Genomic DNA, 72,089 nt, shown 5'->3' with positions numbered 1-72,089 from the left:
GGTGGATTGCCCAACCAAAATAGATAATATTGAAAAGGGCTAATTATTTTCTCAAATTTCTCGCTTTGAAAGGTTTGTAGTGTCAACCCGCTCTCTTTTTTAATGTGTAGTCTGAGAAATACTAGATGCGCCTTGCTTGTGTATCATTCAAAGTAATGTATTAGATATCCTTCTATCTCCTCCATATCTAATGCATACCCAAGGCAGTAAAGCATTCAAAGAAGGTCTTATTAACCAAACCTCTCCACTATCTGTCCTTAGTATAGGGCCATAAGTGGACAATGTAGTCCTTACACCACATGTGGAAAAGTTTCCAAAGAGCGAGAAAGGCATTTAAAAAAATACAATTCTCCTTATTTTGGAAAATAAGTTAATCAAGTATAATAATACTTGCCCCAACCATGTGTATTATCTTGGGGAATAAAATATAGAGATTCTCCTCAATACCATCTCTTAAACCTATAGTCTTGTCAGAATCTGTATAGTTAACAAACATAGATCATAATGAGTCTTCTTACTAGGGTCCTCAAAGTACTGATAAATGCAAAGAAATACAAGGGTTATCAAGAGTGTGTTGCATGTGTGTGTGTATGTGTGTGTGTGTGTGTGTGTGTGTGTGTGTGTGTGTGTGTGTGTGTGTGTGTGTGTGTGTGTGTGTGTGTTGTGTGTGTGTGTGTGTGTGTGAGAGAGAGAGAGAGAGAGAGAGAGAGATTCCACACACAAAAAAAGTGTGTGTGTGCTTAGATTAAAAAGTCCCATCAATAATTGAGCCATACGGTTAATTCCATCAATTGGATAAAAAGTAAAAAAAGGGAAACATATAAGGAAAAAATATTTGAGACATCTAAGTTTCAAAATGCAACAACTAGAGTTTGAAAAAATTTTAATCAAAATTAAGAATTTTAAATAATATTGAGTTTCATAAACATAATATTGAGCCACACATTTGGCCCATCTACCGGTAGGTGCCTGGATGATCCCAACGACATCCTACCTCATCAAGGAGTACGTACAAATAGTTTTTATTACGTAAATAGATTATAAGTCATATTGAATAGAATATTATTTTCATTACCCAAATAGAATATTAATTTCCATGTGTTTTTTTTGTGCATGCGCTAGCCAGTGCACAGGTTCTGGCACCACTATTCATATGCAAATAGAGATTCTGAGAGCTGAGATGAGGGCACTGCAGGATGCTAGGGTACCCCCTCACTTGGTTGCGAGTCCAGATTCAGTTATTGAGGCTCTGGGTCAATTGGACACAGTTGAGGACGTTGTGGATAGCTTTCAGGCACAGGCTGAGGCAGAGATCACTAGTCATGGCTTGGATTGGAGAGCCATTCGACAGTTGTTTAGCATGAGTCACCTCACAGGCAAAGTTTCATCCCCAACAGAAATGTCCACATTAGTACGTGCACCATTTTTCATACGTAGTCATGCTAGTAGGGACCAATAGATAAGTCCACACGCATATTTCGTTAGTACGTGCACGAATTTTCTTAGTCATGTTTTTAAAATGTCCTAAAGCACAAAACAAATTACAACATTACTACTAATAAACAATTTTTTGTTTTACAAACACAACAAATCCCATTGAGAAGACATCGGACATCATGTAGAAAATAGAATCTAATACAATGATGTGTATGAACATGTATACAACCATCAAAGTGAAATACAAAATATGAGTCCATGAAAATTACAATGGTACGGTCACACAGTGAGCCTATACATATTGAATACAAAAATGTGTAATCAACTAGTGATACCCAATAAAAATATGATATGTAATGTGCCAATACTCAATCAATATTCAATCACACGTCACCTATTCGGAGAAATAATACTCTGATTGGATCTCATGCTGTGGTGCAAAGGTGTAATTCTCCACAAAGTCCACCACTGAGACAACCACCCCTGTAGGAAATGTCCTCAAACATGCACGGAACTAATGATCCTCCCATTTCGCAGTGTGCAAGTGGCATATGTAGTGGTACAGCTTCCCTCGAAAACTGTCAATGAATACAACACGTGGTGTCTCCTTTCCCACAAGCTGCAACCTCCTCGACTGTGCACCACCATCTAATGTCAAGGTACTGTACTCATACTGCTGCCAACGAACCATCTGCACATCACAAGTATCTAGTGCAACTCGTGGCACTCTAGCAAAGTCACACACAAAGTACACCTGCCTTCGACACAATCAAGGGAGTGGAATAAAGCATCACCATCTCGTGTACACAATATGGAATGAATGAAGTCGCGAGGGCTAGTAGGAACCACTCCCCTATGACCATCAGGGGAACGGAATACGTCATACATCAATCCAAAATCCACATGGTAGTGACAACAGCATGTGTCACGCTCCTGAGAGCATCGCACAAACCATGGCCTGCATCGCTCAAATGACCTTTGCCCAATCCTGAACTCCGGGTGCGCCTCTATAAACTGATTGTACAACTCAGTCTAGGTACACTCCAAAAAACATGCACCATGCTCAATGTACACACCGCGTGACACCCTCTTCCACAATACCTTCTTGAACACCGGGGATGCTCTGCAATGCTCCTCCCAAAACTGTTGTATGAAGGACCTAGTGGAATCATCCAACAATCGATCGCCGCGAGGTGCACGACCACTCGAAGCCCAAAGAGCATCAGTCTCACTATCCTCTAGACTCTGCCTCCTAATCATGCCTGCTCGCAATGTGCGCGGTGCAATCTGAAGAAGATGTGAAGCGGTACGCACATGGCCTATCATATGAGGTCTACTAATGGTAGCCACAATAGCATGACATGCTGCCAAGGCATCACTGGAGTTCCTATGCTTAATAGAAGCATAGGAACGTCGAACACTGCTAAGGACCTTGCTAGATACAACCCTATCTCTACGTGCACCAAGACCAGCAAGCCTCCTACACTCTACCAAGTTAGGGTGATCAATCAGGGACGTGAGAAGAGAAGACTGCAAAGCTGGCATGAGGTCACAAAAAAAAGACTGCACAATCTTGCTAGTACGACGACGGATAGTGGACTTCGACAAGTCACATCGTGAAGCAACACTGCTACTGCAAGGTGGGGCAAGGGGATCAATGGGAGATGGTAGGGTGGACGGGGGAAGGGAGGCGCCAAGGGGAATGGGGGGAGGGGGAGGGGGGAGGGTGGAGGGGAAGAGGTAGAGGTGGAGGCCAAAATGTAGGTGGCTAGGGGAAGGGCGGAGGCTAGATGTAGGGGAGCGGATGAGGATGGGGGGACAATGGAGATGGGGGTGGGGGTGGGGGTGGAGGTGGAGGTGGAGGTGGGATGTAGAGGTAGAGGTGGAGGTGGATCGGTGGTGGCAATGTGAGCTCTAACTCTAGAGGCTCTCTTGCACTCACGAGCCTTCCGCTTGCGCTCTTCATCAATGAGATTTGGGGGGGGGGGGTTCCTACATCTTTCACATCTACTAGCTCTACAGCTTTGAGAACCCATTCTCAATGAAAGTAGGATGGAAGGTGTGACAAAGTGATGAGGAGGCAAGAATGGCTAAGAATGGGTGAAATGAACCAAAACGTGGTGTCTTATAGAGAGCCTCAACTCATCCACTAGATTGCTCTTCATTATTATTGGTGGAGAAGGTGCTAAGATTGAAACTAATTGGCTGGAATCCAACGTTAATTTCGAATATTTGCATCATTTGATTTTATTCCAGTTTTATACCTACAAATACCTCAATTGAGGTATGCTATGCCCAGGTCATATACCTCGACCGAGGTATTCAATGCCTCACATAGGTATAAACCTCGATCGAGGTACCCCTCGGTCATAGCACATACCCCTCGGTCATATACCTCGATCGAGGTATTCTATGCCTCACACAAGTCATATACCTTGATCGAGGTATTCTATGCCTCGCACATCATGACATGTATACGTGGTTGATGTGGCACCATGCATGGTCATGATGTGGCAATATAGTCTCTTCCATGACGTGGAAAGGTGATGTGGCATGATGAGTTGGCATTCATGAGGTGGTAGATTGACATGGCAAATTGAGGTGGAGGGATTGGTGATGTGGCAAGGTTGACGAGGTATGCCAAGGTGGCAAGGTGTGATGACATGGCTCATGATGTGGAATGATGAGGTGGCACATGTGGCAGCACGTGTGGTAATGTAAGGTGACATGGCAAAGAGTGATGGGACATGGCACCACGTGGTCTAACAACGTGGCATGGTTGCAAGGCAAAAATAGATGACTCAGCCTTCTGCATGCACACTCCAAAGGCTTGCCACTAGGTTCGGTGATGCTCCTAGCCTACCTCACCAAGCCTAATACCAAGCCTACCTTGTCTTGGTATTAGGCTTGGATGGCCCTTTTTCCCCCACAAAAGGGAGATTTCACTCTTGGAGGCCATATCATACGTTTCCCTTACTCAAATTTAACCAAAATTTTTTCCTCTTATTCATCATGTGGAGGACTAAAAATATTGACATTTTTGAAATGTTTGGTCATGTTTGAGAATTACTAGATTTATTTTTAATATTCTTTGTTGATCCTCTAAGGAGTAAAAGTAAAAATTAAACTTCAATCTTTCTAAATCTAACCGTTGGATTTGGGATTTGATGATTCAACCACACACCCTTATGTGCCTACTAACCTTCCACTGAATTGGATTTGCTTAATTATTCAAAATACTAAAAAAATGTGGTGTGCTACTAAAATGCATGTATTTTATGACTTTATTTATTATAAATAATTATTTATAATCAGATAAATCATTCAAAAAATTACCAATAAATCAAGTTAAGCTCTACATAATGCAAAGAGACCACTTACAAAGTTTCAATAACATTTAATCTAAAATGAGTGAGAAATTTAGAATTTAATATGACACTCTCTATTCGTGACAAACGTGTGACCACCCTAGTACCATGCCGTGTGACACAAAGAAATTTTTTGTGTGTGCATCGAATTTTCGATCAGACTATACGATTTTGTGCACAATAGCAAGTGTGATGTTGTGTCAGAAGACTTCAAAGACTAGATCCATAGGGAAGTAGGTGAGATTTGCATTTTTGTGTGCTAAAAAGCTTGTTTTTCCACCTCCTAAGGATTGGGGAGTGAACGTGGACACCCTTAGCTTGCTACTTTCCAATAGTTGTAATGATTGGCTCGTCATTCTACAGGGTTGTACTTCTTTATGTTACCCCATCGGCCATCGCCATCGAAAGACCCCACTGGCCATGGGGATGCAAAGTCTATATAAACAGACCGTATCCTGTTGGGTCGTCATCACCATAGCAGTTTTCCCCATACTTGCAAAATTTCTCTAGAATTCTCACATCCTCCTACCCTCTTCCACCGCCATCCAGAACATCCTGTTTATGTCCTCTCACTCTTCCTCGTCCATCGACTCCCTCATCACTCAACTGCCATCACTCTTGCCTATGGACCCCTATCATGAATTCTTCGAATTCAAAATTGAGTTAGGACTCCGCCCCCGCCCTATCCCATAGGCCACTAGCCCCTCGGATTCCAAAGCACCCCTTCTGCGACAATCCGTATGCCTTCCAAGTTCCCCATAGAAGATTTGCAAGGGAAAGAAGAAGTGTCCAACAGATAGGCCACCCAAGAGGGTACAACAACAGCTGGTATGCCCCCCTCAAGATTAATAAAGTGCACCCCGGCTCCCACAGAAGGCGAATACAAGGTCGTGTGCTCCCAATCACACTCACCTCCTGGAGAAGTCTAGCTCCAAGAATTAAACACATGCATCGTACACTCGCGCTTTACCTAATGACGGTCACAACTACACCGTCCATTACCATACAGCAGTAGCCTATGTAGCACTAAAGGAGCCCGAGGTGGAGGATGCACCTAGAGTGGCAAACCGCCTCCCGTGCCACCTAGACATGAAACTATTGGTAGAATTCCTCCAGGCATACAACAACAACACCAATGTTGGCGTTTTGCGAGATGCAACAGGCACTTCCCATCACTACCAGATCAATCAGGACGTGGTACGTGCCACCTTCGTCCTGTCGGTCATCGACGAGAAGTACTCCATAAAGAAGAAGCTAGACACCCTCAGCAAGGTCTGCCACTATGATCGAAGAAAGAGCAAGGGCCAACTCCACTTCGTCGCCATTCACAAGCCCAAGGTGGAAAGACTAGCAAGAGCCTTGCAATGGCTTGTGCAAGTCAAGCACACAGAGCACCATCAGTCTGTCGTGCTGAACATCTTGCTGCACTTGGTAGAGCCCTAGCCTACAAATTGGGCAGACTATTTCTGCAGCCAGATGAGGGACGACCTCAAGACGCAAGGTGTTGGCATTAGCAGGGGCATTCCTCCCATCATATGCTCCTAGAAATTCTGCATTCTGGCATGCTACCCACAAAACTGCCTGGCATTATAGGGCCTTCCGTTGGCTGTCCCACCATTGGAACACTGAACCCCCTCCAAAATACCTTGAATGCATCAATAGTATGCGGAAAAACTTGCTATCCCTAATTCACTGAGTGAAAGTTATTGGCATTACCCATTGTAGGGGCAACTGCGGGCATCACTGGTGGTTGTTCGCCTGAGAGAGCGTGCCTGTGAGTATTACTATGCTACTTCTGAGCTGTCTTTTTGCTTCCAGGAGCAGCAATATTGCTAGGAGAAGCTTGCATAATCTCCATGAAAGTCTGCTGCAACTGTGACAAAGCTCCCACTGCACTTTGCATTCGCAACTGAAAGAGGGCATTAGGATCAAGCTCCTCAGCCTCACCTATCTCATCCTATGATTCCTTAGTGGCATGCTCAGGAGGAACATGAGGTTCCCCATTGTCCTACTCCTCATCACCCTTGCAAATACTATGCTCCTCAAAACTCTCTGATGCCTTGTCTTCCTCTTGCCCCTCCTGCTCTGAGATGGTCAACGACCTCTCACGGTGTGACATGATCGCTGAGATAGATGGCTATAGCAAAAAAAAATTTGCAATGAAGGCTTCCTTCACCCAACAATACTGGGGCTCACCTCTATGGAAAGATGGTGACGATCTCGACAATGGAACCACCGTAACCGACCTTCAAGAATCTGAAGGGCCATCTTCACAGTCTACTCAGTTATAAACGTCATAAATAGCCACAATGAAGCTTCAGTCACTTCAACCACTTAAACAATACTTAGAAATAAACTTCAACAACAACAATGGGGAGGCTAGAATGCCCCTGCTCAGTGAAAAAGTACACAATACACCACTGGCCCCAAACGCCTTGGCACCCTTTTCGGTATTTATTTAATGCTTTTGAATGGAAATGCTTTACACCAGGGCTCACCCTTGTACTGTTCCTCTCTGCAAATTCTCTGACTATCTTCTGGGCATCTATTCCACCGTGCACTACTAGAATCCAACTAGCAAGGCAATCTTAGGCATCCACTTCTGACTTGACCCAACTGAAAGGCATGCTCAAAGCAGCCTCAAGGCTTTCACATGCATCACACTAGCCCTCTAGCCTTTCCTAGGCACACCCTTTACTTCTGGGTGCTTTCTTAAGCCTGTGGGGACCAAGAAGGACTCCAAACACAAGAAATACACTGCAGATAACTTCAAAATAAGAAATAACAATCAAACGGAAGACAATAAACAAATACCTACCGTCCGTGGTAGAGGAGCGAGCTCAGCCCTCGCACCTATCCCCAAGCCAGGCTCCCCGTAGGGTGTAAGTGTCTTCTAGCCTCCGGGACAAGAGAGAAAGAATAGATAGAAGGCGGAAGGGGGGCAAGAAAAGAGTTATAGAGGACAAAAAGCTGCTAGATCTGCCCCGAAGTCTCTGCTCCAGGATCTGTGCCACAGGATAACCTCCTTGGAAGTGTGCCTGCCTCAAATTCCTCACCGAGGCCTCCTTGAGGAGTGCGCCCTCCTCGAATCTTGTGCCAAAATGAATGTGCAATCGCCTCAGAAGTCGAGCCAACAGCCTGTACAGCCTATATGGCAACCCTAGCTGTCTAGGGAGGCGTGCCTGTAGTCGTACAGCCTCGGGTTGTATGCAAGAGCTAGAGCAGGCTTCAGAGCAGTAACAAGTAGGTTTAGGGTAAAAAACCACAACTCAAGATGCATGGATCAGAGGGGTGCCAGCCCTCTACAGATCAACCCACAGCCAAGTTCTTATTGGTGGAGTCAGGGGAGACAGGTTTGAGATTACCAGATCAATCCGTCAGGGTTGCCCCTTAGCCCCCTTTTTGTTCCTTTTTGCGGCTAAGGCTATGAGCTATTACATTAGAGCTCAAGCTGGAATCGTAGGGCTCAAGCTTCCTCTGAGGCAGGAGGATGAGCTCTTAGACAATGAGTTGACAAATGACACAGCTGTATTTTTGGATGCCACTCCACAGACACTGAATTCATTTAGGACAGCATTGGATTTGTTTTGCATTGCGGTAGGTGCACACATTAATTGGAACAAATCCAATGGCTTTTGGATGAGTGATGAAGACACTCCAGTCTGAGGGATTGACATAGGGTTCACTTGGATTCAGAGGGGTGTCTGCATCAGTTATCTGGGATGCCAGGTTGGGTTGGGCATCTCTTTGACACAGCAGTTCGCTTCCGTGTTGGAGAGTATCAGGAGGAAACTCATCTTTTGGAGTTCATCCAGACTTGACCTTGCATCCAGAGTTGTGCTTGTGAACCAGGTATTGTTGGCCACTGCTTGGTTCGTTTGCTCATGTTGGTGCAGATCTAGAGATTGTATCGCTCAGCTAATGAGACCTATCAGGAACTTCCTAGGAGCGGCTTCAATGGCATCTCTAAATTTTGTAGCAAGGGTGGCTTGGGAGACCCTCATTCTCCCCATAGGAGAAGGGAGTCTCAATATTATTGACCCAAGCTTGCAATGTGTGGCCTTGCTCTGCAAGTTTGTAGTACGTGGATTGATGCGTGGTGGACAGGAGCCCTGAAAGGATTTTTTCTCACACAGCATTCAATCTTGCACCCCTTCTCATGGGGGAGATTGGTTGGACAGTAGCAGATGGATCTTTACTTCAGCCCATCTCAGATCCCCCCCTTCCCCTCTCATGGCTGCTATCCTGAAAGCTTGGGGCTGCTTCAGAAACACACTTCGCAAAGTTCCACCCACTTCTCGTGAAGAGATTCAAAGGCAGCCAGTCATGTGGAATGACTCGATTATGGATCATCATGGCAAGCCACTTGGAGTGTCACATTATATGCAGTGGTCTAGATGGGAGAGGGGACCTACCTCTACTGTACGTGCTTGGCAGGCCTTTATGAGACTTTTAGCAATTGGCCACCTCAGAGGGAGTGTGCTCAGGATACAACAGATACAAGCAACCATTCCGCCAGAGTGGATTGACACAGATGACATGCCGCTTATAGAGTCCACTTGGTGGGGAGCGTTATCAGGAATGGGCATTCCATTACAGGTCATTGCATTGTAGGATGCACATGAGGATACCCTTGTCTTTGATGTTCAGTCGCGAGGCAAACTTATCAGATCTTCTGATGATATTCTTTTGAACGTTGCATTTCAGCCTATCAGGATTGCAGGATTCATGGAGTGGGGCAGGGATTCATAGTGGTATCTTGACCCTGATCCTATTCTTTTTGCGCTGGGGTCTTAGAGACTCTGGCTGTATGGTGGTTCCTCTATTAGGTTCTTGCAGTGGGACCCAGGGAAGTGGGAATGGATTGATGAGAGACACTAAGAGAAGAGCTTTCCCTTCTTTCGCTATACAGTTAGAAATGCCCGGAGATTTCAGCTCAACAGTAGAGGTTGGAGGCCCTCTAGAGCGCCACATTGGGATAGCTTTCAGATTTTTACAGCTGTGCAGAAGAACTTTTGGCGTAGGCTCTGGAAATCCCTCAGGAATAGAAAGATCGCTCTTTTCTTTTGGATTTCTATTCATGGAGGGATTGCAGTGAACCTGTGGAGATCCAGGTTTGGGACTGACCCTACTTGTCCTCGTTGTCACATGGCAGTTGAGTCAGTACAGCATTGCCTTTGGGAGTATAGATAGGCGAGGACAATCTGGAAAGGTGTTGCTAGGATTTTTAGCATCTTTCATACATTACCTTTCTATATGACCTAGGGTTCAGTGGCTTGGTTCTCTCTTACTGGCCCACAGGTGTTTTTCGAGGGACATGATCCAGATCCAGCTTTCATTGTAGGGCGACATTCAATGGAGTCTTGTTCCCTCCAGGATGTTCCCCTCACTCCTTTCAGAGCTGCTCATGCCTCAGTAGCCACGTCTTAGGAGAGTTTGGCTAGCATTGCAGCTTGGCATATTTGGAGAGCCAGGTGTACAAAGGCGATGGAGGGTATCCAAGTTCACCCTTCCCAGACTATGGCCAGTATTTGGACTGACACAATACACACTCTGATGGCCATTTGGGCGAGCATGCCGGGATCCTCCAAAGCAGCTACTTCCAGGAGAGTTACTTTTTTCAAAGTTTGGAGGGGACCTCCTTTCTTCTCTAAGTTTCCTTCAGGGTTGAGATGGCATTTTCAGCCTCTGCCTTGGTTCTTTATTAGTTCACTTTGAGCTGTCCTTTCCTCATGTATTGCATGATGTACTCCCGCATTTGAGCTTGCTCTCGCGGTTTTCATTCATACTTAATGAAGTAATTTTCTTGGAAAAAAAAAAAAGAGCAACAAAAACCGACAAGGAGAGCAAGAACAAGCAATCAAAACAGCTCCAAGAGCTTCTGCTCTAGGAGGGTGAGGGATAGAGATGGTAGGTTGGGGGAAGCACATGCATTTGCATGCATGCCACTTGGCCCTTCATTAAAGTCCTAACCAATATACCAAGAACAACGTTGGTTGTCCTTGGGCCCAACTTTAAAACTCCTCTTAGATGCCTATGCCTTGCCCCTAGGACCTAGTGGGTGCACTTAGAAATTGCCTCTAGGGAGTCCCTCACGGCCAAACTATTACTAGACTTAACCACGGTTAACCCCTCGTTGAGTTACATTAAACTTTACATCACTTTTCACGTCCCCATGACACAAAGATGGGTGATTCCCAGGTTAGGTTGTGAAGTCAACAATCGGCCCAATGCCAAGTAAATCAATATAATCAGGTCTCACATCTGAAATAGGAACATTCCAATAAACTGATCCAACCTCAACATGCAATCCTTCAACACCATGCTTCCCCTTGCCGTTCTCTGTTCATCTGTGTTTATTCTTATTGTCTACCCATAGTAGAGTCTATTTACAACGGAGACACCTAGAGAAGAGCAATATCTAAATGTCAAGTGATCTCGTATAACAAGGAATTCCAATGTATTGTAGCAAATTAGAGTGATTTGGAGAGGGATGAGTGACGTATGCCCAAATTTCTGCAAATAATGGCTGGAACCTGAAATTCAGGTATTTACTGATCCTATGCAGTATTTGGACAGATACCATACACACCTTCATGACCATTTGGGGGAGTATGCAAGGGTCTTCATGGGCAGCCTCTACCAAGAGGATAATCTTCTTCAGAGAATGGAGCGGCTCGCTGTTCTTCTCAGAATCCCCCACAGGGTTGAGGTGGCATTTTCAACCTCAACCTCGGATTTTCTCTCGGGAGTTTGATTTTGCCTTATTTGGGCTGTCTTGTCATGATTGCATGATGTAATTTGCCCTTGAGAATTTGCTCTGGGTGTTTCTTTCATATTTAACAGGAAAAAAAAAAAAGAGCTGATCTTGTGGCCTCGCAACTCTGAAAGCTAGTAAAGCTGGCTGATGCAATCCCACAACTGCATTCCAGCCTAAATTTCAACTATACTTTGACAAATCGCTGCTATTTAGAGCAAGCAGATGGCAAGCAGCTGATGTGGCAGTATCTCCCAAAAGCGCAAAAACCACTGCAGGCTTCAGTAATCCAACAATGTAGCTAAACCTGAATTCTGGTCACTGCATCATGGCATTGCCAAGGGCTGACACGTGGCATCCCCCACACAAGCGCGTGTGCACACACACCCACGCACATACATAGATACATACATATATATATATGTGCCACCAATGAGCTCGTATCGGGTTATCATAGAATCCTTTCATGGCCACGTTCAAAACTTCTATGCACTCCACAGTAGTATTGGCAACAAGGAAACTGGCAATCTTAAGTTGAAGCTTTGCCCAGTTTTTTGCATCCTTGCAGCTAAATTTTTTTACATATGTAAAATTACATTGCACTCCATGTTGTTTTGCTAATAAAACTAGCAGCAATCTTCGTATGCTATTACACAGAATAGCTTTTTAAGTCTATTGCACTGTCAAAAGGGCACCTTCTTTGTTGTCATAAGACAATGATTCCAATACTAAATGTAACTGTGGTATATACCCTCCCTCCTTCAATAGAGGGCTCAAATTTTTCAACCTAGAATAGATCATATCACTTTGAGGATGGCATTTGCCACCCACGATGAATTCGTATGCCTTGCTCTTGACCTCAATCCATGCCCTCCCAGGCTTCCTTGATGCACCTACATAACTTCTCCGCCCTTGTATTTTGTCAACCTCCTCCAACATGTGAACATCAGCATAAATATTTGACATGAGCACATACCCAGAAGCCTCACTAGGATTCAAGCCAGCAACTTGCTCAAAGCATTGCCTTCCTAGCTCCGTGTTGCCATATGTTCTACAGCTGACAAGTAAAGAGGTCCACACAACCATATTTGGCAGTAGTGGCATAGTTTGCAAAAGATCTTCAGCATCTTTCAGGCGGCCAGCACGGCCAAGAAGATCGACCATGCAGCTATACTGCTGAACACCTGGCATAATGCCATGGTCTTCTGTCATAGATTTGAATAACTGTTGGCCATCCTCCAGCAAACCAGTATGACTGCAAGTAGTGAAAACATTATTGAATATTGCATCGTTTGGCAACACACCCTCTTGTTGCATGTCTTTAAGGCATTGCCAAACCAAACAAAATCTGCCGCACTGGGCATATCCTGAAATAATTGCACCCCACGACACCACATTGCGATTTGGCAGTCCATTGAGCACTTTGTGAGCCTCTTCTAGGTTTCCACATTTGGCATACATGTCAACAAGGGTACTTCCAACAGCCAAATCCAACTCAAGTCCACTTCCAATTATCTGATCATGTACAAGCCTGCCTTGCTGTACAGCTCCTACGCTACCACATGCCTTTAAGACACACACATAGGTCACCTTATCAGGTGTCATATTGTCCTGGTGCATTTTTTCGAATAGCTCAAGAGCACAAAGGCTATGACCTTGCTCAACATATCCTGCAGCAATTACGGCCCACGATACTACATTCCGATTTGGCAGTTCATCAAACACTTTCCGAGCTTCCCTTAGGTCCCCACAGTTGGCATACATGTCAACAAGGCTGCTCCCAACAACCACATCTAGCTCAATCCCACTCATTAATATCAGATGATGTATCAACCTTCCCTGCCCTACATCTTTAATGCTGCCACAAGCTTTCGCAGTGCATACAAAGATGACTTTGTCTGGCTTTATGCCATTCTGGTGTAGAGTCTCAAACAATTCAAGAGCAGAAAGGCCATGCTCATGCTGGGCATATCCTGCAATCATAGTGCCCCATGATACAACATCTCGATTTGGCAACCTATCAAACACTTTGACTGCCTCTTCTAGGCTCCCACATTTGGCAAACATATCAATGAGGGCATTCCCAATAACTACATCAAGTTCAAAGCCACTACTGACAATCTGACTATGAATCAACCTACCCGCATGTATAGATCCTACACTGCCACTTGCTTTTAGGATGCATGAAAACACAAATTTGTCTGGTGTTATATCCTTGGCTTGCATTTTCTTAAAGAGTTGGAGGGCAGTAAGACCCTGTCCATACTGCACATATCCTGATATCATTGCACCCCATAATACTACATCTAGACTTTGCAATGTGTCAAACATCTGGCGTGCTTCATCTAGAAACCCACACTTTCCATACATGTCAATGATGCTACTTACAGTCATCACATCTGAATCAAGCCCACTTCTGATAATCTGGTCATGTATCACTTGGCCCTGCTCTTTGGCTTCTATGCTGCCACATGCTTTTAAGATACACATAAATGTCACTTTGCTTGGCTTTATATTTTGTTGTTGCATTCTGTCAAAAATTTCAAAAGCAAGATGACCATGCCCATGTTGGGCATATCCTGCAATCATGGCACACCAGGAAATCACATCTCGGTCAGGCAATTTATCAAAAATTTTACGTGCCTCATCAAGGTCCCCACATTTGGCATACATATCCACAAGGGAGCTCCCAACTGATATATCTTTTTCAAGCCCATTTGCAATGACCTGGTCATGTATTAGCCTGCCCAGCACTATGGCTCCCATGTCACTACATGCTTTCAATGAACTCAAAAAAGTAACGTTGCTGGGGTTGATGCCCTCCTGCTGCATTTTCACAAAAAGGTCTAAAGCAGGAAGTGATTGTCCATGCTCAGCATAGCCTGCAATCATGGCACCCCACGTCACTACATTCCGATTTTGCAATTTTTCAAACACATTGCGAGCATCCTTTAGGCTCCCACACTTTGCATACATGTCAACGAGGGTACTTCCAATGACGACATCTGTTTCAAGTCCACGTCTTGTGATTTCATTATGTATCATTTTGGCATTGCCTATGGCTCCCATGCTGCTACACGCTTTCAAGGTGCACAAAAACGTCACTTTACTTGGCTCTATACCCTCTTGCTGCATTTTATTAAAGAGTTGAAAACCAGGAAGACCCTGTCCATCCTGGGCATAACCTGCAATCATTGTACCCCATGACACCACGTCTCGATTCGGTAATTCATCAAAAACTTTGTACGACTCCTCTAAGCTCCCACACCTCGCATACATGCCAATGAGGGCGTTCCCAAGGACTACGTCTATTTCAAGTCCGCTTAGGATGATCTGGTCATGAATCAACCTGCCCTGTTGTATGGCTCTCATGCCACCACATGCTTTCAAGACGCATGAAAATATGTATGCGTCTGGCTTTATGCGTGCATTTTGCATTCTGTGATAAAATTCCAGAGCCCTGTCAGCATTGCCAAAATTCGCATGCGTAGAAATAATTGCATTCCATGTATACAAACTTGGCTTGGGAATCTTATAAAATACTTCCCTTGCTTCGACCAAGCTGCCACATGAACCAAAGAGCCGAATAAGGTGGTCCCCCAAAAAAGCATCAGAAATGAGTCTACTGCTAATAATCAGGGAATGGGCTCTTCTGACCGCCGCCAGGTCTTTCTTCCGTGTGCATTCCTGCAGAATACAATAAATGGTCTCTCTTGATAAAGAGATCGCTTGCTTGTCCAGTAGCTCCATCTCTTTAGGTGCCACATTCAGTCGTTACTCCTGGAGCAGTCTCCTTTAGTCAACATTTCTAAGGGTTCCAACAGAACGGGACTTCCTTTGTAAGAATAATAAGAGGGCTGCAACAGAACACACATCCACAAAGGGCCAGTCAGGTGGCAAAGTTAATTTTACACTTTCCGCAAGCTGGCAAGAGTAGATGGGTGATTTTACCATCCTTTCTCCGACGTCATCAGAGGCAGACTGATGTCATGGAACATGTTGCATCCGCATTCAGAAGGTGCAGGACACCCTTGAAAGCCCCCTCTTGATGGCTATCGTTGTTGCGGCCTCTGCTGCTCTCATCTTGACAGGGGGAAGAAGAGAAACGCTGGCACGAGGGACAGCCACCACATCGAAAGCGGCCATCGCTGGATTTATATTTCTGAACTTGGGAATAAGCCTCGGCAGGTCGACATGGTCCAAGGCAGGAGAAGAGTGGGCTGAAGAGGTTGCCATGGTCGTCCCCAAAACAAGTAAAGGCAGGCTTTCAAGGTGCATTGCCTAAGGGGCACCCCCTTTCTTGTGTGCATGCTGTGGTGATGGTCCGCTACTTTCATTTAAGTTTTTGGCCTGCCACCTGTCACGAGGAAGTCTAACTGATGGCAGCCCCGCTTGGAGAAGCGAAAATATTTTTGTGTATTTTTTTGGCACCTAACGTGATTTTCCACGCGCGCTGAAACGTTTTTTTCATTGACTCGCCACGTGGCTCCTCGCATGGGTTTCCTCCGCTTTCCCCCTCAACCAATCCGTTTCGCATCGACGCTGGTGCATTCAGCTCGCTCATCGCTGAAGTTTATCGCCGCTCCCTCTACGGTGGACTTGCCTACAAAGCACTGCTTGTGGACGCAGCCGGTACTTTGATAGTGCCTACGCAGCCTGTGGCAAAGGTTCAGAGTAGTTTGCCCAGCTCAGTCAGTGTTACTGTTTGCATCCCTCCCCAACTATTTCATCTGCGCTTTCAACAGCCCACGAAGTTTCCTGTGCATTTGAAAACTTGAGAGATGTAGAAGCTCTCAAGAGAAATCAGGCGAGTCCCGGTATTTGATCTTCCGTTAGTGTTTTTTTTGGGGGGGGCGCGAGTTTGTCCGTTTGTGTAAGTTCCTGGTTTACAGTTTTGTTGCTTTATTTAAAGTTAGGTTTCCTTATCCCAACAGATATCGGAGCACATATGACAATACCGTGTGAGCTCCCGAAGACGTCAAACGCAAATCTGGAGAGAAGAAATGAGAAATTCAACCCTGCAGAAGGTAGTGGTGCTACAGCACACGTATTCGAATACTAAAGACCTAATAATTGCCCTTTTATGTTGTCGATATAAACTCTATTCAACGACTCCTTTAGCTTTGTCTTCCGTTTTGCAAGCAATTTTGTCCTGTAAAAGTAAATCCCCTTTTCTCTCGACCTTTCTTGAAAGGCCTTGGACCGCCAATGAGGGAGGCAATCCGAGCACTTGCCCAAGAAGGTGTAATATCCACCTCCGGTTCATGTTTAATAAGGACATGCGTGCCTCCCCCCGCATCAACAAAGAGTTTCCCTTTGGAGTTAATTCCAGTAAGGAGTTCGAAAGCATGCAAAGAGAACATTGAAGACTGCATTTCATGCAGCCGCGCAAGGCAGCCGCCTCGTGAAGTAAGCGTGTGCTGAAGGTATACATTCATTTCCTTCTCGTTTGCAGTCGATTCGAACTACTTTATTTCCATGCCTATCATCACTTGCTCGGTTCGGAAGATACTCCGCGACAAGGGATGCGAGGTAAAATTGAAGTGCCAAATAACCGTACAAATAGTATAAACTTAATAGCTTTTTTTTTTGTTATTTTACATGGTGGAGTATGTTGTTTTTCATGCGATGTGTCTTTCATAGACCATGCCAACGAATTTTGTTTAAGTCTACTATTGCAAAGTTTCCATATTTTAAATGCGAGAAAGCAAGCATTGCTGATTTAAAATGGTGTCCACACAAACGACGTAAATGGTTTTTCCCAAACAAGTTTACAATTGGATTAACTTACATTTGCATTTATAATACTTGGCTCGCATCTACTTTTAATTTGTTCCTTAATTAACAAACACAATTAAGAAGAAGACAAAGGACATACACTCTAAAGGAACTGCTTGCACATAGTCGAATCACCCAAAAAAGCATTGTTTGCATAGGGATTTCAACTAGGAAGATGCAAGGGAGCAAGCAAATCACGCAATGAACTTTTTTTACCTTTACACATCTAGTTCGAACGTTGAAGCACGAGTGGAGAAAATCACCCACAAAGCCAATCTGGAGTTGGATCACCATGCACATTTGTAGATGGAAACAACAATGGAGCTGGACCTAGTATAGGAACTGCACCTGCCCATGCAAACCCTCCAAACCGCTACACTCTACTAATACTTTCAATAGAAGCATTATTGGAATTTGTTCCTCATCGCTTTGCTTTCAAGGGGAAGGTCCTTGCCAAGTATCGACTTTCAAGGCAAAAGACGTTCCATACCTTGTCTACATGCGTCTCGACTTGACGGACCAAGCATGCTCGAAAACAATTACACTACATGTCCCTCATTGCATATGTTCTACAGTTCAAAGATGTTTTCGAAGTAAATGATTTTTTCATAGTTGAGGGACCCTCCATTGCCAAGCGAGATCCAAGAGAAGGGGGCACATCTTCTTTCTCTCTGCGTGTGGATGCCACCACCACGGTTCTGAAAGCCGAGCCATTTGATGGCTCTATTTCCTTTGTCCGTGACAATGTAATACGCTGATATGCACCCTGGGTTGCGAACCACATGGAAAACTTGAGGGCATCATTTGTTTCAGTTATCGACACGGTAGCATTGTCATCGTAAAGGTTGATCTCGATGGACCTTTAACAAATCAAATAAATGCTACCGACGGCCCTAACCCTAAGGACCATGCAACGGTAGGTGGGAAACAACCTGGAAACCAGCATGATATCTCATCAAGTTTTTTATTTGCTATTCTTCTTTAAGTTTTTCTACTTGTTCGTGCTAGCTTTCATTCGTTGTGGGGATAGGCGGCACACCCTTGCTCGCTTGGTAGAGGACTTTGTTGACGAAGGCATTGTCATGTATGTGGCCAAAAATATTTCTTATGTGCGTGCTCGACATGCATTAGGTGTGTTTGATTTCAAATCCTAGGTGCTGTTCTTGAAGGGAACTTGCGAATGACATTACATGATGCATTTATACACTAGGTCTCCCAGCTTGGCTATGGGAAGAAGGTACTGTGCTATTTCGCAATAAAAAATTTCCTTCGTGTTTGACAACTGTATGGACCAAGTGTGACTTGCTCTTTTCCAAGTAATTGGAGTTCTCCATTTCATCAGGCTCAACAATCCACTTGTTGAGTATCACTATGACACCTGCGGAGGTGCTCGAGTTAGCCAAGACCCTGCACGTCCTTATTGTTATAGCTGTTGTGGACAGTGTACAAAGCACTTCACAGACAGGTACCTTGCTTGAAAGGTTGTGTTGTCTTGTGCGATGGTAGCCAGGTCGCTATTCAAGTTCGCAGTTCCCATGTGGATGAGGTGCTCAGCCTCCACTACCCTTTTTTGGAATTGCACAGCCATCGCAGTGTGGTTGCAACACATTCGATGCTTCTCGACAAAAGGCCCACCGGTGAATTCATAGTGAACAGCTCCGGTTTTGTCACAACATTCACAAAAAGTGTGTCGCTGGATTGTACTCCCACATTCCTACTCATTGTACATACAAACCTCTATGCTTCTTAGTATGCTTTGGCGTGACATGCCCACTATCAGTATAGGCTTTCCATGCTTACCCTTCATTGTACATATGGCCAGTATGTAATAGAAGCACCAGAAAACCCATCAGACCATTCCCATTGTAAAAACTTTCATCTTTAAAAGCAAGTACATAAAGTTTGAGTCGTGCCTTCAGTTTTTTGCTTTTTTTGGGGAGCATTTTGTCAAGTCTTGCACTTAAAAATGTAATTTCGATGGAATTTGATACTTGGGCGCACGCAAGAGGCTTCTCCACATGTTCTTGGCTCAAACTTCCGCTCCTTCTTTAGTAGCGTGCACAACACCAATTTTCTATTTTGCTTACTAGCTTTCTATGTTGCGTATTCATATCCTGGAATGGTTGCATAGCTCAAAAAAGAACAACGCCCAGCCTTCCTGCGTGCAAGTTCTCGTGTCAAATGCGCTTCAAGTTAGGCAACACTCCATGAACAGCATCATTGACTCAAATCTGAATGTGGTCCAAGTCTTTCGATGCCTAGCTATGTGTACACCCTTGGTTTCCAATTACTACAATGTACTCCATAGTGTTCAAGTTACAATTTATGTGAGGCCATCAATTCCAGAGGAGCACAATGGTTCAAAAGTAGAGGGCAAATAGCCGCAACGTAGTAGCATACTTTCCCATCAATTTGAACATTCTAATATATTGTTCTAAATGCCAGTTGCCTTCCATATGAGTTTGCTTTAAGCCTACTATTACTAAATATCATTTTTTTTCCTTAGCAGCCAAATGATGTCGCTTTAAAGTGCTGTCCAAGCAAACATGCTTAAACCTTTAGAGGCGCCCCGCAATGGAATCACCCAATCAAGTTTTCAATTAGGGAAACTTAGATTGCTCTCCATGTGAGCATGTTTGAACCTGTAGGGCCCGCCCATAATGGAATTACAAAATCCTCTTACAGCCACTCAATGCGCATGACGTGCAAAATATTTAGTTTCCACGCTAACCTCCACCTACCACCATGCTTCCTACCTACCGGTTAGTTTCCTACTTTTGTGGATATGTTGTCCTTTGACATTCCTTTGTACATTCCATGCATAGCGTCGAAAACCCTGTTTAGGGGCACATACTCCAATTGATAAAGAAACTATGTACAAATGTTGTGCAATTGAATTTCTCGCCTTTTGCAAGAGCCACATGTCTTTGGCCTTGTATTTGTCTATGCTTCCTATGGGTATGGTTTCCTTTCCTTACTCATGCTTTTAGCTATAGATATGAAGCAAATTGAGGTTGTTGCCCCATGCAGTTCGCTCTTGGACAAACCTTTACAATAAACGAAGGTCTCATCTTGATGAGGATCATGGCATAGCCCACGACTGCCACAACATAATGACCATCTCCCCGCGGCTGTAAGGCTTGTGAAAATCTTCTGCACCTTTTTTTCATTTTCCCTCGCTCTACTTGTTGTTTGAACTCTTTCTGCCCACTAGGATTTTCCCCATTGGCTGCACAATGTTCTGGCATCTAATCCCCCACAAAGTCCGTAATTGCTGCAAATGAATTAACATTCCCCTTCGCACATGTAGCCTGACAACTTCCCGCAAATTGTTTTTCCCTTTTGCTTTGCCCCAGTTGATGGTGCAAGCACTTCCAACCACCGGGACAATTTCCCTTAGGCTTACTAAATCCACGAAACTTCCAAACAAAACACTTTTGGTGAACCTAAGTACTTAGGCGACAAGACACCAACCCTCCAAAATTGAATCCACATTGAGCCTGAGCTTCTACAACATGAGGCTGGACAATGGCTTCATAAGGGACCACCCATCAAACACTAATTTGATATCTTGTTTGGTTGCACTGTATCCCGCATGCAACCACACCATGATATTTCACTTGGTGCGACTAGAAGCCATCAGCCATGTCTGAGAGAAAAAGTTATTGCCATGGAGTTCAAACCATCCAATTGACACTACAAACATTGATGATGCAGAAGAAGACATCGTCAAGCATTTGCCCCAACATTGTGGGGATTGAGACTCCGCAACATTCCTTCACCATTCTTTTGCACGATGCCCTATCAATATACCCGATATTTGATTTGCAAATAGGCAACGAGGGTCAAAGCAATGTCCTAATGATTGATTAAATACATGCTCCACCCACAATCATGCCTCTCTTACGTACCCCAAAAAAGAGGGCCTACAACATTTGGACACAAGATGATGAACTCTATTTGATGCACCTTCTCCAGCAAAACATAGACTTGCCAACAAAGGAAATAACGAGAGCGTTGAGGAAAGCCACGGGGGAACCACTCACAAGTTCAAGGCTACATGCAACAAGATTTACAAACTGAAAGACACTATGTACCAAGCAAGCTAAAAATCCCTGGCACATGATGTGCTTCCACATCCCCAACAAGTGAGCCAGCAAAGTAGTGACAACTTCATACGTCGGCCACCAGGACACGGCACCACTGAAGCTACCATAAAAAAGTGCAGAAGGAGCAACATTAACGCCCATCGAGCCTACCAGCAAAGGATCAACGACACGCCAAGTTACGCATGTAGTTCTTGCGGGTCCCTGACTTTCAAAATTAACATCAACAAACATTGAGGTCCACAAACTCCAACTCATTTGCGAAAACAAACAGTCTAGTTTGCTCGTTGTGTTATGGTCAGCTTCGGGCCAACAAGAAGCCCGGTTCTCAAAAGACAATATGCAAATGGCCGTGCCACAAAAAAACACTTTGACTCTCAATAAAGTCAAGGAGCAGCTAGTTTCAGTTAGAATATCTTTTGCACAAATTAGGCAATTGACATATGAAGGGCAAATGGGGCTGCACGGTAGCATTGTTAATGTTTTCACGGATGTTGACAAGGCACAACAAGTCCTACCCCGATTCATTACTGATAGTGCAACATACACAATCGTAATCAAACGGCACATGATGTAGTATAAACACAACTACATTAGTGGTTGTGTGTCCCAGCTTGACAATGCTACACTACAAGAATTGCTACACACTCCTCTTTACTTGCAAAACAATGTGAAAATAAACATTCGAAACCTCCAATCTGATGCAGAGGAAACACAGTCAGTGTCACACAACACCTATTATCTCCCATCACACATAGACAATGGCACAGACGCACTTGTTCACGGCATTTACACAGCCCAACAAGTTGTTGATTTTGAGAACGGCCCAATAGTCGTGGTGCCTTTGGAGTGGTTTTCCCCACTTAGCCTCTTCAAAGATGAACACTATGTAGAACTAGCTTTCCCTACTCTTTTTTTTGGTTGCCCTCGTAGGTACGAGATACCTACAAGAACATATTATCAAGACAAAGTCAAATGGGAATTACGCAATAAGGATCGGTGTTTCGTGATGTCAGTCAAGAACTTGTTCTTCAAGACAATGAAAGTCTTGGTGCGGCATGTCTTGTCATTTATGTGGGTATGCATGCAGAAAGGGCAGCTGCCTACAGGGAAGACAACTTGAGGCGAGAATTGTCGTGGTGACATGAACATCGAGAGACTACTGCAATCCAAAATAGGCTTTTGCGATTTTGTTTGCCCGAGGACATCCACCAACTACAAAATCTTTTTGCCTGAGGACGTCCACCAAGCTATGGCTCAAGCAAAATCTTTTTGCCGTGGTGCAGCAACTTGGGCCACCAACATTCTTCGTCACATTTTCTATGGCCAAGAAATGATGGGAGCCTCTGCAATGGTGTGTTCGGGGGTTTAAAAAAAGCACCATCCTCGAGGGCAATGATCAATACATTTTTGACGTGCAGGAGCTCACTAGGTCGACCCTGTTACGATGGCACAATACTATGTAGACAGGTTCAGAGCTTTGAAGACATTGTTGTGAAATGATGATACCATTCTTGGCCCTATAATGGATTTATACACTAACAATAAGCCAACATCATGGACACCAGTACTACGTGTTGCTTGCGAAGTCCAGATTGGCAACAACCAACTAAACACAATTACTAGGAAACAATTCCCGATCCAACTTGCAGCAGGTGGATGAACAATTCATCGCTCACAAGGCTTGACACTAGAACCCCTTGCGCTCGACTTAACAAGAATAAGGACGCATGGCCTTGTGTACATAGCAATGTCAAGAGTCCACGACCCAACAAATATGTACTTCATCTCAAAACTAGAAAGCAAACAAATAAAGGTAGACACACAAGTCTTACAAGAACTTTCAAGATTACAAATAGAGAGCAGTTGGCAATTCAAACAGTTAGATTTGAGCAGAAATGAGATGCTTCCCTTCCCCTTAAGGTGGCCCGTCATCGAAACAACAATCTTAGCATAATCCTAGATGAATCTCCTATAGAATCTGGGCAAACCTAAGAATATCTGTAATTCTTCTAGATTTGTAGGATGTGGCCATTCCAATATGGCCCTTACTTTGTCAGGGTCCATACGAACCCCTTCTTGGGATATTATATGTCCCAAGTATTTCACTTCTTTTGCAAAGAATTCACATTTGGATTCTTTAGCAAAAAGTGAATTATCTCTAAGCAACTGGAACACTTTCATAAATGTTCCAAATGCTTTTTCTAGGTTTTACTATAAATAAGGATATCATCTTAAAATACTACAACAAATTTCCATAGATATGGCCTTAAGACACTATTCATAAGTGTCATAAAAGTTGTTGGAGCATTTGTTAATCCAAATGGCATTACTTTAAATTGATAATGCCCATACCTTCTTAGGGACATCCTGTTCCCTAATTCGTCCTTGGTGATATCTTGACCTTAAATAAAATTTAGTAAAATATTTTGCCCCTTGCAATTGATCAAAGAGCTCATCAATGCGAGGCATAGGATACTTATTTTTTATGGTGATTTTATTTAGTGCTCGGTAATCTATGCATAAACGCATAGTACCATCCTTTTTCTTTACCAGTAAAACTGGTGTATGCTGCCTAGTGACCTTCACAGACTGCTCACCAGCCAGCAGCCTCAACGTCCCTGCGATAGAAGCAGCTCCATAGCCGACAGTAGTACATAGTGCCTTCTCGGCGTGATGGACTAGCTATGCTCACCCACAGCCACGGGTAGCAACATTGACTGGAGAACGCTCCAGCTCACCTTTTTCGAACGACCAATGAAACCTCACAAGCCTCACAAGCCAAGTTGCCAACACCAGCAGAGGCTTCAGCAATCGAATGCCCTCACAAGCTCCTCCTAGGCTCCAACTCCACGCTCACGCAGTTCCAAAGCTCCCACATAGCTACGGCTTCCCAAGCACAACAAAAGCTTCTTCAATGCAGTCCTCTTCATATTTTGCCCATGGGTTTTCAATGACAAACTCTCTCCAACACCTCCATATGCTTCGCCACCGCATCGTGGTTAGTCAACACCTCCGTTTAATAAGCGCCGTTGTCATCGCCCCTCTGCAGAGAAGCTGCAAATCTTTTCTTTCTCCGAGGTTCCCTTAGATTGACACGTGGCAGATAATAACTAACCAGGGTTAGTTAGAAACATCCTTGGTTGAGTTTGTGGTTAACTAGGGTTAGTTCACCCTTGGTCAAATGGGCAACCGTGGTTAGGGATAGGGTTAGTTAAATGCCACACCACCATAGTGCCACCTAAGCACATAGAAGCCCTTGCTAAGCACAGTTTGTAAGCAGCATGTGAACAAAGCCCCTCTTCTTGATCAAAACTTCGACAAGCCATAACTCCCAATCCAGGAGAAATCTGCACACGCTCCAAAAAGGAAAAGTGATTGCCTTTTTGAGCTCTATACACTATCAGATCAGAATCATTGTTAGCAATTAGACACTACTAATATTGAAAGAAATCAATTGGTAAGACCTTTGCAACAAATGAAAAATCAAAGAATGAATGCGGCAATGTTGGCATGTAGCACTCTTACCACATGGCACTATTGGCACATGGCATCGTCAGACTGGGACCTAATTCATGTGTGAAATTATAGGCTAAATACGGCTTGATAAGATGGAAAAAAGGCCTACAATGCCATCGACAAAGAGAAACCATGCCAAACGGCCTAAACCTGGACCTCGATAGCCCTCGCCATCTTGAAGCATACCTTTTGGCTCCACTGGTCGTTGATCTACCATCCAGATTCTAAATGGTGATGGCTTCAAATGCTTAAACTTGAGCGACCTAGCAATGGCTTTAGAAACAATGTTAACTCTGGAACCTCCATCTACAATGACACCAAAGGCAGTCTACTTCTTAATCTTTACTGAGATTACCGGTACTTGGTCATCTACCACTAGGGTACCAATGATCAGAATTATCACTAAGGAATCGATCTCCTTGGTCGTTCTATCTTGGGCTTAGAGCTACTGTAAAAAGAACTCTTGGTAGTACGGGGAAGTCTTCAACAACTCAGACATGACCAGACTGACTTTCATGCCATAGAAAATTTCACATGCCTTAGCCACTTTGGTGTTGGTCACTCCACAGTACAAGGTAATTCTTGGCTAGTGGAAGCTTCACTGGGTTATGTCACTTGCATTGGTGAACCCACCAGTCAATAGCAATCCTTTTTCCCTTTAATTCCCTGGTCGAATTAGTCATTTCTATGACTTCCATTCAGATCTCCATCAAATGGTGGATCTTCTTCTAGGGTGATGATTGGATCCTTCAATTGGGTACTTGCATTGGTGCATTGACTGGATCAATAATATCAGTAGTATGGCTTGGTAGCCAAGGTCCACTTCTCACCTTTCAAGAGTGTCTTTGAGCATTTTAAGATGCTCTTGCCACAACTTACATTCATCCTGGGTATGATTCTCAACACAATAGAAATATTTGACAGGACCTCTACCTTTATCATCCCTTCCTTTATTGTTGCATTGCTCAGGCCCGTGTGACCATCTTTCTTTGGGCTTGGTTTCCATTGTGACTTGGTTCACAATCTCTGTACATTTCTTGACACTGGTGCATACATTGTAGTATTGTGTATGGTAATTTTATTCTGTATGTCCCTTCTTGGAGCATTTGTTGCACCATTTTTCATTAGAGCTCAGCTTTTCCTGGTATCCCATATCCTTCAAAGCCTTTTGATAGTAGACTTAATCTTGTTCTTCTTTCGTGATTTATCCTCATCATCACTATTCTTCTTCTTTTTATTTGGCTTCACCACATTTTTCCAAGGCCACCACCCAGTTTAGCAAGTGTTCATATGTCAGTGTGGTAGGATTGTCAAATTTTGGGGACCAAATGTCTACCTGGGTACCCAACCACACAAGGACGTCATTTGGTGCCATGCTAAGCTAATTGATCAAGGACTGCATTTTTAAGACAAAGTCCTATATAGACTCACCTTCCTTTTATTTGAGCTTTCTCAATTTAGTGCAGATAACTTCTTCATTGATGTCTTGTTTGAAATACTTCAAGAAAGCTTCAGTCATATGCTCCCAATCTCAAAATTGCCAATTGGAAACTAATTATACCACCTGTGAGCAGTCTTTACCAAGGTAAAAGGAAAGTACTTCATGTGTCCTCGGTATTTGCCCCATTAATGTGATAGGCTCGCAAGAATCTTTGCAAGTGATGGGACTTCTTCATATGTTCCCTTGTAATTTTGAAAATTTTCATTGATTGGTGTGGCCATCTTTGGCTTTACAACCATTGGCACCCATTTTGGTTCTGGTTGCTCGAGAGGTTCTTCATCTTCCTCGTAATTTTGATGGTGTATTTCCATTCCAGTAGTGATGAGTGTGAATGTGCTCGTAGGTCAGTGGAAACAAGTCTTGGGTCAAACCCGCACCCACTAGTATTCTAAGTGCAACTGGACTTGGTCCTCATGGTGCTCTTCTAGCTTGGTCACGTGTTTGAGAAGGAATGAGACTTGGTGAACATTGCCAAAATCCTAGTACAGTAGGAATTGAAGTTCTTTGCTTGGGTATTGCACCCTAGGATGTTTCTCGGCTTGCTCTGTCTCACAGCCATGGCCTGCTTCTCAATTGATCTACCTATCACCACAGTTACATTCCCATATCGAAGTCGTGTGGTGTCAAATTCAAGTGATCAGGGGCCTAAATACAGAAATTTGGACTAGGGAGCTTTCTATTTCTTTATGCCTTGGAGTTGTTTAAGTTTTCAAGTTTTATTGTGGGTTTGGTTATCTCCCATTGCTAAACATTACAAATATTTCTCTAGTATAGGGAAAGCATGTTTGTTTCAATTGTGAAGTTGTAGTTGTCTGGATTGCAGGCACTCCCTAGCATAGGGAAATTGTGACCGTTTGCATTTACAGTTTATATAGTGTGTGGAAAAAAAAAACCACAATCAACTTAATGCAAGTTGAAGAAGAAGCTTCTAGGGTGGATCCCGTAGAGTCGGGAGTCCGACTGACCCTGCAGGTGTCGCGCCCAGCAGGCCATACACTGTCTGGCAGAATTGCATTATTAGAGGATGCCTTGCAACAAATTTTAGCTCAACAATTGCAAGCAAATGTAGGGCAATCCAAGCTCAAAAAAATGGTTCATAGTATGTCTACTAGACCATCTCATGAAGAGAAAGGTAAAGCTCCAATGGAGCTTGAAAACCAGTGTCCATACGGTCGAACGTAGGAGGGGTAAGGTGCCTAATATTGCCAATTATAGGCCAGATAAGTATTCTGGTCGGATGTCTAACCGTAGTTCCGATACCATAGAGACCTAGTTACACAAATGGGACAAGGCCTTCACCATTTGTGAAATCAGGAATGATATGAAGAAAATACGCAAGGCCACCCACATATTTAATGAGGTAGCAGATAGATGGTGGATAAAATAGCAGAAAGATGGAGTGGCATGCACTACATGGGAGGGGTTTAAAAAAGAATTTAGAAAACACTTCTTACCTCCTGATGAAGCATCCCGAGCTTGGGATCACTATCGAAATCTTTGTCAGAGAAATTTATCAATGTGGCTGGTTACACTAATAAGTTCAGAGAAAGTGTAATGAAAATTTATGAGCCTCTACCTCAGTTGGTGCAGGTAAAAGATTTTATCTTTGGACTGAATGATCGGATCAAGATGGAAGTTCGGGCTAAGTATGCAAACACGCTAGATGAAGCAATTGCCATAGCCCTGAACTATGAGGATGCCAAAGGGAATAGTTCAAGTGGGTTTGTGCAGGTTGGGACTCAGTATGAGTACCCAAAGAAAACTGGGTTTAAGAAGAAGTGGATTAGTAAAGAGAGTGCCTCACAACCTAGTGGCCAAGCCAAGCAGGCAAAGCCAGTTGAGACTCCTTCTAGACCAAGTACCACTATTAGAGTGAAAAGAAAAGTAACACCAATGGCAGCCCAGGCTTGGTTGAAGTCTTCTTTAAACCTAGATCAAAGAGAAAAAGGCTTGTTTTTTGGATGCCTTCAGCCTCATCAGTGGAAAGATTGTCCATGAAATAAGGATCATCGGATGGTTGAGATGGTGATCTTAGAATGCGATGTAGATATTGAGAAAAGTCCCAAAGCAAAACAGATGGAGATTCAGCTAGCAAGATCTTCTCAAAGGTCAGTACATGTTTTGTTGTGTGTCTATTGCTAAGCTAGTAAACATTGCACCTGATAATATCCTATCAAAGCACACAGCAATGGGGTATACAGCCTTTAATGATATGGAGTTAATTAAGATGAAAAGAGGGAAAGTAGCCAATCATGATGTCATTGTGTTGTTTGACTCAGCCTCAACACACAATGTAATTAACTCCAAGCTTGTAAAGAGGCTGAAATTAAAGACTAGCCGATCTGACACTACATATATAGTCAGAATAGCAGCAGAAGTTCAACTGAAGTATGGGACCAAAGGGTTACCCAGTTGGAACTTCAAATTCAGGACTATGCAGAGAAGCTTGATTTTGAAATGACAAAGCTTGCTCATGCAGATATAGCCCTTGATAAGCCTTAGCATTCTAGGAAGAATCCATCCATAGATTAGAAAAAGCACATTTATTAGTTCAAGATGAATGATGTGATGTGTCTTATGAGGTGAAATGATTAAAACCGATGCAAGTGGCATTGTGGTAGGAGTAGTTATCCTCCAAGAGGGAAGGCCAATAGCCTTTGAAAGCAAGAAGCTTTCTCCCTCTCAATGAAATTAGGCAACTCATGAATTAGAGTTGTATGCTATTGTCCATGCTTTGAAAACATGGAGACATTATTTATATGGATCAGAGTTTTTTGTTGAGTTGATCATGATACTCTGAAACAAAAGCAACCTAACTTGAGAGGCCGCCAAGCTAGGTGGGTAGAACTCATGCAGGAGTTTAACTTGACGATTCAGTATCGAAGAGGGAAGGATAATAAAGTTGCTGATGCATTGTCACGCATTATGCATAATATGAGTTTCATAGTATTAGAGAGTGCTCTAATGATCGAGATTAGAGAAACTCAAATGGTAGACGAGTTCGTCCAGAGCCTTTGGCCTAAGGCTCATGTGTTTAAACCAAGGGAAAAGGGTGACCTGGCATGACCTGGCATCCAGAAAAGGCCAAACTTATGCAAGATATGCCATAAGAGATGGTATGCTGAAAAGAAATGGCAAGGTAGTAGTACCTAATCAGAATGATCTCAGGAAGAGAGTCATTCAACAATGCCATGATAGCCCATGTGCGGGACATCCAGGAGTTGAGAAAGCGTATGATCTCATGAAGCGAGATTTCATTTGGCCAAAAATGAAAAAACATATTCATGAATAAGTGACACGTTGTTTTTCGTGTCAAGTAAGGTAGAATAGGTGAAGCCACTTCGACTTTTACAGCCCTTGGAAATACCACTAGGTAGGTGGGAGAGCATTTTTCATGGACTTTATTGTAGGTCTGCCTACGTCACAAGATGGATATGATTCTATTCTTGTGATTATTGATCGTCTTACCAAGATGGCTCATTTCTTTCCGACTAGAGAGTCTGTTAGTGCCCCGCAAGTGGCGGATTTGTTTATTAAACATATATTTCGTCTGCATGGACTACCCAAATCCATAGTGTCAGACAAGGATGTTAAATTTACCAATATTTTTAGATTGCAGTGTTTGAGACACTAAGGACTGAGTTGGGAATGAGTAGTGGGGATCATTCAGAAACGGATGGTCAGATGGAGAGAATTAACCAAATTTTAGAGGATATGCTTAGAGCATATGTTTCATTGAGGCAACATACATGGGACAAGTGGTTGCCACTGTTAGAATTTGCCTACAATGATAGAAAACATTCCTCTATAGGGTCCAATCCATTTGAGCTGAATTATGGTTATAGACTAGCAAATCCAGCTATAGTTGGAATAGCTCAGAAAGTGCCTAGTGCCGCGAACTTTGTGGTTCAGATGCGAGAGATGTTAGCACTTGTTGCAAGAGCTAACATCCACCAAGCTATGGATAGAGCTAAGGCGTACGCAGATGAAAACAGATCCGTTAGAGAAGTTTTTCTCAGAGTTCCTTCGCACTCTAAGTCTTTGACTGTAGGAGAGTGTGCTAAGTTATCACCCGATATTGTGGGCCGTGGTTAATTCTAAAAAGAATAGGCAAGGTGGCCTATAAATTAGAATTACCACAGGGTTGTAAGGTGCACCCAGTGTTTCATGTGTCTCGTTTAAAGAAATGTATGCATGCAGGTGACTCACTAATCCAAGGTATTGTTTTGTTTCAGGAGATAGAGGATAATGCAAGGTGCAAACCAACAAGAATCCTGGACCGAGGAACAATGCAAGTACGCAATCGAAAGATACCCATGGTGTTGGTTACATGGCATGGTTTACCTCTATCAAAAGCTACCTAGGAATCCGTATACCAGTTACGGAGAGTGCTCCCAGAATTTATCATCGAGGACGTTGATGCCTGAAGAGGGAAGGAATGTTACTCTCAAGTTGAGGTAACATGACCTCGAAAGGGTCAGTGGTGGACATTTTCCTTTAAAGGAATGTTTGTATTATATTTGTTTGGGCTTCATGTGAATGGTCAAAAGGATTAATGTCAAGGTCCTTGATGAGGGTGACAAGGCACTGACTAGATGGGTCTACGGCTGTGGGTTCCTTCCTTCCTTCACTATTCAAGATCAAGAGTATTATCTACTTTCAGATATACGCATAATCTTTGACCTCAGAGAAGATTATGCCTTGGCCTTAATTGCTCAAATATGTAGCATAAATAAGAATGTTGGAATTGAAGATGATGAATTAATTGTACTAGAAGATACATTTGATCCCTTGTGATGTGCTTTAAGAAAACTGTGGATGAGAAGGATATGGATGATGAGACCTTTAACAAGGTCAAAACACAAAAGTTAGAGGAGCAGAAGGATATTCAGCCAAAGGTGAAGGAGTAAATGCATTAAATGTGTAAATGTGCCTAGGGGCAAGTGAATAAATGGATATCCCAAGAGAGGGGTATATGGTGCATTTAAGAGGTACCCTAGAATGACGACATGTGGCGGGCGAGATCCATCTAGGGATTTGTGGGCTCTGTTGTGGGCATGTAGAAAGTGAACTGAAACAATATGTCATTCATGCTTACGCAGAGGGTGGTTGGGAGGATAATTTGTGTGCCTGCACCCGTGATTGATAGTGATTTAATATACTTGGAATCTGTTGAACATGAATGATCGCGACAAAACCCTTCACACCTCTATTTTTAACACCCTCTCTTGATCGAACTTCTAGACCTTTCTTTTCTATTACCTCTTTATCTAGCCCATGGCTATAGATGGACTAGGACAAAAACCAAGGAATCTTCTCTATGGACCGAACACCTCAAGCAACTATATAAGTCTCTCTCAAGCAAAGAATGTACACTTGGACCTCAAGACTCTCAATTCGTATGCTCAAACCCCATCATCCATGGCTATGAGTACTACAAGACCCCCCTCTCTCTCCCGATAAACCGACACTTATTATACTCATTTTAGGCATATACTCAAGGCAAAGCACCTTCAACGGAAGTGGTCTTCACATGGTAATGCATCCTCCACTACCATGTCAACTTCAACTATATTTGCATGGAGGTTCTCTTTCTTCTGGAATCCGCTAGCAAAGTGACCCATCTTACCACAATTGTAACACTTCAATTTCTCGTTGTTAACTCCCTCTTGAAATCCTTAGTTGTCACAAGCAAAGCTTCCCTCTCTGTACTTAAGGTGGTACTTTTCAACCTTCTCTCTTCTTCCAGCAATGTCCCACCTTCCAATGTTAGATTAGGAAAGTTTTTTAAGGTAGCTACAAGGCTCCCATATTTGATAGGAATACCTTGCAAAAGCACGTTCGGCCATGGCATCATCAGCAGCAGCAAGTGAGCAAATATTTGCAAATAGCTACATGATGCTTTTGAATAGTCCTAAATTGGGTTGCAAATGCTTCCCCAAACGTCATCATCAAGCCAAAAAATTAAATTATAATTTCATGTGCATCTTCTTCATGACATCTCTAGAAGAACTTGTCATCCAAGGCTTGCAAACTTCCCATGATGTTGTTCAGATCACCCAAAGAATTAAGCTCAATATAGGAAATGATCACAACATCCAAATCAAAAGACCACACAAACTCGGCAACGCATATGGACATTGATATCCCAAATGTACAAAGGATTCCAAATTTATCAAAAACAAAAGTCAAGTTCTTGATCAAGAACATAAGGAGAGTATGGATGCTTGGGCAATCTGGGAAGATTTATTGACAGGTAAATGTGCAACTTTGGTTCATTTAGCTTTAATGATTGAACCAGGCAATACATCCGTAAAATTTGCAGCAATGTCAGCTGAGGTGTCTGAGGCAGTAGAATTGGATCTCTCCTGTAAATTGCATGAAGTGGGCTGATACGGGTCCATGTCTTTACTGCCATACAATATGCGTGAAGTACATGTTCCCGAATGCTGTGATGGATTGATAAACACTTTGATAATCTGTTTCAATGTTTTAGTTGATCTTTTTGTGAGTCCATTACCTTGTCGCTGGTGTGCGCTTACAAAGGACAGTGTGACACCACGTCCATTGGCAGTGAAGTCTTTGCCTGTTAAGTGCTATTCACATATGGTGATGTATCTGTTGCCTGAGAAAGACCGCGCAAAATGGACCGAGAGTTTTTCCATACTATCATGCCGCCTGTAGCTCTCCACTGTCAAACAAAGAATCCCAGTAAACCACCAGCAGCTACAGTTCTGAATCGCAACAACTGTCATTTCAACCAGTTCTATCGATGGCTAAAGACAAGTTGTTCAAGAATGCGATGAACCATTGGAAAGCAATGGGAAAGACCACGAAGTGCATTTTCATGAACTTCATCCTATTTTCATCCTAACCTTGCATCAAAGACTGCCAAAATATCATCATGAAACGGTTAGGTCTTATGCACATATTTTCTGTAAACCTACTAACATAGTGTATCACAATATTACACTTTAGATAAATACACATCATTGCTAAGATAATAAGTATATATTACATCATTTACTGTTATTTTACAATTAAAGCGCACAGCCTTTTTAGAATCATGGCAATTTACACACACGCCAAAATTTTTATTGGTTTGGACAGCTGCACCCTCCAGTGCATTTACACAATGTGAAGTTATAGCTCGTTTCTCATGATGCATGCATGAGGCAATTCGCTTATCTCCCTCCGACAATAGTTTCCGTGCTGCATTTATTGGTGGCACATGTCCATGCCCCATTATTAGCCGTTTCAATCTTTTTAGTTTTCCATCAATCCAATCGTCTTGAAAGTGCTTTGTGACAGTGAACTCATGCACCTTGTCGTGAGCTTCAAGCCAGGCCATCCCAGGTTTCTTCCAAGCCTCTGCACATGTTCTTCGCTCTTGTATCTTATCGAAATCCTCCCACATGCAAGCATCTGCATAAATGTTTGACATCAACACATAGCCAGAGGCATCATTTGGACTTAATCTGACAACTTGATCAAAGCACAATCTTCCTAGTCTAATATTGCCATAGGTTGTGCAGCTGGTGAGCAACGATGTCCACACAATAATGTTCGGTTGGACTGGCATAGTGTAAAGTAGACTTGCAGCCTCATCTAATTGTCCTGCACGCCCAAGAAGGTCAACAATGCAGCTGTAATGCTCAATGGCTGGTTTAAAGCTATGATCCTCCAGGATGTGTTCAAAATACATATACCCCTTATCCCAGAGACCACCATGACAACAGGCAGTGAGGATACTAGTAAAGATCCAGCCATTTGCCCTTAAACCTTGACGTTGCATCTCCTCAAGGCATTGTTCCACAAGGCTGCACAAGCCATAGAGGGCATATCCTGCAATGATTGCACCCCAAGAAACAATATCTCTATGTGGCAACTTATCAAACATTTTACTTGCTTCAGCTAGGCTCCCACACTTAGCATACATATCAATGAGGCCGCTACCAATGGCCACATCGGATTCAATTCCACTTTTGATAGTATGTCCATGTATCAGCTTTCCCTGTTCTATTGCTCCTACACTGCCACACGCTTTCAAGGTACCCAGACACGCAACTTTGTCTGGCTCAATACCCTCTCGTTCCATTTTCTCAAGCAGATGAAGAGCAGGAAGACAACTTCCATGCTCTGCATATCCAGTAATGAGTGCGCCCCATGATATGACAGTACGATTCAGCAATTTGTCAAATACTTTGGATGCCTCGTCTAGGTACCCACATTTGGCGTACAAGTCAACTAAAGTGTTTCCGACAATCACATCTGATTCCAGTCCAGCCCTTATTATCTCATTATGTACCAACCTACAAAGTCCTATGGCTCTTGTACTTTTACATGCTTTCAAAATGCACAAATAAGTAACTTTAGTTGGATTGATGCCTTCCTGTTTCATTTTCTCAAAGACTTTTACAGCTTGGAGACCCTGTCCTTGCTGGCCATATCCTGTGATCATTGAACCATATGACACAGCATTCCAATTTGAGAATCCATTAAACATGTTGCATGCTTCATTGAGGCTCCCACACTTAGCATACATGTCAATTAGAGCATTTGCTAGAACTAACTCTGATTCCAGTCCAATAAAAATGATCTGAGCATGTATTAACCTACCCTGTACAAGTGCTCCTATGCTGCTACATGCTTTCAAGATGCACAAAAGTGTTACTTTATCTGGCTTCATGCCTTCTTCCTGCATATTCTTGAAGAATTCCAGCGCAAGAAGACCATGCCCCTGCTCCACATATGCCGTAATCATTGCACACCATGACACGATGTCTCGATTGGGCAGCTCAGTGAATACTTTATGAGCCTCTTCAAGGTTCCCACATTTTGCATACATGTTCACGAGGGTGTTCCCAATCATCGAGTCTGAAAAAAGCCCACTTCTGATAATCTGTCCGTGTATTACCCTGCCACGCTCTAGGGCTCCTATGCCTCTACATGCTTTCAAAATGCACAAAAATGTGACTTTGCTGGGACTTAAGCCCTCTTGTTGCATGCTTTCAAAAAGCTTAAAGGCAAACAGACTTTCACCTTGCCGGGCACATCCTGAAATAATTGCACCCCATGAGACAGCATCACGCACAGGCAAGCTGTCAAACACAGTGTGTGCGTCCTCTAAGCTCCTGCACTTGGAGTACATATCAATAAGGGTGCTCCCAACAGCCACATCACATTCAAGTCCACTTTTGATAACATGGTCATGTATCAGCCTGCCCTGGTGTAATTCTCCGGCAATCCCACATGCTTTTGAACAGCAGGTATAAGTATATTTGTCGGGCTCTATGCCCTCCTGCTGCATTCTATAATACAATTCAAGAGCCCTTTGGCCGTCTCCAAGTTCTGTATGTGCTGAAATGATTGCATGCCACGTGTATACACTTCGTTGCGAGGCTTTAGAGAACACCCCGTTTGCTTCCACCAAGCTCCCACATGAAGCAAACAGGCGGATGAGGTGATCCCCAAAAAAGGAAATTGAATCTACCCCACACTTGATCATAAGGGAATGCAATCGCCTAGCAGCCTTCAGATGTCTCTCCTTGGTCAGTGCTTGCAGAAGACAGTAAATGATGTTCTTTGATACACATGTCCCCTGTTGATCCATAAACTCCAGAGCCTGGACAGCGTTGACCATTTGACCCTACTGTTGCCACAGTTCTCTCAAACCTCCAACATTGTCGCTGACCCTCTGCTGAAAATGTTCCTCATAAGATAATCGAGAAAACGAAACTGATACATTCATCACGGCAAGTGTAAAGGGTCGACCACCAAGATACGCCTTTGTCGCCTCTAGGCCCTCACTGCCAAGCCCTTTCTGGTTCGCTTTCCGACACGACTGCGCGAACCGTAACGAGGAGTTAGGACGCTAGGAGTCCATGCGAAGAGTGGGGGCCTCTACACGTAGCAATCAATCTCCACACCGGGCCACCCAACCAGCCAAATTAAGACGCAACGGCTACGGCCTTTTAGGAGCCCATTCCCGCGCTTCCGCTTGGCCGTCTGAACGCTATGCTATCTGTTCCGCGTGATCTGTTCCCGTGTCGCCGCTGCGCCTGCTCAGCCAGCCTCTGCCACAGGCAACCTGCAATGGCCTGTGAATATTCCGGTCAAGCCTCCTTCTCCCACCGTGAATCTATGCGCCTGCTCACTTCTCTCCCACCTCCTTCTCCCACCGTTCCACGCGCCTGCAAAGTTCCGTCCTAGGGTGCCTCAGCCTAGTCTCTGGGTGCATACATACGAAAACTTTTGTATTATTGAGGCCTATAGTTTCGCCCTTAGATTTACTTGCAACTACAGCTAGGTATAGACATATAGTTTAATATATACATATACACTAGTTAACTATAGATACACTTACATCACGTAGGTTAATTAGCCACATATCTATATACCTATAGAGGTTGAGGCAATTAGTAGAGGTTTAAGGACTACAAGAACATTTGAATCATACAAGAGACAGAACATTTGAATCATACAAGAGACAGCTTCAATCACGCATGACACACAAGATACCAAAACTTTGGTGCGCAATTACATAAGGCCCAGCTTGAAAACAAACATCTAGCACAACATCCTCAATCTGCATTAATGGCAACAACATACTCCATCAACGAATCTCACATGCGAGATGCCTCTGGCGAGTCCTCATCCGTAGCATAAGCAACATTCATGTTCTCTATCAACAACATATCATTCATATCAAGCTCAGGAACTTCATCCCTCTCCTCATCATAGTCTAAGGTTAGGTTATGAAGGATGGAGCATGCATGAATGAGCTTCGAAAGGCGTGCCACGTTTGGATTCTGGATTGGGTCCATCAACATCTTCCACGTGCCCAAAGGTGCACTCCATAACAATGTGTGTCGAAGATAGAAGAAAATTGAATTCTCGTCGTCTCGGGCCACCAGCCAAACGATCTCGCCTGTATGGTATCATTAGCCACACCATCTCCCACTACGTACTCTCTAAAACTATGTCCTACCAAACATTCCCCTCCTTGACACTTGCGAAAGAATCCACTATTACGCAAGACACGATTGTCATTATTACAACCCAGCCATCCTAGCCACGATGTCCATGAACTTCATGTTTGAATCGACTATTGCATGTACCAACATACTGTCGTTCTTATCTTTATCATACCAATGTGTGCTATTCTCATTTGCCGGCAGGTTTAAAAGGATGTGCGTGTAATCAATTGACCCGCAATAATTCGAAAACCCACGAAGAGTCCTGAACCCCTCCTTTACCTCATCCATCGGACTATGTCTCTAACCAATGCAACCGATGGGTTGCTCGAACTCTCAAGGCTTTGATGAATTTCCATACAAATCGGCAGGCAATCGACCTTCCACATCCAAATTGCTTAGATATGTATTTGTACTTATGCCCGGATGCCAAACGTAGCAAGCAAATGGCAACTTTCCTCTCATGGAAAAGAGTCAGTTGGTGATATCGTGCAAGCCAGCCAGGATTGGACCTTGTTCAAGATCATCTCGTAGCATATGGCAAAGGCTAGTAAATAGCCCAATGGGGAGGCTCATCACATCTTTAAACATAACATCATCTACAGGGACAAAAAAGATGTAGTGATTCCACCAATGGATCGACCGGGGTTTGATGTACTATGTCCCCGCAGTCGCGTCATGGAGCTGGCGAATCAAGGAAAGCATGCCAAGCACATGTTTCATGTGTTGATGGTGGAGCGATGCCATTTGCTCCATGTCATCCTCCTCCTCTTCAATTACATTCTGTGTTGTGAGTAGTCCCCACATCTACCAACAACTTGATAGCATGAATGATAAAGCAGTCAAAATGAGCTCATGACTGGCTTCATCACGATGAACCTCATCCATATCCATGGCTGCTTCCATAAGTACCTTGCATGAGTCAAAGAAAGGTTTAAAAATAATAGTAATCCACTCGATATTATTATAAAAACTTGGGAATACGCACAACATTAAAGTCTTGTACCGTATCTTCACTCACGCAATTTTGCCAAATTCTATGCTACAGAGAAGAAACAATGAATGAGCAGGCTATTTGAAAACATTAAAACAATCATGATTCAACAATCTATTTCTTTTCTACAAACTTCTCTATAGTTGCTGCAAGCTTCTCCATTGCACCAGTGAACATTGTGCCAATTTGATGATTGACAGTCACACTCTCCTTATTCACTTCTATTACCTCCTTATGCTGTTTATTACGTCCATTCTCCATTGCTTTGAACGATTTCTCCAAATTCACATTCCCTAACTGTGCGTCTCTTCGTCTTCTTCCTCAATCCAGTGGATGAGGTTTTCCCATCGCCCACAAGGTACGAGGCCACATCAAGGTCATCATCAACCTCAAAGGTGGGTACATCCAGGCGAGATCTTGGTGGTGTTTACTCCTCAGGGCTTGCATGCAAAGACTAGAGATATATTGAAGCATCCAAGGAACGGCATGCTTATGTGCTTCCTGTAAATTGAGATTCACATACCAGCCTGCGGAAGAGTCAAACACATCAGTAGTTGGATCCATGCACCGCTCTCTATGAAAGATGTGATGCATGATATCCAATAGCTTGCACGTGAACCTGGACACCTTCATTCCCTCGACTACTCGTTGCTTTGGGGTTAGAGACTAGTATGAGGACTTTCTTGAAGGTATGTTTGCCTCATAGTAGCGAACCCATTGATATTAAGGCCAAATTTTGGAATGTTTATCGCGGGCTTACTCCCATGTTACTTGCAATCCGGCCTCGCCACGCAATCTTGGGCAATCCTCTCCCATTGTTCCTCAACAGTCTTGATTTTTTGCATGAGCTCTCCCTCTTTATGATGCTTGTCAAATAGAATTTTGCATATACAAAAAGTACCAACAGTTGACATAGTCCATGTCATTTTCCCTTCTCCATTATCATGAATTGCGGCCTTGGTAGGCCTCAAGGCCTAACCTTTGCCTCGGCTAGGATGACCTCTTTGGTTTTCAATGTCTTGACAAGATGTTGCATGAATGGGTGGTGGGTTGAGATTCTCTACAACATGTGTGGGGGAGTCATGAGTGGATACTAGAGTGGAGGGCAACTCCATTGCTATGTATTGTGATGAAGGCACATCAACATCTCGAAAAAGGGAGTCCTAACTATCAATGTTTAGGTCCATGATCGGCATCCGTGGAAGGCCTACCAACTATGGAGGCAATGATGGTGAGGAGATTCCATGCCATTGCATGGTAGATGGGGCGGGCATTGCAATAGGAGTCTTCAAAGATCGTTGGGTGTGCATGCGAGCTTGTCCATTGGGTTGCAACCCATGGAACGAAAAGGGGAACGAGTATGCGATGGTGCAATACCTATAGTACATGATAGGGAAGTATTTGAGACCTCAAGTTGAAAGTTTTAGCATTACCTAGAACTATGAAAATGTAAGAAAACAATACAACGTCTGTGCTCAATAGATAACAGGATCTCGTATGCAAGAGAGAAAAGCAGATAGTATGGAGAATCAAAAATTTGATTACTATAAAACTGATACAATAAATGGCGCTGCCTCCCAGCCGTGCGCTCCTGTGAGAGAAGCTTCAATGGCATGCTGGAACTAGTAGAGGATGGAGGCTAGATGCTAAGGAATCAGGGTTGCTGTAGCCAGTTTTGAAATGGGCTTCACGAGCTTGCTCTTATATAGCCACCACTCGTAGTCAGTTAGACCCAATTGGGTGAATGACCCAGTCCGCCCAAAATGGTCGACTGGGGCTCGGTCCCGAAATAGGCCACCGACCACATGATAGAACCGTGGCGCAAAAGAGAGCAACTGACCTACGGACACCATTCAGCCCAGAGCCATCCGGGATCATCTGGGGCTCTAAATGGGCCCCGTAACCCGAGAATGGGCTACCCCAAGAAATGCTCCATCAACCCTCAGTGCAGTCAGTCATGGGATGCCTTCCCACACTTGCATGTAGCCTAGTTGGTAGTGTGCCAACTCTATCTGAAGCAGTCCAGCCATCAGGCCACACATGGCCCCCATCTAGTGTCCAAACCAGGACCTACCAGATAACCGAGCTACTCAAATGCCTTCTCCTCATATGGGGGGCTTACAAGTAGAGTTAGCTGGTTCCCATGTAGTTACACGAGAGTGGAGCATTGATATCTAACAGAAAATGCATGTATATTAATTAAATTGAGGGTCTCAAAAAAACATCATGTATATGAAATTTTGTTGTCTTTTTAAATGTATCCATCACTTTTCAATGTTGATTAACAATCCTTGGTTGTAACCACTTCTTGTAAAGGCTACCAATTTCTAAAGTGTTGCATACATGGGTCCATCCATGTATATTGAAAGGCCGCTTCATTGCCATTTCCCTTACGATGTTGCTTCAAACCTAACTAGTGAAAATGCAAAGGTTATGGCTCGACCATCATAACTAGTGAAAATGCAAAGGTTATGACTCCTGTCTCAAGGTGAGCTACCTGAGCCTTCACAACCAACCCTTATTTTTGTTTGCTTTGCAGCAAGTCATCGATCAGCAAACAAGCTATGCCATGCAGCGTTGAGAGGTTCATAGGGATAATCGATGTAATCACAAGTCAACGCAAAGCTATGAACAACGAATGGCAGGTGGACGTAAAGCTTTGCATGAAATAATGGAAGGGATGCAACAATCAAGGCAGGAAATAGGTTGGAAGAGAAGATTCCATAGAACGTGCGCAGGAAGGCCATGAAGAAAAATTTGCATGGGGATGAGGAACAAGACACAACTAGACAACTCAAACACTGAAGCAAGATCTCCAGATGGAATGGCATTTGAGCAATCAACCTGCACGGGCTCTACACACCTCACCTCACTTTCTTTGGCTCACTAGAGACCAAAATGTGGATGCAACGAACGCTTCCTGCACATTCACAATGAAGGATTAGCACAAAAGCAACTATGATTAACACAATCATAATTGTGAAGGATGTAGAGAGAATGGAGCATACCTTGTGGAGAGCAGGGAGGAAGGCACACCAAGGTCCTCTATTTGAGAGTAGCCTTCACAGTTATGGCACCACAGAATTTGGCGAGGCTTTGTGCCAGGCATTCAACCATCACCGGTTGGGCAGGTTGAAATCGAGGTGGAGAGTGCCAAATCCAATCTCCAACGGGGTGCTAAGATAGGAATGGGCATGGCACTGAATGTGGAACGGTGCAGGCACCAAGCTTTTTGCTCGATTTCAAGCATCTTTCGATGCTAACACTTGCACGGAAATGCACTCTTACAAACGGTTTATTTTTAAAACCTTGCAATGCATGGGGAAAAGGAATATGATTAAATTAAGGTATAAAGAGGAAGAGCATTAAACGAGGAGGGACCTAGATTGGGGAGGGGGGGAGGGACCACTCATTAAAGAGGAAAGGACATCTCAAAGGGAGAAGGGGAGGGGGATGAGGGAGCGTTTATAATACTATTATAAGAGAGAGGGGATGCGATACTATTTATAGCTTAGTGGTAGGGCTCACTCATAGGAAAAAGTAGGTTTTGGGTTCCAATCTTTTCTAGAACGTTTGGGGAAGCCAAAATCTATGCATAAGATAAATTAAGCCATAAAGAAACATAGCTTAATTAATGCATAAATTACTTAAGCCATAGATAAACATAGCTTAATTAAGCCTCCATGCACCAAAACTAACTAATTATGGGTTGGAATATGAGTTAGTAAGAGCTCAAGAAAGTCATGGAAATTTATCCTATGTTTTAGGGCTTATTTATTCAGCTAGCATGGAATCTAGTCTTTCATGCAAAGACCAAACACATTGAGGTCAAGTACCATTTCATCAGGGAGGTATGTGAGGACAAGCTCATAGAGCTTGCCAAGGTTCATGTAGATGATAGCCCTGCAGGTTTGCTGACAAAGAATCTACCTAGTCAGTGGTTTGAGTATTGCCGTGTATTGATGAGCATTGGATAGTATGTCCATTGGTTGTTCTCCCTTAAAGACACATTGGCCTTTAAGTGGGAGGTTGTGGGTGTTAAAGGCCACTGTACCTTAACCCCGGTTATGTACAATACTCAAACACATATATATATGGATGATATAGAAGATTAGGGTGTTCTCCACTCACCAAACCTTGTGTGGCTCTCCTTCTCTCACCCTCTTCCATTTCCATTCCCGTTGTTGAATCCCCACACTCAAGACATTTGGAAACTACATAAAATTGATCTTTGTAAGCCTCATTGTAGGGTGCTATGGCTTGTGATGAGAAATGTGATCATGGATGAGGCGTATGGTCCTTTGTCGTACTTCCATTGATGGAATTACAATAGACAATAATTCTTCATCCATTGGAGCTCAAGCAATTTTTGGGTTAGAGGTATTGCTACATTGCTCATTACCAGTGGTGTCCGATGGTTTGTTGTTGACCTCAAACAATTTTTGGGTTCATGATCCAATGTATTGGTCATGGCCTAAAGGATAGCTTAAGAGAGAAAACATAGCTCTACAAATTCACAATCTCATGTTCTTTTTGCTTAACAACATCACAATAGTGTATGTAGGGCATGTTGTAACAAAGACAACCATTTGCCCATGCACTTGCAAGGCTTATGTGGTTCCAATTGTGCATCAATTGGTGGGTAAGTCTTGGTGATGGTTTCTTTCATTGATCATGGAAGATAAAGCTTTATGGGGTGGGCTTCATGTTACATATTGACTGGCTCTATTGATGGTGTAGGATGCAACTATTGGAATCAAAATAAGCACAACACAAGCTAACTTTGTTGAGGTTGTCAAACATGTGCATAGTGACATGTGGTTTGGACTCATGCCACCAAATGATTTATGCGCAATATAACATACATATTTCTTGGTTGTATTGGCTCATTTTCAATCAACTCTAAATTTTTCTTAGGTTGACTAGCTCTTTGTTTAACTCAACTCATGTAATGATTAGTATAGTATTTTTACTCATAATCATGGTTTCTTCTCTTGAATTTCTAGAGTTGATGTGATCATTCACTTGGCATGTATGAATGCTTCTTTCTATCTTGAATAAAATAATACTATGCATGGCCCAGAAACAATGAACTTTTACCAAGATGCAAAGGTAATTTTCTCATTACCAACAATCAATCCTTCTAAGATGCTAGGGTGAAAAGATAGTTTCTCATTATATCAATAAATGCTTCCAAGATGCCAAGGGATACAAAACTCTAAGGTTGGGTTCACACCACCTACAAGCCATCCTCCAAAACATCGTGGTAAGGGCTGCCATCCTAGTTCGCCCAATAAGAGGGATGGGCCCGGACACTGACACAAAAGATTTGTGTCTGGCCCATGAAAGCCACCCACTCCATGTCTCACTCCTCCAATTGCTATATAATTGATCCATTCCATCTCCTCCAACTCTTTTTTCAATGGCATGTTGGTGACATAGATTAGCAACCTGGTGACCACCGAGTGGTGTGAACAATGACACCTAGTATAGCAATCCTCCAATTCTATTTCCTCTTCCATGAGTGGGTGGGTGGTGTGAACCCACCCTAATTGTTGGGACAAAATGTTGGAAGGTGAAAGCACTATTGGCTAGGAAAGGGCCAGTTTCCTTTATTGGTGAATCTGGGAGAGGAAGTGTGCTACTCCATGTTTGGTATTCAATCTTGTCTATTCATTGACAAGATACTTCAGCTATTTCTTTCTTCTTCTTCTTCTTTCTTCTCCTTCTTCTTCTTCTTCTTCTTTTTATTCCTAGCACTGCTTCTCCTCGATGACTTCATGTTGCTCTTTAGCCACCTAGTTGCTCCTTGGATTGTGTTTCTCAAAGTTATTTCTTGGACTTGCATTGGTTCTCAGTTTCCACTATTCTACAAGGGCTTTGGTTGATCTTTCCTCCTTATGTTTTGCTTTTTTTTTTTCATTGAGCCTTACATTGTCTATTGTTTCTCTTGTTGCAAGTCTTTGGGCCTTTTGTGGTGGGAGCAAGCACTGTCTCCATGAGTTTGGTGGCTTTGACCACCAAGAGGGCTTTGAGTCTGGAGCCAACAAATTGAGCACATTAATGCAAGCACTATGATAGAGGTGGCTATCTGAGCACTAGAAAATGCTTGGAGGGAGCAATTTGATGAAGGGATTAAGAAACATGCTGAAGAGGGATAGTCTTCTTCTAGATTCGAGCCTAGTTGCAAACACAGAGAGCTTGAAAATTTCTCAAAACAAGGTGGCATCAAGAAATCCAAGCTTGCTCAGAAGCTTGGCGTAGTCGAGATCGACGATGTTGGAAGCTACAATGAGAGGCAGCGATCATCATCTTTGTCATGACAATATTCCACATATGGCGAGCAGCATGCAGATGATCAGTCCAACACAACTTCTGCAAGCTAGCTATGGCTATGGCTATTCCACATATGGCGAGCAACATGCAGATGATTGATCCAACACAACTTGTGCAAGTTGGCTATGGCTATTCGTTGACCTCCACATCCAATACCAACTTCACAATGTAGTTCTTTAAAAAAAGCTCAACTCCATCATAGTTTATTGTGAGGATGGTCACAAGTTCATTGGTGAAAGAGGTACATGAGTTGGGTTTAGAATGTCGTGAGACAATTTGGTTCCTATCTTGGTTCGCCAAGAGTTTTGAGAAGCTTACCCTAGTACGAGAGGACTGGGTTGGGGACAACTAGGGTGATTTGGAGAGTAGCAAAAATTAGTAGGATGGATCATGAAGGCCCAAAATTTTTAGGGCAATCTTTGTGCTCCAATTTATCCGGGTTGGATGCTAATAAAAACAAGGAGGCAGCATGCAAAGAAATACATTTGAGGCGCTTTGGACTGAAGAAGGATCACATAGCAAAGCTTGATAAAAAGAGCTAAATTAAATTCACACCATCGGATGATGATGAGTGGCATGCATTACAAATTCGTATCGAGCACTAGGATGATCTACACACTACCTAATCTTCTATTTTCATTGAGGTTTTTGTTCATTTTCCCAACATAAGAAGCCAATACTGTCTTTCCCTCAATGGAAATCTAAACAAATGGTAGCTCTAAACATGACAAGAGCAAGAAAGACTCCAGCATCAGTACACTGCAACTACAATGGGAATCGCAAAACCTACAAATCATCAAAAACACAACAAAAACTACACACAAAAATATGCACGATCTTCCAAAGCTCACAAACAGGATAGATAACAAGCGCACTAGGTGCAATATCCCCCCATAGGAGTGGTGCTCATCTTCCACTTCCTACGTATTTGATTGATTCAATATTTTCGAGCAACAACTGATACAAGCGCATGTACATCTCCTCCATGCATCAACTGGAGGTAAGCCACACACACACCTTCCCAAATAGCTTGCCTTTTCTAGAAATAGAGTTTGCTTTTTCCAATTTAGTTAGTATGCTTAGGCTAAGCCTCTAATGTTCCAAAAATAAAATATGTACATGAGCATTTGTAATGTCAAAAGCTAGGTTTTCTTAAGTAAGCCTTGTTTGTTTCCCACATCACTGGTTGTGCCTTACATGCACAAAAATATGGAGAATCATGCTTGCCACCAATAGCCATCACCCAATTAGTTACTCTTCCCCTAAATTCACAACATCCATAAATAATGCAATTATTTCAAGCATAAGAAATATGGGAATCAATCACCAATATTATTCAATCTTTTTAGTATTTAAGCGATGATCATAGATGGATGGTGCACACACTGCTACACATGCACAAAATCATACAGATTGCTCACATATGCAACGCATATCATCACATACTACACATGCATAAAATCATTTGGATGGTGCACACACTACTACACATACAGTCATCTTGTAAGTGGTGCACACACTACTACACACTGATACAGCCATAGCCATATATCCATCCATGCATACGGATGGTGCACACACTGTTACACATACCATCACTTGTCGTATAAGTGGTGCACACACTGCTACATGCTCATCGCATAAGTGGTGCACACCCTGCTACACACTTATACGAACAATGAGCACACACTACATTAGTTGTGCAACAAAGTGCTAAAGATTAAGAAATATTGGGATAATCCCAATAATCATAACATCCCTCTTGCTTGATATCATAATTGTCCTCAATTGCATGACAGAAAGGTAGGTAACAAATCAGGGTAATGGCAAAAATATCTTTTGGGCATCCACTTGGCATCCTCTACAGGGTGGTTCTTAAATGTAACAAGATAAATGGGATATGAATTTCCACGTCTTGTCTCACTGATTTGTGTATGAATGATACAGTCTGGCTCTAATAAATGGGCCTCTCCTTGAAGCAAAAATGCCTCCTCTATAATAGGTCTGAATCCATGGGTTTCCACTAAAAGATTTCAAGAGATGCACATGAAAAGAATTATGAATTCTCCAATGTGGCAATAATTCTAACCAATAGGCATTGTCATTGACATGCTCTAAAAATTTCAAAGGAACCATAGGATTTAGGGGTGAACTTTACAACAAGATGTGTCTCAATACTCTTAAGTCGACGCTTTTCAGTTCATAACATCACTAGGTTGCCTTTTCAAATATAACTCTTTTTCTCCCCTTGTTTGCTCGTTTAGTATATATAGCTTGAGCATGCTCTATGTTCTTATGAACAGTAGTCAAAATTGTAGAGAAGTCCTCAGTGAATCGATCAGCAGCCTCTACTTGATGCTTAAGATGGGTCAACAGAGTAGGATTAGTCTTGTCGTAGACAACATTCTAACCAATAGGCATTGTCATTGATATGCTCTAAAATTTCAAAGGGACCATAGGATTTAGGGGTCAACTTTACAACGAGATGTTATAACTCTTTTTCTTCCCTTGTTTGCTCGTTTAGTATATACAGCTTGAGCGTGCTCTATGTTCTTATGAATAGTAGTCAAAATTGTAGAGAAGTCCTCAGTGAATCGATCAGCAGCCTCTACTTGATGCTTAAGATGGGGCAACAGAGTAGGAATAGTCTTGCTATAAACAACTTGGAATGGTGATTTACCTATAGTAGAGTGCTTAGTATTGTTGTAGGCAAATTGTAAAAATGTGTAAATATTTATCCCATTTGCTTGGCTAACCCAATACATAAGCATGTATGATGTCACAAATAGTATTTTGTGTGACTTCAATTTGACCATTGGACTCCGGATGAAAAGCAGTGGAGAAGTCTAACTTCGTACCAAGATTATCAAAAAGTGCTATCCAGAAGTTATTACAGAACTTTACTATCTCGGTCTAACACGATTACTTTCAGAAGGCCGTGGTGAGCAAAGATATACTTGATGAACAAATGAGTAGCTTGAACTGTTGTCAAAGCCTTTTTGCATGGAATAAAATAAGCATGTTTGCTAAATCTATCTATGATAGTCCAAATCATATCGAAACTTGAGCTAGTTGTAGAAAATTCAATAATGAAATTCATAGAGATTTGTTCCCATGGACCGTCAAGAATTGGTAAGGCATTTTCCCTTGTAGCTCTTGACACTTTGGCAAATAAGGCATTGTGCAACAAATGATGCAACATCGACTTTAAGCTTGGGCCAAAAAAAATATTGAGCTACAATTTGATATGATGCAACAATACCTCTATGCCCCATGTAGGGTGGCTAATGCACCTCTTCTAGTACCAAATGATGAAACGATGCAGTGATGCACAAGTGCTTTTCGTAGAAAAGGTACTCATCATGAATGGAATATGAGGCCATAGGGGTACCATTGGCTTGCTTAATTTTATGTCAAATTTCTAAAAAGTCTCAATCAGTGGCATACGCATCCTTCATAGGCTCAAAAGTTCTCCCTCGATGACTAAGATATTGTGTAAGCTAGGTAGTTGGCTTAGTGCATTGACAACTACATTGTATTTTCCTGGTTGGTATTGGATCATGGGTTTAAAATGGTCAATAAAGGCAGCCCATTTTATGTGTCTATTAGAGATCACTAGTTAAGGAGATGTCTAAGGCTTTAATGATCCGTCTTAATAAGTAATTCAGGACCCATATGGGAGTGCTTCCAAAGTTTAAGGGCATGGACTACAACGGCTAACTCTTTATCATATGTGGAATAGTTTAGCTCCGTTGGTTTCAACTTACATGACTTAAATGCAATTGGATGGTTATCTTGCGTAAGCACAGCCCCAAAACCCTACCCACCACTAGCATCAGTGACCATGACAAAGAAAGGTCTCGTGAAGTCTAGCATGGTCAAAACTGGTGTTTGAGACATTGCCTCTTTAGGTCGCTAGAAGGCTAAAGTGTGTTGTTCTTCCTGAGTCTTACGTAGAAGTTCAATCAGTGGATGTGCCTTGTGTGCAAAATTCTTAACAAATCTTCAGTAAAAACTATGTAACTCATGAATGTCTTTAGGCTGTGGCCAGTTCACTATTGCCTCTATTTTCTTGGGATCTACTCAAATACCTTCAGCTGAAATGATGTGACCAAGATATTCAATTTCAAATGTGAAAAATGAACTTTTCTCCGAGTTGGCATAAAGTTGGTTCTCACGTAAGAGGGAGAAAACAAGATGCAAGTGTTTCTCATGTTCCTCTTGGCTCTTGCTAATTAACTATGATATCATCGAAGAAAACTACCAGAATGTCCTGATATGGTAGGAAAATATGGTTCATCATCAGACTAAATGTGGCAGGTGCATTAGTCAACCCAAAAAGGCATAACAAGGAATTCATAGTGACTAGTTTGGGTCGTAAAAGAAGTCTTGAAAATATCGGGCTTGGTCACTCTCACTTGATGATACCCTCACTTAAGATCAATTTTGCTAAATATTGTGGCTCCTTTCAACTTGTCAAGGTCTTTGACTCTCAGAATGGGGATGATTCTTCACTGTTATTTTATTCAAGGCATGATAATCAATGCACATCCGAAAAGTCCCATTTTTCTTCTTGACAAGAAGAACAGGTGCCCCGAATGGTGAACTACTAGGTCGAATCAAGCCTCGAGCCAAAAGGTCTTCTATTTGGGATTGAATCTCTTGTTGCTTAGTAGGATTATGTCTATATGGTGCCTTGCATGGCAGAGCGCTACCTGGGATAAGATCAATCTTATGAGGCCAGGGGGTAAGTCTTCCATAAAACAATCAGCATAGGTAGCTAAAAAAGGATCAAGAGGCTCTTGCTTAGGTTTTTCAGTTTCAGGACTAGCTTCGGCCTTGTTGACCATAACAAGATATGTTTTGTCATGTTTGTACAAAGCTATTTTAGCTTGGTAATGTGACAATAAGGCCAAGAGGGAAGGCTCTTGTTGCATTCCAAAATCATGGTCTCAGTGTCCTGAGTCACGATAATAGTATGCTCAAGATAATCAAGTTTGGCATTGTGATCGACGTGCCAGGGCATCCTAAGAATAAGATCTTGCTTGCACAAAGGAGCGACTAAGAAATCATGCCTCTCAATTAATGGCCTTATAATCACCTCAAGATCCTTCACCATTTGGAAAAAATTGTAATGTGATCCTTGAAAAGCTGATTTGACTTTGTATTTTGTTTTGATGGATGGAAGACCTAGTTCCTCAACTAAACAACATGAAATGAAATCTGGGTGCTTCTTTCTTCAAACAAAACATTACATTCTTTTCATGTATGATGCAGTCATGCATCACAAAGAAGTACGAAAAAGAGATACACTTTTACTTGAAGAGCCCTTACTTGAACGAATGTAGTCGGTGTCCTTGGTTTCCTTCTCATCTCTTCCCTCTTGCTTGAAAGATTCATCCTAGGATCCTTCATCAATATCGTCGTGTAGTTGACTCATGTAGAGTTGCACTGGCCATTACTATCAGCACGGCCATTGGTTCGTCCTCCATTGTTATTGGTAGCATTCTTTCTCTAAGCACATGGCTTGTGCGTAGCAAGTGGGTTCTTCAGACATTCAAAACAATAGTTCCCCTTCTCCTTGCAACTATAACATTTGACAATTATACTAGTTCTTTGATTTATATTTGATTTAGTAGGCTTCCAATTAGACTTACCATCATAACCACTAACTTTACTAGTTGGGCCCTCCTTCTTGAAGAATGGAGTATGTTTCCTTGCTCGAGGAGTGCGAGTAGCAAAGCTTCTTACCTAATTTCTTTCTGATTCTAATGCCAAATCCATAGCATTAGAAGCTATGGATGGTTGAAGCATGTGCACATCAGCACAAATAGTAGTGCACAAACCCTCAATAAAGGTACGACATTGCTCTTTCCGTGGTACATTTTCAATGGTCTATAATTGAAGTAGGGCTGAAAGATATTTCTCAGTGTATGCATTCATGCTTTCATTGTCTAGCTACCTCATTCTTCACCATTGCCTATGAGTATCCTCTTCAAACTGTGTACCTAGGAAGCGCTTCTTAATTTTGTCTTTGAATGCTTCCCATGTCTTCGGAATGCATGTGCTTTCCATAAGTACACTCCACCATAATTGTGCATTGCTTGTCATGTGACTCGCAACAAGTTTCACATTCTCCATCTCTTGGTATTGTTCCCCCAAAAATTATTGGTTGAAGGAACTAATCCAAGCAAGTAGAGCATGTCTGTGTCTTTTTACCATCATACTTTGGAAAAGTAAAAGTTTTGCGATTGATGTTACCTGACTTCTTTTTATCATGAAGCTTGAGTGCTTTCAGGATGGCCTTCCCCATGTTGTCTCCATCATCACTGGACTCATGTGAAGGGGTAGTGTCGTGGTGTCACCTCAATGAAGTCGTCACATGATGCTTCTTCTTTCTTTGATGTCTTGTCCTGCTTCTTCCTCGCTCATTACTAGTGGTGTCCGACAGTTTGTTGTTGTCACTTTCATCATCATCTTTCCTACGCTATTTTGTGACTTCAATCAACTCCTTCAGTACTTGAGTTGCATGCCTTTTGTTGTCTTTGTATGTGTTTTACATATTGTGCATGTACTTAAGTTCTTGCTCAAGGTCCTGCGCATGTTATTTCTATGCCTCTAATGAATCCGATGTAATCATAGAGTCCTCTTCCTCAATCAGTAGGTATAGGTGGCTTCCAATTTGATGTCACTTATCGTAGTACATCTTCAATCGCTTGGAGATATCGCTTATCATGTTGATAGAGTGCTTTCCACCCTTCCTCAGTAAGTGTCACTAGATTGGACTTCTCTCTGGGTGGTAGTGATTGTTTCCCACATCCTTGACATGATGTAGGTCTTCAAGATTACTTATTTTTTATAGAATATGCTTCCCGACATGGTTAGAATTGTGCAGGGTGTAAGCAAGAAAAATCACTATGAACAAGACTTATCTCGATTTGGTTCCCAAGCTTTGAAAGCAGCTATTTGTTGAGTATAGTATCTTTGTGGCCTCTTAGACTCACACGATTCAAACAAGTGCATCCACATTGCAAAGTACAAAGCAAAGCTCATGTCCAATATCACTTGTAGTTTGTGTCTTCTTGTAAACACCTGCTTGTCCACTTTCAAAGTCCTTTGGGTTGCTCCCTTGCTTGTAGTTTCTCCCTTGAAAGATATCTTCATGCCCAGAAACTATGGAATATAGAACAACAAAGAGACTTGACCTAGTGGATAGTCACAATTGTTAAGCATGCTTGGGCTAGAATAATACTAGGATGGGTCACCTCTCAGGAAGTTTTGAGAGCAATCTCAGTAGTCTCCCTTGCACAATCTAAGGTGCCAACGGTGCCAGGTATGCCTTAGACGATCACTTTGATGGAGCTTTGGTTGTTTAGTGACGTTTCAATTGTTCTCCATGTTGCTACGTGGTAACTTTGTCGATTGCTTTGGTGGAGCTTCAGCTATTCAGTGACGTTTCAATTGTTCTCCGTGCTACTATTGTGCGGCAACCTTGTCGATCCCTTTGGTGGAGCTTCCACTCTTTAGAGACATTTCAATTGTTCTTCGCACTGCTATTGCACTACAATGTTGTCAATCGCTTTGGTGGAGCTTCGATAATTCAGTGACGTTTCAATTGTTCTCCTGGCTCTGCAACCTTCTTTTGGCAAAATTTTCTTCCACGCTTTCCCTGTCTGGGGATTTGCTTGCATCTTCTTCTATTTTAGATGGCAATTTTTTTCCCATGTTCCTGCTCCGCTTTTCTTTCACGCTTTCCCTGTCCACAGATTTGCGCTACTACGTTGCAACCTTCTTTTGGCAAATCCTTGTTTGAGGATTTACTTGCGTCTTCTTCTGTTTTAGATGGCAAAAAATTTCCCCCCGTTCCTATGTCGCTTTTCTTTCACGCTTTCCTTGTTCACAAATTTGCTTGCAAGTCCATGTGCTTCGTGTACTATGGATCAACGAAGCCTTTGCCTTGATACCACTATAATGGGAATCGCTCGCAGGACCTGCAAATCATCAAAAACACAACAAAAACTATATACAAAATTATGCACGATTTTCCAAAACTCACAAATGGAAAAGATAACAAGTGCGCTGGGTGCAATCTCCCCCATTAGGAGTGGTGCTCGTCTTCCTCTTCCTACGTATTTGATTGATTCAATAATTTTGAGCAACACTTGATACAAGCTCATGTACATCTCCTCCATGCACGAACTAGAGATAAGCCACACACACACCTTCCAAAATAGCTTGCCTTTTCTAGAAATAGAATTTGCTTTTCCCATTTTAGTTAATATGCTTAGGCTAAGCCTCCAATGTTCCAAAAATTAAAATATTATAATTTTAAAAACTAGGCTTTCTAAAGTAAGCCTTATTTATGCCCCGCATCACTAGTTCCGCCTTATGCACACAAAAATATGGTGAATCATGCTTGCCGCCAATAGCCATCGCCCGATTAGTAACTCTTCCCTTGAATTCACAACATTCATAAATCATCCAAATATTTCAGCATAAGAAACCTTATAATCGATCACCAATATTATTCAATCTTACGGTATTTAAGCGATGCAAATCAAATCATAGATGGATGGTGCACACATGCGACACATACCATCACATGGTGCACACACTGCTACACATGCATAAAATCATACGGATGGTGCACACACTGCTACACAAACCGTCATCACTTAAGTGGTGCACACACTACTACACACTCATACAAATAGTGAGCACACACTGCATTAGTTGTGTGGCAAAATGGTGGCATTTAGCCGATGGAAGCGGAGTAAGGACCTTAGATGACCGAAGCTAGGTGGGGAGATTGTTCGGGCCTTATTTCAATTATGTGTCTAATCCGATATTTGAGTCGACAAAATCTTTTCTTCAATCAAATCTGACCATGAACACAGGAAACTAGAGATCTCACAACTAAATACTGAAGGATTAAAAAATAATGGGATAATCCCAATTCTCATAACAGCAGCTATGCATAAAAAGTTCATGAATCTGTAAGATATTGTAAGAAAGGAGCTTTAGTTTGTTCTAAACTTTTCATGCTTGCCCTTTCCCTTTGTCTCCTTAATGCCCTCAGCATATGCAGCCTTCCCCGCTTGACTTCACCATCTCCATCGTTCTTCCTCATGATTATGGCTCTACTCACCGTGAACCAAATGGCCAGCATTGATCTCTTTCCAACACCAGAATGTTGAGTTGTAGTGAGAGTTTTGAGTGTGTGTGGGGGAGAGAGAGAGAGAGAGAGAGAGAGAGCAAAATGTCAAGTTATGGTCCAAGAGGCTATAAATCGCAATATCAAGCTATTTATCTCATAATAAAGTTGCCCTATGGATTAACCTCCTATTCAAACATTCCCCAACAAGAAGATCTTCAATAAGAAAAACATTTACCAAAATGCAGTCTCCCCTTGCTAACTTCAATAAAAAATAAGATCACCACAGCCACAACTCAGGGCAAGGACCAAAACCAAAAACTGGAGAAAGATAGGTTGTGGCAAGCGATAGACTCTAGAGAAACATCTTTCACTTTTTTGCATATACAAAGCCTCCTTGCAACCGATAAAAAGTGATATTAGATAACACATGAGCAGTCGACCCTCATGAGATAACCATAGACCTTTCTCTCCTTTAGATTTATTTCCTTTTTGCCTCATCTTAGAATGCAACATTTATGTTGTTGTTGTTTGAATGGGAAATGAGAAGCAAGCCTCTAAGGTCTCTATTCTTGGACCAAGTTCTTTAAACTATTTGTATGACAAGAGAGAGTCCATCGTTCTTTTATGGTATCCATTTCTTCGTTGCTCTTTTCTAATGGTTCCTAATCAAGCTTTAAAAATGAAACATGCATAGAACAAAGTTTGCAACCTGCAAGGGCCGTGATAATTTTGGTGCTTGGGCTTAAGTTTAGTAAATGTCCTTCCAAATTTTCAACATCAAAGAACAATAGCGTTAGTTGGAAAGACTTCGTAGAAGAAATTACATCAACATGCTTCATAATCACTTAAATCAATCTGCTTAACAATGAGAAGAGACGGGAAAGCATCGCCACACATAGCATTTGCTCAATAAGGATGAGTGAAACACGAAATAGTGATGGTTGTGTTCTTGTTGGAAATTAAATGATGTGTGGAGTTAAAGTCCAAAGGTGAGAGGGTTCAAAAGTCCTATGTTTGTGCAAGGTAGGCCAACATTTCTTCTAAAAAAGAATTGCACTCTGAAAGCTACCCAATTCAAGTGTTAATTGGATTATCATCAAATTTGTGTTTATAATAAGTAGTCGTAGGCATTGCACTTTCAACAAGTAACCCAACCAATGAGGGTATATATAAAGTACTCGAATCGATGCCTCTAAGGTCGAATGGCTTCTCCAAGAGCATTCACCATAGCCACCAAGGTTTGGCCCTCACCATTGACCTCTCCACTCTTTGCCAAGATGATTTGGTGGATATTGTCATATTTGTAAACAAATAAAGTTTGTTGTTCCCTAGTGCTATGTGAATGAAGAAGGATTTCACGACAAAGACACATCAACAAACTAGCTCATCCAGGATCTGCATAGTTGAAAGATTGGAAGGGTATCTCTTCCCAACATGCATTGTTTTGTGGTAGATTATAAAAATTTTCCCTTGACTTTTTTCCCAAATGTGTAGTGGATTTGCATTATGTTGTGTGGCTACATCGGCAATAATGCCTTGGCCCTTTTTCGATCGTATTGTGTAGGGCAAAGAAGGTAAAGGAGAGAAGGTGCAGCACTTTGTCATGCAACTGGCAGGGCTAGCTAATGTTTTCATGAATGGAGGCATCACCCACTTTCAACACGACTATCCTAGCTTGCCCATCTTTGTTAAAATATACATATTGCCTACGTGCATTCTCCTCTTTGGCAAAAGTCACCACTTCATTTTTCCCACTCTTGCCTTCTTGGAACCATTTTGGTTTTCTTCATTAGTTCCTTGAAACCATTGTTCCCTTGGACCATGATCTTATCTTAACATTGTATGTTTTGGTGCGAGAGCATTAATGTATTGCTTGGAACATTGTGGGTTGTGATTCTTAAACATTGATGCATTGCTTTGGAACCTTAATAGTTGAAAAGCAAGCGATTGTCTTGGCCAACTTTTATGGAGCATTGTAGCCTTTTGAGTCAAGCCCAGATGTCAAAACATTTGTTTGTTTATCCGATCCTTGACCATCATGGAATGATTTGCATTTTAGGAAATCATAACATTGAATGTGTTCCCTTGAACATGAATTTGGAAAACTATGTTGTTGAGATTTTGGTTACATGCAATAAGAAAGTAAATAGTAGTTTTCCTACATTATAGAGGTGAGGGGGCTGAGGAAGCATCCATGAGGAAGGAAGAGGGAGAGGTGGAGTGAAGGTGAGGCAGCATAGAAGTAGCCCATGAGGAGCTGGAACAAAGGGAGAGGGAGGTGGAACAAAGGTGAGGGGGAGGTGGAATCAAGGTGAAGGGGACCAAATCACAAGGAGAGGGAAGGGCAAGGTGGGGGGGGATTGAGAGAGAAACCACGTGAGGAGGGTTAGTGGGGGGCTAAGGCTGCTATCGTGAGGAAAGAGGAGGTTAGGGCATAGCCACGAGATGAGGGTGACAAAACATGTGTGCCTCAGGATCTATGGAGCACTCTAAGGTGGATGGAACCTATGTGGAAACATGATGAAGAGAGTGCTCATGACATGTACCTCAAGTCAATTAGGTTCCAAGATAGATTAGCTTGGACTCATAAAGAGAATCTTGAGAAAATGAACCTCCCTTTTATAGGTGAGGGTACTTACATCCATATGCTTGCTCACATGTGGGATATCTCCTCCATGCCATGTGGCAGCTTGCCCTTTGCTCTACAAATGCTCATGGCACCATAACTCTCAACACCTCCCCTTGGTGCCATAATCCTTTAGCTACTGCAAGGTGGTTGGATGTGAGTTACAAGATCAAATCCTCCCCTGGGTGCCTACATGGCTACTCTCAGGTGGTCAGGCTTGATTTACAAAACATAGGCAAGGTTGGTAAGGTATTTGTTTCTCAATACATTCCATTGATGTCACCTTTTGGCTCATGGCTTGATGACGATGCTGTGTAGTTGACCTATTGGTTCTTGAATCTGTAATCTTCTTCCTTGTGTAGCTTCATGCATGATGCTTTGTTCTTCCATGTGCCTTGATGCTTTATGTGTGGATGCCATGCTTCGTGCTATGGTCATCTCATGCACTTGTGCTCTTGGCATGCTTATGACAATGATGTGTGCATTCATGCTTTGCTTTTCCATTTGTTGCAAAGGTCTTACCAATTGATTTCTTTCAATATTGGCAGTGTCTAATTGCATACAATGATTCTGATTTGACAGGCGCGTAGAGCTTAAAAAGGCAATCACTTTTTCTTTTTAAGCGTGTGCAAATTCCTCCTGCATTGCAAGTTATGGCTTGTCAAAGTTTCTGTGAAGAAGAGGGGGCCTTGTTGATGTGGCACAGGGATTCACATGCTGAATTCCATACTATGCTTAGGTGGCATTATGCCATGTGGCAATCTTTAAACCCAACTTGGTTAACCCAAGGTTTACACAAATCTTACCATGGTTCAACTAACCCAAGCAACTGAACCTAACCATACTTAGCTTAACTACACTTATCTACCACGTCTCTTTTTTTTTTTAATTTGCTGCCACGTGTCCTAAGGTCTATACCTTAGGATAAGAAGCTTTGAAGCTTTTGCGCGCAGAGCTGTAAGGCTGGTCGGCCAGTGGAGCTTGGAGGTCGAGGTGGGGAATCGGCGTCGAAGAAGGCTAGCTGGATTTGAGATGCTGCAGAGCTGCTGAGTCCTTTAGGCTTCAGGAGCAACAACGGGGTGAGGCGTTGCTAGCCAGTAGGAAGCGGAGCACCTGCTTGGTGTCGTAGAGCCTTTGAAGGTCGTTGGAGAAGCTTCGTCGAAGGAGGCTTGGAGACTGGTTGCTATAGGATCGCTGCTCCGCTATGGTGTGTTGATGGAGGCGGTTGGTTGTTGTTGCGTTGAAGAATTTGTTCATTGTAAGGAGGCCCGTCTTAGCTGCCGTAGCTACTATTTTGCCCAAGCTAGAGTCGCGACCCTCTGGAGCATTGCCCGTGAGCAATCTAGTTGCTGCAAGGCTGTTGAAGCTTGGGCTAATGGCGGTTGTTCGTGGCTGCCCTTCATTGTAGAGTCTGTCTATAGGTCGTTTAGAGAGGCAGATGGCTTGCGAGGAGAGGTAGTTGCTTTAGGGAGCTTGAAGCTCTGTTGGAGAAGGCCGGCTGTCTATGTCATAGGAGTCCTTGAACTCCTCTTTGCCACTAAGGTTGGGCTGTAGAGAGAGTGCTCTTCTTCCCTTGTAATTCGAGTGATAGGGAAAGAGAGGCTACAAATCCCTATGGAGTTGTGTGGAGATGAGGTCTTTGGACCTCTCTTTCTACTCAGAACCTCTCAAAGATGGGTGTAGGTAGAGCTTTGGGCTCTCTTTCTCAAACCTTTCAAATCTCTCCTCACATGGATCCTCACAAAGAAACTACTCAAGGGACTCTCTTGCTCTCACAGAATAAGGAACACTCAAGCTCACAATGAATCTCTCATGAAATGGATGGACGAAAATTTTCTCTCTCAAGGGACGGAAATTTGTTATTAATTTAAAACTAAAACTAACGTAGGAGAAAAACATGAGCTCCTAAGACATGCCTACAACTAATCTTGGAATGGAAGCAATCCTAGTGAACTACTAATGAGCTAAACTAGGAGAGCTAAACTTATGCTCTGATACCCGACAAAACATGTGTGCCTCAGGATCTATGGAGCACTCGAAGGTGGATGGAACCTATGTGGAAACATGATGAAGAGAGTGCTCATGACATGTACCTCAAGTCAATTAGGTTCCAAGATAGGTTAGCTTGGACTCATAAAGAGAATCTTGAGATAGTGCAAAGTGCTTGATTGATATTACTTCAAATGAACCTCCCTTTTATAGGTGAGGGTACTTACATCCATATGCTTGCTCACATGTGGGATATCTCCTCCATGCCTTGTGGCAGCTTGCCCTTTACTCATATCTTTGCTCTACAAATGCTCATGGTACCACAACTCTCAACAGAGGGGTTGAGAGAGCAGCCACGAGGAGAGGTAAGGTGAGGGAGAAGCCACAAGGACACAGTTGAGGGGATTGAGGTAGTAGTTGCAAGGAGAGGGAAGGGCGAGGATGGATTGAAGTTGAGGGGGGCTGAGAGGGTAGCTATTCTCCTTCCTTCAAATTCAAACCCTCCTTCCTTCAAATTTAAGATCCTCCAAAAGGTTCACAAGGGCAGTGAGGGACACAGGGGCAAGAAGAGCTAGTTCTCTCTCTCTCTCTCTCTCTCTCTCTCTCACACACACACACACATATATGCAATGCTAGGAGAAATGAGCAATGCTAAGGTTTCACCTTCTAAGCATCATTGAAATATTGAGATTCATAATAAAACCTACTATTTTATGCTTAGGCAACATGAGATCCCACCTTGAGATCCTTGGGAGTGGGTCTCTAACCCGTAGTAGTAGACGAGTAATGCAACTCCTGTTACAAATCCATGGCATGCCGCTATAAAAGTTGAGATTGGCAAATGAGCTTAATCTTTGAGTGCCAAGCGGCAACCTTTGAAATTTTAGGCAGGAGATCTCAGATGGCTATGGCAATGGCTATCGCGATGCCTTCTGCCTCAACCGTTGCCTTATCTTCTTCTTCTTCTTCTTCTTCTTCTGTGTTGCCCGCCATTGGCCTTAGAATCTCTTCCTCCCCTCTGCTTCTGCGCAATGTAGCTTCTACTTCTTCTTCCCCCCCTCTTGTTTCCCTCAGAAAGTGCAACAAATGCCTACCCCCCATGGCTGTCTCTCTTCCCGTCCTCACCTTCGACGGTTCCGCCTCCGGTACCGACATCGAGCTCGACCTCAAAGCTGCGCGCCCCGAGACCGCCCGCGCTGTCGTCCATCGTGGTGTCATCGCTGAGTTACAGAACCGGCGCCGTGGCACTGCCTCCACCCTCACTCGTGGTGAGGTCCGCGGTGGCGGTCGGAAGCCTTACAAGCAGAAGAAGACTGGTCGCGCCCGACGGGGTTCGCAACGTACTCCCCTCCGGCCTGGGGGAGGTGTAATCTTCGGGCCCAAGCCCAGAGATTGGAGCATAAAGATCAATCGGAAGGAGAAGCAGCTTGCTATCAGCACTGCTTTGCAGAAAGCTGCTGATAGCTTTATTGTAGTGGAAGACTTTGAGGACAAGATTGAGCCCAGGACCAAGGTATTTATCTCGGCGATGAAGAATTGGGGAGCAGACCCAGCAAAGCCCTCCCTGCTCTTCACTACAAATGCCACCGAAAACCTAGTGAAGTCGAGCAGGAATCTTAGCACCTTGAAGCTGTTGACACCCCGGAGCCTCAATTTATATGACGTATTAAAAGCGCAAAAGCTAATCGTAACGAAATCCGGCATTGAGTACCTCAACGGACGCTATGGTCTGCAAGAAGGTACCTAGGAAGTGTTCATTGGTTTTATGGTTGGTAAATCTTGTCAGCATGTTTATGAAATGATTGCATTTCTCTTGGAAGGTTAGAAAAGTTTCAGCATGCATATAAAATGATGGCATTGCTCAAGGAAGGTCAGTAAAGTTTCAGCATGTTTATAAAATGATGGCATTGCTAGAGAAATGACGACTCCTCACCGCATAGATGTACTTCAATATCTTGAGATGACTTTCATTGCTCGCGAAAGCAGAAGGATTTGGTGCGCTTTTCAATTTACGAAGCAAGATCTTAATCACCTGCAGTAGTGCCTACAAATTGGTGATCTTGGTGCATGCGTGTGGTCTAATTCTGCAGTCCGTGACTCTGACGCAGATCTTGAAGGAGAGGCAGAAGGTGACGATGAAACTGAAGGACAGGAGGAAGATGAGCAAGGTGAAGGTGTGGAGGATGATGAAGGCGAGGAGGAAGTGCAAACAGATGAGGAAAATGAAAGTTCTTGACACCTTTCTTTGGCAAGCCTTCCCTGCTCGTTTCTCTTTTGTAAATCAGAGCCCAATTTCTCTGCTAGAGTCACAATGTATGGTACTGACACTCTTTGCTCTCAAGCAAAGGACGTGAGGTGTATAATTTTCATCGGAAAGATTGCAACATGGGCACGAGTATGGGCCGCACGTTTGAGGTGCCCAATTCTTATGCATGTTGTGGATGAGTTTGGGCATGCTCCTGGCTTCTTCTAGATATATATATGTTTAGATTTTTTGAATTCATCTACTCGCATTTCATTGATCCATGACTTCTATAATCTGGGACTAGATGTTCCTTTATTGCTCCAACATTTTACAAGTTCTCTTTGGTCGTTCCTGCTCCAGACCATAGAGGCTTTATGGGCAGGCATGGACCTGCAGGAAGACCCTTCCAGGGGCGTCATATGGCCGGCTACATGTAGACCAAAAAAGAGATCATGTTGGCCATCTGACGGTCAGCCTGGAACTGGTGTCTAGTTGGCAAATAGGGCAGAGGTGGGGCCAGTCTGTCAAGTTGGCCTTCTTGTGAGGGGACATCAGTCAGCAAGGGGGGGGAGGGACAGCCTTTCTTCAATGAATGTAAAGATCCCATTGGCTGACTCCCTAGATCATCGACAGAAGCCACAGATAAGGCATGCAGGTGAGAGGTAGGATCAGCAGTCATTGGAACCTTTTGCCTACAATCTGCTGCATATGTTACTCAGTTCTTCCAAATCTAAGTGTGTATATCATGTGTACTTGTGTGCATGTATTATGGAGTTAGCTTCGGGAGTTAGTAAGGATCTGTGGGACTCTAATATTCTGATGCAGGGGTAGTGAGTTGTGTATCGCCCTATCCTCTGACATGCTCTATAGACCCCAAAGAATCTACTTCAGTGATCTACTCCATAAGTGCAGGAAGGAGTTCCTTTGCTGGCTGAGAGGACACTCATGTACTAGGTAATTGTGAATCATGATTCGTAAGTTTGTCAAGCTCATGCATTAGGTAATTGTGAGTTGTAGGTTCGTCAAGTTGATACTGGTGTTGGAAAATATGAGCATGTGTCTTCCAATTCAACTTGCAGGGATGACCTTAGAAGCCTGGACTATTTTGAAGAAGATGTACGAGACAAATAACTTTACAACTTTCAGAATCAGTTGTTCACTATGACGTTGGAGGAGGGGAATCATATTCAGGGACCAACTGTCGGCAGTTGGTCATAAGGTGGACACAAACGTAATAAGTCATGCTGCTTTTTGAATATGCTTCCATGGAGCTTCAGATCATTTGTAAGCAGTGTTTTGATGGTGAGCCTGTCTTGAGTTTGCTCATTGTGTTGGGCCCTTAAGTACATGTTGACAGGTATGGTTTGCAGAGAGGCATGTAATCATGTGCATGTCTGACATAGAGGAGCCTTGCAGTCTATAGATCTGAATTTGACATTGATAGTGAATTGACAGACAGAGTTGCTTAGGCATTGGGATTGGGATCATAGCAGTTATCGCCAGTCTGAGTAGAGATGAGGATGTGGAGACATAGGCTGCAGCAACAGTTGTGCGACACATGAGTGTGATGAGGGGGATGGACTCCCACCAATGGTGGGCGCTTTGGATAGGTGCCCATCTTGCTTTGATGGCAGGCAAGAATGAGAGGAGTGTGAAAGTTGAGCGCGTGGGGAAGCATACAGAAGAGAGATAGAGAGACAGAAATGGACACAGAGAAGAGGCAATAGCATCTGTATAGACCCAGGAATACAACCACAGCCAAGGGGGGCTGGTGAGAAGAAATGCTTCAAGTGACCTCCAATGTGACACGAAGAGTGTGGAAGGGGGGCATGTATACGGCCAGCCTGGTCGGCCAGCAAGGGCTGGCCAGATTGACCAACCAGCAGGTCGGGCTGATCTGACCTGTTTGTTGGGCTGACCCAACCCAAGCAGGGTCGGGTTATGTCAGTTGATCCAACCAGTCACATCAGGTAACCCGACCTGGTTGGGAGTGCAAACTGGGCCCCAACCTTGCCCTAACCATGGGCCCAATAGTCCTCTGCCAGCCAGCCATTAACGAGCCACCAATCAGCCAGGTTCACCTTTGCCCTATCCTCTCTCTGGGCAGGCACATCCACAAAGACATCCTTACTATGAGATGCCATAACTTTAACAGTGAGATCTTACAGAGGCTACACTGATAGCTATGGCCCCACGAGAGGTTAGTAGACACTGATAGTGGTGGGGAGTTAAACCCAGGGTTAGGATTATCTCTGTATTTTGTTGGTAATTTCAATAGATTGTGTCGAGGAGAATGGAGAGTGAAGATCCTGGATGGGTAGAGATGGAGGCTTCATTGTGGAGGCTGTTGTTGCAAGGTGATTGTAGATCACTATGACAGAGACTCAGTTGGTGGCGGAGGCAGCTGTTCGTGAGGCTATTCTGTGGTGCTGTTGCATAACGTTGGAGATGTAAGTGATTGACCCAGTTGAGGACTTTATGTGGGAGACTGGGGATTCACTGGCAGAGTAATCCTAGGGGCACTCGGGGTTTATTTTCCAGCCACAGGGATCTGTCTACACATGTTCAAAATGGCTGAAATAGGCCTAGAATGCTCGGTATAGACAGAGGAGGTGGTTATTCTGTTGGGGTCCAGCCTGTTGCCAGTTTGTGTGGGAAACATATTGGTAATAATCTCTGTTGAGAATGGCTTGGTCCATGTCGTTGAGTCCACGAGGGCATCAAGGACATTTCTATGTGACTCATGTAGGAACTGACTACCATGTGATAATTTTGACTGGCCTAGAGGTTGGGATGCTGGCTGGCCAGGTGCTTCTGAGAGTGTTTCTTGCTGGTATCAGTTGCATCTAATAGCTTAGCAAGAGACGTGAGAGGTTTGTTCTTCAGAGAGTTAGGAGCAATGCCATCATTTGTATAGATGGATGGGCTAAGCAAAGTGGATTCTGGCGGACCTGTTGTTTCGAGCTGAAACCAGAAGGTAATACTCTTCACACAAATTCACCACTTAATCAATTGGAGAAAGGAAACACAAACACACCATGAAAACGACAGCAGAATGGGTACAATCTCCCCCCCCTAGATGAGTGGCTCACGCTTCCTCATCTAGAGTATTTATGATTTTTCATAAAAGCACCAAGGAGCCAAAATTATCCCTCTCATCCAAAAATGAGGGATTTGCTTTACATAGCCATCTTAGGCCCAAAATGGTTTATGTCCTCAATAAAATATATTGCTCAAACTTGCAATAATTCAACAAATACAAAATTGGCCCATGGCCATATATAATGCACTGTGCGACACCTCGATTGATACCCTCGCACTAACTCCAATCCTCGCTATGAGTTTCATCACCTGTACTCAAGCCGCCAATTACATTAGTTATTAACAATTGATTGAACGAATCACCGAATCAACCGATCCCAACATAACCACGCTCAAAGCACAATAATCAAGCACAATACCAATAACACTAGTGACATCAGTATTAACATGGAATCACCCACAATACCGATCATCTAGCATGGCAAAACACAAGCTAGTTAGGCGTCCCCAACTAACCACACAAAGTATCCACTAGGACCCCTGTCGCGTCCGGTGCGCTCTTATGGAGTACTTTACCATAGTCACACTCGACTAAAAATAATAATATCCAAAGCAAGATATATCATAAATATAATTTCTATAACATCCCTCTTGCTTGGATTGCAACTGACCTCAGTTGCGTGTTTGATTATAAGAACTAAGGAGCTCTGGAAAAGTTCAAAAGAACTGCTCAGGCATCCACTGAGCATCTTCTCTTGGATGGTTCTTAAATTTGAGCAAGTATTTAGTATAGACATTTTCTTTTCGGGTCGAGGTCTTTTGATGATCAACAATGCATTCGGGTTCTAGAATTTCTTCTTCATCAACAATCAATGGAGACTCTTCATAGACAGGTTGAAAAGGTAAAGGTCCTTTGAAGGGCTTTAAGAAGCTGATATGGAAAGCATTATGTATTTTCCAATTATCAGGTAATTCAAACCTATAAGCTAGATCATTGATTTTCTGAATCACCTTGCATGGTCCATAAAAACGTGGTGACATCTTGATTACTGGCCATTTCTCAACACTCTTCAATCTTCTTTTCTCAATCTAAAGAAGTACATAATCGCCTTCTTTAAAAAGCATGTGTTTCCGTTTCTTATTAGCTTGTTTTGTGTACTTCTCTTGAGCTATTGCAATTGCTTCTTGAACTTCTTTGAGAATATTTTGATAATCATGGGTAAATGCATCTGCTGCCTCCACTCTATGGGTCAATCGTGTGATAGGAATAGGTAAAACCTTCCCATAGATAATCTCAAAGGGTGCTCTTCCAGTTGCAGAATGAGGAGTATTATTATAGGCAGACTGTAAGAGATGTATTTGTCCCAAGTCTTTGGTTGAATTCTTGCATAAGCTCTTATCATATCCAAAATAGTACTGTTTGCAACTTCAGTTTGTCCATTTGATTCTGGATGAAAAGCTAATGAGAAGTCTAATTTAGTGCCTAGATTATGAAATAATGCAGTCCAAAAGTTACTGCAAAACTTTGAATCTCGATCAGACACTATAATCTTTGGCAAGCCATGATGAACAAAGATATGCTTGATGAACAAATGTGCAGCTTGCTGAGCTGTTAAAGTCTTCTTGCATGGGATGAAATAAGCTTGTTTACTAAAGCGATCTATTATCGTCCAAATCATATCATTTTGATTCGCTGTAGTAGGAAAACCTGTTATGAAATCCATCGATATTTGTTCCCAAGGTTACGTAGGAATAGGCAAAGGCATAAGCAATCCTAGGGTCTTTCCTTTGTAACTCTTGATCTTCTGACAAGTGATGCATTCTGCTACAAACTTAGCCACATCTTTTCTTATAGTAGGCCAATGGAATTCTCTTGCTATCACTTGTAAAGTAGCAGTCACTCCCCTATGTCCCATATATGGTGGTTGGTGCATTTCCTCCATTACAATTTGTCTAAAGGGTCGAGTGATGCATAATTTCTTTTGATAGAAGAGGTATCCATCATTGCAGGAATAGTCCAACATAGGATTCCAATTGTTATTGTCTAATTTGTTCCATGTATCAGAAAAGTCCGAATCCCCTTGATAAGAATTCTTCATACCTTCAAAAGGCTGGGTCTCTACAGCAGTGATGTGATTAATACTTGGCTTTCTGCTAAGAGCATCAGCAACTACATTCTCCTTTCCAGGTTGATACTGAATCATGGGCTGAAAACTCTGTATAAATGATGCCCACTTAATGTGCCTATCGGATATAAGTGGCTGAGTTAACAAATGCTTGATACTTTGCTGATCAGTTTTGATAAGAAACTCAGATCCCATCAAATAATGTTTCCACATTCGTAAGGCATGAACAACAGCAGTTAACTCTTTATCATATGTGCTATAATTGCATTCCGCTGGTTTTAGTTTTCGGCTCTCATATGCTATTGGATGTCCATCTTGCATAAGTACAGCTCCAATTCCATATCCACTAGCATCGGTTACAACTACAAAGAATGATCTAGAGAAATCGGGTAATTGCAACACAGGAGCTTATGTGAGAGCTTCTTTCAAAGCTATAAAAGATTTATCTTGACGCTCAGTCCATAAGAAATGCTTAGCTTTTCTAAGAAGGTCTGTCAATGGATGTGCAATATATGCGAAATTCTCGACAAACTTTCTGTAAAGCTACACAATCCCAAAAATGATCTCAATTCATGTATATCTCGGGGTTAAGGCCATGTGACCATACACTCAATCTTCTTTGGATCTACTCGAATCCCATCGCCGGATACAATGTGACCCAAATACTCTATCTGATCTTGGAAGAAACTGCTCTTTTCAGAGTTTATGTACAATTGATTTTCTTTCAATAGTGAAAAGACTAGCTTTAGATATTCTTTATGCCCCTCAACATCTTTGCTAAACACCAGAATATAATCGAAAAATACTACCACACAATCTTGGTGTTTAAGAAAGATTCGGTTCATCATTCTACTAAAAGTAGCTGGAGCAGTAGTTAGCCCAAAAGACATAACTAAGAACTCATAATGTCCCATTTGAGTTCTAAAAGCAGTCTTGTATATATCCTCTTCTACCATACGAACTTGATGATAGCCGGATTTGAGATCTATCTTACTGAAGACCTTGGCCCCTTTCAATTTGTCCAAAAGATCATAAATCCTAGGGATTGGATATATGTTCTTCACTGTGATTTTGTTCAGTGCACGATAGTCTATGCACATTCGGTAGGTTCCATTTTTCTTTTTGACTAATAAGACAGGTGCTCCATAAGGAGAACTGCTGGGTCTTATCAATCCTCTCTCTATTAGTTCCTCCACTTGCTTCTGTATTTCCTTTTGCTCTAGCTGGTTGACTCTATAAGGAGCTTTGCAAGGTGGAGTATTGCCCGGTAGGATTTCTTTCCTATGATCTTTAGGTCGAGAACATGGTAGTTCAGGCGGTAAATCCTCTAAGAAACAATCAGAAAATTGAGAAAGAAATTTTTGGTGCGTAGGCTTAGTGTTTGATTGAGTAGCCATAACTGTATTCACCAAAATGAGATATGTCTTCTCACGTTTTCTAATTGCTCTTTTGGCTTGTGTGTGGTTGAGTAAAGGACTGACCTTAGATTTCATTGAGCTTTTCAGACATATTTCTTGTCTATCCTTCTCAATCCACATCTGATGTGAATCGTAATCTATCTTAGGATTGTATTGATGCCTCCATAGCATTCCTAAGATGATGTCCACTCCCTGTAGGGGTGCCACTAGAAAGTCTCGTGTATCCTTATAGGGTTTGATTGAGATTTCAAGATTCTTGACCTCTCTAGTGCAATTGTATTTTGTTTTGGTAAAAGTAGCTTTGACCTTATAGTTAGATGGGAAAGACTCTAGGTTTAGCTTTGCTAAGGTTCTCTCCGAAATGAAATCATGTGTACTACCATCGTCATGCAAAATAACAACTTCTTTGCCATTAATGAAACCTTTCATCTTTAGAAGAGCATGACAATTATACTTACCTCCCTCTTGCTTGGCTGCTTCATCGTCAATCATGTGCACTTTCGCCGTTGGGGTCTTCTTTCTTTCAAGACACTCAGTGGCTATGTGTCCCAGCTTGTTGCACTTGAAACACCTTATTTCTTTCTTCGGAAAAGTCCCACCGTTTGGCTTCAAAGAAGAATCTATCTTTTGTGGTACAAAACCATTTTTAGATTTAAAGAAGGGCTTTTTGTCAAATCTCTTTTTCTTATGGAAAGGTACATGCCGTTCCTGATCTTTTTCTTCTTTTGGAATCCCATTCTTCCTTTCACAGTTCATTGCGAGAGAAATTGCAGAGCTGAGTGAATGAGGATGAAACATGTTAATCTCGGCTCTCAACTTAGACTTTAGACCTGCCACATACTTCCTTCGTTGATCTCGCTCATTAATTTTCTCTAAAGACTGTAATTGAATCAATGTTTACCAAAATCTATCAGTATATGTGGAGATCGTTTCCTTATCGAATTGCCTGAAAGTGTCCCATTGTTATCTAGCTTTTGCTTTGAAATGTGAGGGAAGGAAATCTCGCTTGATGAGCTTTTGAAAAGACTTCCAGGATTTTGGTCGCCTTTTACTGTGCTTAGTGATGTTCCACCAAAGTGCAGCACTCTCTACTAGATGATTTGCAGCACATTTAATCTTATCTTTTTCAGAGAATTTCTCCCCCGAAAAATAATCATCTAGCTGACTGATCCAAGACAATACAGTGCGTGCTTCTTTCTTTTCATCAAAATTTTGAAATGAAAAAGCTTTGCTACTTATCTTACTCTTCTTCCTCGAATTTTGTGCTCTCAGTGTGGCTTTGACTGTCCTAATAATAGTATCATCATCAGAATTATCATCGGATGACTCATCATTAGATGAATGCCTCTTCCTTTTCTTACCATTGATTTTCTTTTCCAACCTCTCCCTATGCTCATGCTCATCGGCCAACTGTGCCTGAAGTGCGTCTAACTACTCTTGGAGCGTGGGTGGTTGTGGCTGATGTGCCATGATATTGCGATAAGTACAAATAAAGCGGAACGAAGAAAAATAAAGATACTAAGTGTATGATGATTATATGGATGGAAAATGTGCATTTCGAGTGTATGGTAGGAAACGGATAGCGGAAGATACTAAGTGTATGAAATATAAAGCAAAAGAAGTCACTTACCTCACTCTTTGATTCGGAGGTAGAAAAGACTAGAGTGGGAGATATGTGATCGATGATGTCGCTCGTAGTCGTCTTACGCTCGACTGATCTCCAATTGATTGCTCGGTGATTCGTGGTCCCAATCGCCTTCTTGATTCAAGCTTCTTCAGATTTTGCCTTGCCCCCTCTTTTTTTTTTCTTTTTCTTTTTCTTCTTTTAAATGCGCCTTCGTTGGTCGGTGGAGTAAGCTTGCACCTTGCATAGTCTGTGCGCAGAGTTAGAAGTCCAAAATGACTCGTTGGCCGAGACACTGCAGGTGACTGTAGGTTTGCAGACAGGCCGTCATGGGGCGTGCAAAGGAGAAACTACGAAGCATAGAGGCGGCTGGGCTGATTGCACTCAATGCTTCTTCTCTTTTAATGCAAGAAAACGAAGGCGATGCAGGCTGGTGCGGATTCACGAAGGACTGGAGGCGATCGGTTGATCTTTTCAACACTCGAGGTAGGGAGGTAATTAAATCATGGCCTTGTGCAGTCCAGAGGGGGTTAAGGCACGCATAGAGATGAAACTCCCAAATTCCAAGGCTTCCCAAGGCGGCTAGTGCGCAGGCTTTAAAGATTATGGCAGTAGCGTGCACACAGGTCCTGTTGTTGTAGCGGTGGAGGAATAGAAACGGGCTCTACGAGGCTCTTCTATCGAGATCAATTACGGCTTGTTTTAATGCAAGGCTTTGGCACGTTTCGCGACAGCCGAGAGTCTGCAGACGGGCTTCTTTTTTCCAAGTAGACCACTCACACAAAGCCCTTGTCGCACAATTTTTTTTTAAATAAACTAAGGCGATTGTTTTGATGGTACAAGTACCACTGAATAATCTGTATAGCCTGTGGGCATTCAGCTCTTCAAGTGAACCTCGAGCCTCGTTCAAATTTTGATGCAGAGCTTCCCCTTCTTAATCAATTGGAGAAAGGAAACACAAGCACACCATGAAAACGACAACAGAATGGGTACAATCTCCCCCCCTAGATGAGTGGCTCACGCTTCCTCATCTAGAGTATTTATGATTTTTCATAAAAGCACCAAGGAGCCAAAATTATCCCTCTCATCCAAAAATGAGGGATTTGCTTTACATAGCGATCTTAGGCCCAAAATGGTTTATGTCCTCAATAAAATATATTGCTCAAACTTGCAATAATTAAACAAATACAAAATTGGCCCAGGGCCATATATAATGCGCTGTGCGACACCTCGATCGATACCCTCGCACTAACTCCAATCCTCGCTATGAGTTCCATCACCTGTACTCAAGCCGCCAATTACATTAGTTATTAACAATCGATTGAACGAATCACTGAATCAACCGATCCCAACATAACCATGCTCAAAGCACAATAATCAAGCACAATACCAATAACACTAGCGACATCAGTATTAACATGGAATCACCCACAATACCGATCATCTAGCATGGCAAAACACAAGCTAGTCAGGCGTCCCCAACTAACCACACAAAGTATCCACTAGGACCCCTGCTGCGTCCGGTGCACTCCTATGGAGTACTTTGCCATAGTCACACTCAACTAAAAATAATAATGTCCAAAGCAAGATATATCATAAATATAATTTTCGTAACATGGAGCACATGGAGGTTCAGTGCCACTTCAGAAGTTGTATGAGAATAGTGGGTGTATGGTCTGACCATGAAGGACACCTTTGACATATTCCTGAGTGCTCTTCCCAAGGAGCAGCTGGAGCATCTCATTCGACGTTAAAATGGCGGCATACCACTCCACATATGATGAAGTCCTATCCTTAGAAGTCAGTTTTGCACTGATGGTAAGAGTGTGGCCTGTTAAATCTGCTTGCGTGTCTCTTATCTTATCAATAGCCCAATCATGTCTCATGAAATTTTCTGTCTCTTATGTAAACCTAATGTAGGATGTTGTGTTGTGCATAATAGACAGCTTGTGTACCAACCAATTTGACTATGTTAGGGTGGGAATATGATGTCCATCAAGATATGGGTATGCCATTATATTGCACTTTTGCTTGTTTGTTTGCCATCATGGACTTTTGTTCAGAAAAACAGTAGAGACTTGTTTCTTGGGTGTTCTCTTCTAGCTTGAACTATCATCTGCTGGAGAAACGTCTTTGGAGGTAGCTTCTTTGGTTTTGGTTTGAATGCAATTTTCAACTTAGGTTTTTTTCACGATTGTGAGTGCTAGCTAGACAAGGAGAGTGTGTACAGTAATTCTATATGAAAAGTCTGCATGAATTCCGTGCTAAAAGTAGATACACCACTCTAAAATTGTATGGAGGAATATAGGGGTAGCATAAAGAGCAGACTGTGAATGTGACTACATGAAGGTTTACCTTTTTGGGAGACACTTTTTCCAAAGCAAGTGGTCACAGAATCATGGCTGTTCCTGAGCCTGTGACCTTTCTCCGGTTCTACATGTAGAGACTCTTTGCTTTTGGTGTTCCACATCATCAGGTATGGCAGCTGCCTCACTAGGGGCATGATTTTCTTCAGAACTCACACATCCCCCATGAGGTTTCCTTTCCCTCTTTGTCACCTCCTTGTTCCTTTCGTATCCCCTATCCTTGTCTCCTCTTGGGCACCCTCCCCCCCTTCCCTGGCTCAAACTGCCCTAGCCCTAGTTCTATCCTCACTTGGACTCCGATTCTATCTCCTCTACTGCCTCTAGGGAATTGTGTCATTCTCCCTCCTTTGCCCAACCTCTCTTCATGATCTCTCTCTTCAGCTTCCAAGCATTGGTGATAATTGTTGCTATGCAATCTAAGATGCAAAGGAGAGACTTGTGGCCAATAAGTACATTAAAGTTCTAGAGGATGAGGCTAGTTTCACCAAAAGAGATGAAGATGAAGGGGCATTCGAAAAGACTGCCAATAAAGATGAATATAAAGTTTGGCATTTTATGCAGGAGTTCAGAGTTACACAAGTCCCCTGCATTGGATGTTAATCTCAGGGCTTGTTGTACTGGCAAGAAACATCAAGTTGAATTTGTACAGTAGGCCTTATGCATTTAATTTATTGGAGACTTTAATAGATTTTGATTTGGCAATGCTATTTGTATAGGTGTTCTT

At 42.8% G+C, this 72,089-nt stretch overlaps 3 protein-coding genes and 1 long non-coding RNA gene across 4 annotated transcripts; 2 read left to right on the top strand and 2 right to left on the bottom strand.

Moving 5' to 3' along the window:
- Nucleotides 1–12,005: 12,005 nt before the first annotated feature.
- On the bottom strand, nt 12,006–15,889 carry LOC147892387 (pentatricopeptide repeat-containing protein At2g33680-like). The gene is made up of 2 exons (XM_087387445.1): nt 15,514–15,889; nt 12,006–15,419 (listed from the first exon to the last, which is right to left on the bottom strand). The coding sequence occupies exon 2, from the start codon at nt 15,310–15,312 to the stop codon at nt 12,235–12,237; it is 3,078 nt and encodes a 1,025-aa protein (XP_087243571.1). The 5' UTR covers nt 15,313–15,419; nt 15,514–15,889; the 3' UTR covers nt 12,006–12,234.
- Nucleotides 15,890–16,110: 221 nt separating this feature from the next.
- On the top strand, nt 16,111–17,265 carry LOC147892386 (uncharacterized). The gene is made up of 3 exons (XR_015542389.1): nt 16,111–16,379; nt 16,497–16,589; nt 16,757–17,265. It is a non-coding gene; the product is annotated as an uncharacterized LOC147892386 (long non-coding RNA).
- Nucleotides 17,266–33,433: 16,168 nt separating this feature from the next.
- On the bottom strand, nt 33,434–36,669 carry LOC147892385 (pentatricopeptide repeat-containing protein At2g33680-like). The gene has a single exon (XM_087387365.1). It carries the CDS (start codon nt 36,107–36,109, stop codon nt 33,434–33,436), a length of 2,676 nt encoding a protein of 891 aa, XP_087243491.1. The 5' UTR covers nt 36,110–36,669.
- Nucleotides 36,670–59,414: 22,745 nt separating this feature from the next.
- On the top strand, nt 59,415–60,973 carry RPL4 (ribosomal protein L4). Its single transcript, XM_087387128.1, has 2 exons — nt 59,415–60,283; nt 60,653–60,973. The coding sequence occupies exons 1-2, from the start codon at nt 59,446–59,448 to the stop codon at nt 60,778–60,780; spliced, it is 966 nt and encodes a 321-aa protein (XP_087243254.1). The 5' UTR covers nt 59,415–59,445; the 3' UTR covers nt 60,781–60,973.
- Nucleotides 60,974–72,089: the final 11,116 nt, after the last annotated feature.

This window comes from Dipteris shenzhenensis, chromosome 16, assembly GCF_047967505.1.
Source record: "Dipteris shenzhenensis isolate YYH24624 ecotype China chromosome 16, Dip_SZ_1.0, whole genome shotgun sequence".
NCBI lineage: Eukaryota > Viridiplantae > Streptophyta > Polypodiopsida > Gleicheniales > Dipteridaceae > Dipteris > Dipteris shenzhenensis.
This window is presented reverse-complemented; position numbering and strand designations above follow the sequence as displayed.

What these genes read in the sequence shown, in the direction of transcription:
- RPL4 (XM_087387128.1), top strand. Translation starts at nt 59,446, where the DNA reads ATGGCTATGGCAATGGCTATCGCGATGCCTTCTGCCTCAACCGTTGCC. An exon ending in ACGCTATGGTCTGCAAGAAG is followed by an intron (nt 60,284 to 60,652) that starts GTACCTAGGAAG and finishes ACTCTGACGCAG; the next exon opens with ATCTTGAAGGAGAGGCAGAA.
- LOC147892387 (XM_087387445.1), bottom strand. Translation starts at nt 15,312, where the DNA reads ATGGAGCTACTGGACAAGCAAGCGATCTCTTTATCAAGAGAGACCATT.
- LOC147892385 (XM_087387365.1), bottom strand. Translation starts at nt 36,109, where the DNA reads ATGGTCAACGCTGTCCAGGCTCTGGAGTTTATGGATCAACAGGGGACA.